The sequence below is a fragment of the Macaca fascicularis genome, chromosome 2 (assembly GCF_037993035.2).
Source record: "Macaca fascicularis isolate 582-1 chromosome 2, T2T-MFA8v1.1".
NCBI lineage: Eukaryota > Metazoa > Chordata > Mammalia > Primates > Cercopithecidae > Macaca > Macaca fascicularis.
In genome coordinates, this window is record NC_088376.1 from 109,516,125 (window position 1) to 109,578,829 (window position 62,705).

At 44.4% G+C, this 62,705-nt stretch overlaps 1 protein-coding gene and 1 long non-coding RNA gene across 2 annotated transcripts; one reads left to right on the forward strand and one right to left on the reverse strand.

Moving 5' to 3' along the window:
- Positions 1 to 2,323: 2,323 nt before the first annotated feature.
- Positions 2,324 to 18,437, forward strand: FAM240A (family with sequence similarity 240 member A). Its single transcript, XM_045385281.2, has 3 exons — positions 2,324 to 2,422; positions 9,652 to 9,797; positions 17,721 to 18,437. The coding sequence occupies exons 2-3, from the start codon at positions 9,655 to 9,657 to the stop codon at positions 17,809 to 17,811; spliced, it is 234 nt and encodes a 77-aa protein (XP_045241216.2). The 5' UTR covers positions 2,324 to 2,422; positions 9,652 to 9,654; the 3' UTR covers positions 17,812 to 18,437.
- Positions 18,438 to 54,812: 36,375 nt separating this feature from the next.
- LOC135969717 (uncharacterized) lies at positions 54,813 to 61,805 on the reverse strand. Its single transcript, XR_010585117.2, has 6 exons — positions 61,387 to 61,805; positions 61,065 to 61,257; positions 59,578 to 59,675; positions 59,037 to 59,169; positions 56,906 to 56,976; positions 54,813 to 54,921 (listed from the first exon to the last, which is right to left on the reverse strand). It is a non-coding gene; the product is annotated as an uncharacterized lncRNA (long non-coding RNA).
- Positions 61,806 to 62,705: the final 900 nt, after the last annotated feature.

Here is a 62,705-nt window from a genome sequence, read left to right on the forward strand (position 1 = left end):
ATTATATTTGATATATATGTGTGTCAGTCAGAAAGGCTGGTTTATGATGCCATAATAGGCAACACCAAGTTTTCTGAAACATACAACTGTGGCAGTTTATTTTTTGTTCCCAAAACTTACAGCCAACGTTTCAGGGCCATCCAAGGTCTTACTCAGTCCCAGGCTTATGCAATCTTCCAGCAACCTGAGGCTTTGGGGTTCACAGCAGTAGGAGGAGCAAGCATGGAAAATCTCACACCAGGGGACAAGTTGCCTCCTTTCCAGGTTTTTGCTAGAACCGGTCCCATGGCCCTGCAGGGAAGTCGGGTAAACCAGTCCTCTCTGTGTCCAGAACAGGGAGGGGAGCCAGAAATGTCTGTAAGTACTAGTAAATGCAACCACACCCACTGTCCAGGAAGCGTGCTAGGAAGGGGCTCCTGTTCCACAGGGGTCTGGGCATCAGCGAAGGAACCTTGACACTGCCAGGGCTAGCTGCGGAAGCAAAGGGCCTGTCCACTTAGTTTATTACAGCTCCCTCCTCTAGTGGGATCCCTGTCATTAGGTAGGAGCTTGGTTTCCAGTGGGGTAAATAGCTTGAGCTAATCAGAATTATTTGAAATCAAGCCATGAAGTGGAAAATATAAAACTTTGCAAAAATAACACACACACACCTAGATGGGAGCTTGCTAAATTGGGAAATGGTCATGCTCTATTATCACCCAGGCCCCTCCCAAGCTGTGAGATTTTTTAAGTACAATTTTAAATGCTTCCTAGCCTATAATGTGAACAACACTGGTGTCAGAGCAGGAGGGACCTTGTGCTAAACATCTCTCCCTCCATCCCTATATGACTGTAAACCCTGAAATGTGAGAGAGCACCTCAGGAACAGGTCCAAGTCAACAACTGTGGCTACGGGGACACAGAATCAACCACGGCCCACTCCTACCCCCACAGAGAAATTTTCTTCTGTCTCTGGAGTCTTCTTAAACTTCTCAGAGAAAGTCTGTGGGTAACATGGATTAAAGACATACTCTAACTCTAAATAAGATACTTGGCTTCAGTCTAAATGAGAAGATCCTTGTAGGAGTCTCTGTCCATTAAATCAATTATAAACAGAAAGGAAATTTGGAAATTCAGAAAGTTGTTGATTCAAAATTCAGCTGAACTGGAAAAATTGTAAATGTTTGTGCTTTGAAGTAAACAAATTATGGAGGCTATGAAATTCCTGCTGGTGGATTAGGGTTTTGTTTTGTTTTTGTTTTTCGTTTCGATCATTTGTGAGCCCAAGAGGAGTAGCAACACTTAAGCTTAATTTTATAAGCTTTTTCTTGGAGGACTTGCTAACGGCTTCAATAAAGTTTAAGGAATCTAGTGTAATGAAAAAGACTTTCCTAGCATTTAGCATGTCACTGAATAAACAAAAACAAAACAATCCAATCCTTCAAGATGATCTTCTACCTATTAAATATTCAGTTTCACTGTGAATTTTTTAAAGAGGAAATGGGTATTTAAATTTACAGTAAAAATATTTAAACAACATTTTTATCCTATTCTGTCTGCTTGTGTTATAACATTTATCAGAAGAAAAAAACAAAAAGCAAAATGGGTATTTTTGTTGCCTTTAATTATATTCCAGTGATATCAGTGTTGCCCTTAGTATGAACACTGCAACTCCTGTAACCTAAGTCAGAAGCAGGCTTATTAGTGGCAAAGCAGGGTGTGATGATGACTTGAACTGGGTCTGTTTCCAGACAGGGGACCACCCCAGAAGTTTCACTCAAGAACATGCCATGCTCCTTGAAATACCTAAAGGGCATTTTCAACTGAGAAGCGAAAGTTTGGTTCACTTTTTGTTTTGATGCCTTTTACTGGAAAACGGTCACTGTTCCTGTCCCCATTAGGGGAGGACTGAGCATACTGTGAGATGTCCCCACCCAGCTCTATCCTTGGATTAGCGGCTCCAAAGAACAACATGCCTCGCTAAGTCATCCTGTAAGGTGACCCAGAAGTGTGACTTGTCACACCATCCCGCCTTCTTTATCCCCTGGGCCGCAAAGGGCAGCCTGGCCTGATGCACTAAGGATTCACGTTCACAGATGATCCGGGGCATGTTCTAAACATTAACTTTACTTCCAGCCAAGTCATGGCCTCTGTAGAACCTGCCAGAGCAGAAGCTTACCTGCCCCTGGGGTGGGCAGAGGGAGCAGGGGATGGGGACTGTTTTACACTTCAGATCTCTATGATTCTAGTGCTAATTTGGTGTGTGTAACCTTGTCAGGCAAAGGCATTTCTGTAACTCCTCCCCTCTGCATATAAAAGATTAAGACCCTGAGGTTTCAGGACCAGGTCGTGGCCTCTGAGAGCCCCAGAGCTGAGGAAACAGGAGTTACAACACTTGCCTTCTGTTACAACACATCAAGGCAGCAGCAGATTCATCGCAAAGGTAAAGGATGTTGAACTTGATGTGGATGGGGGAGCCTGATGGAGGTTCGTCTCACTCTTCGGCGGGAAGGGAAGTGGATGTGCCCCTTGTAAGCCTATAAACCTGTCTTTCTCAGCGGCTGGGATTCAGCTTTCCCCCTGAATTCCCTTGCTTGCATCTGCTTGGGAATGACTCACAAATCCTAATGGGGTTTTTCTATACCTAATTTATATAATTCGATGATGCAATCAAAACAAGTTAAACTGTGAGAAAGCCGGAAATCGGTGCCACTGTCCACTTAACCAGCCTCTGAGAAAAATAGTACATATGGACTGTGAGATGCCAATACCCCAGAGGAACGAACACCCTCAAGGAATGTTCAAATAGAGATGCTCGACCACAGTGGGCTTCTCGGGAGACTAGCACTGAGGAGGCTGTACCTTAGCTTCGGCCTTTGTAATTCTGAAGCAGAGCTGCTTAAACTGCAGTATGCACAGGAGTCCTCTGGGGATGAAATGAAAATGCAGGGTTTGATTCCGATTTGGGCCTTGATAAATTCTGCACTTGTTCCAACTCCGTGGTGATGCCAGTGCTGCTGGTTCACAGGACAATTGGGTGGCAGGGCTCACTGGGGTCTCAGTGACAGTAAATAATCTTTGAGACTTCTCCATGCCTGAATCTTATCAAATCAGCACAGTCAAAATGCATTTTACCAAAAGCATTTTCTGTTCCGTTTTTAAAGTTTTTATTTTTAAATTAACACACAGTAAAAAATGATTCTTTTGTGTGTACTCAGTTCTATGAATTTTTTTTTGTTTTTTTTTTTTTGAGACGGAGTCTCGCTTTGTTGCCCAGGCTGGAGTGCAGTGGCCAGATCTCAGCTCACTGCAAGCTCCGCCTCCTGGGTTCACGCCATTCTCCTGCCTTAGCCTCCGGAGTAGCTGGGACTACAGGCGCCCGCCACCTCGCCCGGCTAGTTTTTTGTATTTTTTAGTAGAGACGGGGTTTCACCGTGTTAGCCAGGATGGTCTCGATCTCCTGACCTCGTGATCCACCCGTCTCGGCCTCCCAGAGTGCTGGGATTACAGGCGTGAGCCACCGCACGCAGCCTAGTTCTATGAATTTTAACATACATACAACTTCATGTAACCACCGCCATGAAGAATGCAGAACAATTCCATCAGGTTCCCCTCAGTTCCTTCATGCTTTGCCTCTGCAGTCATACCCTCCCTTGAACCTGGGAGGTGGATGTTGCAGTGAGCCGAGATCACGCCATCGCACTCCAACCTGGGCAACAAGAGGGAAACTTCTTCTCAAAAAAAAAAAAAAAAAAAGAAAAGAAAAGAAAAAAAGAAAAGAAACTACTGCCAAACTGTTTTTCACAATAATACCTGTACCATCCTGCAGTCTACCAGCAATGTGTGAGAGTTCCAATTCCCTTTCTCCCCGGAACCAGAGGACTTCTCAGAGCTCTTTCTATCCTTGTTCCCACTTCTGGGTTGCCTTGAGTCTAAACGGGGGATACCAGAGTAAAAACAGAAAATCTAGCACTGTTCAATGGTAACTGGAATTCTGGGGGTTTTCCCCTAATCTACCTGCTGCTGTTTACTTTTCAGAGTCCTCAAACAGCTGCACCACACATTCTGTCCAGGCTGCATTCTTTGGAGAGACAGATTAGGGTGTACTTCCTCCATCTTACTTGGATCTGGAACCCTTCTGTTCTATTTCAAGCCCCAATCATAAAGAAAAATGTGAAAGGTGGTTAAACATACTTTTGGATATGTGAAAAATAATCATGAAATACTTGCTCTCAGGTGTTGAATAGGCAAGAAGTACGTGAGTGGTGTGCACAGTCAGCTGGTGTGCATTGAACCATCCTAGCCAAGAGTCACAAGCACACTCAGTGTAAGCCAAAAGCCTCTTTTAAAAAAGCAGCTCTCAGATTTCTCAATTTGAGTTTAATACTCTGGGTAACTGAGACTTGGGAAATCAAATTGCTGGCACAGCGTTAAGGCTCACAAGGGACAAATGTTCCTTTGTTCCCGTCGATTTGCCGAATGTGAGTTGGCTCCTGGGGCAGCACAGATGCCTCACAGGCGGTCAAGTGCGACACATTTGGTTTGACCGAATCAATGTCTTCACAGCCCTTCATGCGGTCGTTCTCTGTAAGCATTAATTGTTGATTTTGTGAAGTAAAATTCCTAAGGGTTATAGAGGTTATGGTTCGTCCAAGTTGGTGCTGATTGACTGGACGCAGCAGCATGAATTCTCTCAAGCACAAGGTTGGATGGCGTTTTGGGCTGAGGGGATACAGAGGAATAGAGCTATTTACTTATCAAGAGCTTTCCAACTATGGATAGTCTCCTCATCACACTTCTACTAAGAGGAGCAGTTGTCTTCACTGTAGACACTAGGAAATCGAAACACAAATACTCACAGAAATACACGTTACCTGTGAAGAAATGGGCTAAACCCTAATGACAAGAGGCTAACAGAGTCTCCCGGTAGGTTAGAGCCAGGGAACTTGAACTTCTTTGTTTTTCTTTGAGATGGAGTCTCGCTCTGTCACCCAGGCTGGAGTGCAGTGGCACGATCTTGACTCACTGCAAGCTCCGCCTCCTGGGTTTACGCCATTCACCTGCCTCAGCCTCCCAAGTAGCTGGGACTACAGGCGCCCACCCACCACCACACCCGGCTAATTTTTTTGTATTTTTAGTAGAGATGGGGTTTCACTATATTGGACAGGTTGATCTCGAACCTTCAGTGATCCACCCATCTCGGCTTCCCAAAGTGCTGGGATTACAGGCATGAGCCACCGTGCCCAGCCCAGGGAACTTGAACTTCTAGTCCAAAGACAGAAGAAGCTTTTCCCCTATGTTTACTGAGGAATAACTTATATGTAGTGAAATTCACTCATTTAAAATATAGAGTTTGGTAAGTTTTAGCAATTGTATACTGCTATATAATCAACATTATAAACAAGATATAGGCCAGGCACGGAGGCTCACACCTGTAACCCCAGCACTTTGGGAGGTGGGGGCAGATGGATCACCTGAGGTCAGGAGTTTGAGACCAGCCTGGCCAACATGGTGAAACCCTGTCTCTACTAAAAATACAAAAATTAGCCAGGGGTGGTGGCAGGCACCTGTAATCCCAGTTACTCGGGAGGCTGAAGCAGGAGAATTGCTTCAACCCAGGAGATGGAGGTTGCAGTGAGCTGAGATCGTGCCACTGCAATCCAACCTGGGTGACAGAGCGAAACTCTCTCTTAAAAAATAAATAAATAACTAATAAACAAGACACAGAACATTTCCATTATCCTAAAAAGAGCCCCCATGCTCCTTTGCCCTCAGTCCCCTCCCGCAACTGACCTCAGGCAATCCCCAATCTGTTTCTGCAACTCTTTGTTCTGCAAGGTTCCCACTGCAGGTCTCTGCACAGACCACTTCCTGCACCCTGGGTGCTCCTGTCCATTCATCCTACAAGTCCCTCCCCCTAGAAGGAGCCCCAAAGCCTTGGTCAGGTCAGGGCACCCTCCTTGTGTGTCCCATTTCAGTGCCTATCATATGCAGTGCCAGTGCCTCACTCCCTGTTATCTGAAGTCCCCTGAGGAAGGGCCCTGTCTTATCCCAGTGTCAGCCCTTTAGAGTGAAGAAGGATGGGGTATTACATATTTGTTTGTTTGTCTGTTTGTTTGTGACAGGGTCTCACTTTGTCCCCCAGGCTAGAGTGCAGTGATACAAACATGGCTCACTACAGCCTTGACCTCTTGGGCTCAAGCAATCTTCCCACCTCAGCCTCCTGAATAGCTGGGACCACAGGCACATACCACTACGCCCAGCTAATTTTTTATTTTTTATTTTTGTAGAGACGGGATCTCTGTATGTTGCCCAGCATGGTCTCAAACTCCTGGGATCAAGTGATCCTCCAGCCTCAGCCTCCCAAAATGCTGGAATTACAGGCATGAGCCACTGCACCTGGCCTAAACATATTTAATCCCCTCTTTCTGCTTTATTTTTATCTTTTCCTAAAAGTGTATTTCTAAACTTATCATTAATTGTGTTTCCTTGAAGCTACAAAATTGGTGATAGTAGCCACTACAGTTCTGCCCATAGTAAGGACAATGACTAAAACAAGCTAAGACAAGGTAGTTTGTTTAAAAGCGAAATGCGGCTGCGCGCGGTGGCTCAAGCCTGTAATCCCAGCACTTTGGGAGGCCGAGACGGGTGGATCACAAGGTCAGGAGATCGAGACCATCCTGGCTAACACGGTGAAACCCCGTCTCTACTAAAAAATACAAAAAACTAGCCAGGCGAGTTGGCGGGTGCCTGTAGTCCCAGCTACTCGGGAGGCTGAGGCAGGAGAATGGCATGAACCCGGGAGGTGGAGCTTGCAGTGAGCTGAGATCTGGCCACTGCACTCCAGCCCAGGCGACAGAGCGAGACTCCGTCTCAAAAAAAAAAAAAAAAAAAGTGAAATGCATTTTTTCTTAGAGATTTTACTTGTTTTCACCATTGTGTCAGCAGCATTTTCCAGCAAAACACACACACACACAGCTAGTTAGTTTGTAAAATACCATTATGCAGACGGAGGTAGAGATGGATGTCACTCTTCAACCCAGAGGGAGCTCTGCTATTTCTTAGAAAAACATGTATCTCCCATTTTACACATGTGGGACACCTCCCAGTGAGTGGGCGTGGTGAGGCTTATCTCTGACATATGAGAAGTGAAAGAATATAGGACAAACGCTCTTACCCAATGCTCCTCTGGGCATGGCCGTATGTAGTACATGGTTCAACTTAAGAACTTCTACTGTCATCCAAGCTTTCCTAAATGGTGGCCAACAGATCAAGGATAGAGATAAATGAATCTGTCATATACCCAAGAAGCCACACACTCAATATTGTGTGTAAATAAAGATTCACAGTTATTCAGGGTTTTCAATGACATTTAATTAGCTCAGACTAATGATGTCCCTATGCTGGACTAATGATTCCCTATGCCAGACAACAGTCAGAAAAATCAGTGGGCGAGGACCAAGCTCATCGGTTACATTTATTCAGAACTTTATAAATTGCAGAACACTTTCACATTTGGAGTCAAACTTGGCCTTCAGAGAAATTTTAAAGATGAGAAAACTGAGGCCAGGAGAACCCATGTGACAAATAGACGGCACATCAAGGCAGTGGAAACACAGGTCTGGAGTGAACATCTGGCTTCAAACCCCTTTCTCCTTCTACCTTGCCCCACTGTCCCCGTCTGTCTTTCTGAGACCTGTGGCACAGATCTCTATGCTGAGTTCCAGACCCATGTGTCAGGCACCCCTCCTTGCTTCCCCCTGGGGGTCGGCACCCAGGAAACTCAAACTCCATCCATCCAGCACAGCCTGAGCCCACTCCCCATAGCCCTCCTCCTCCTACATTTCCCATCTGTGCACAGGCAGAGCCAGGGCAGTACCCACTGACAGCCCTTCTCCTTCATTTTCCACGCAGAGTTTCCTGTGAATCTGTCCACTCTTCATCATCCTTGCCCCTCCCACCCTGGTCACAGCATCTCTCTGGGCTCCTCCAGCAGCCCAGTCACTTCTCCCCCTGCATACGCTCTCACCTCTCCAGTCTCTGCCCCCAGAACATCTGGCAAAATGCCTGTCTGGACCCACCATTTCCCCACTGAAAGCCCTTCCTGGGATCAGGTCCAAATTCTCTCTGGGGCATGCCAGGCCAGCTTCTCCAGGCTCCCATCTCCCCATACTCTTCTGCAGGGGTTCCCACCAGCAGACAGGAGCTTCTGCAGTCCCTGCTTTTGAGCTTTCTACTGTATCCACTCAGCTGGTCTGAAAGTCGAGCAGTTTCTGCAGGTAAAAAAGTGAGCATTTTGAGTGTCTGATATGTATAATTCCACACACAAGAGCCCACACGTGTGCATGCGCACACAAACACATACACCTCAAAGCAGCTTGCCCTGGGGGTGTCAGGCACTGGAACCATTTTCTCTGATAAACCCCTTCAGTAAAGGGCCTGGAAACTTTCAGAAGTCTGAAGCCTGTCACTCCTCAAATGTCTCACCTAGAAGATGATGAAGGTCATGGCCATCTCATGTAGCTGTTGTGATAACGAAATGGACTTAGGTTCACAAAATTCCTGGTGCATGTTCCTGCTGCCGGAAGTTGAGAAATGATTCTTCTGTGAGGAGGAAGGAAGGGCAGAGGCGTTTGCCAGGTGCCAGCTTGTGGGAGGCTTGCACTCACATCTCACTGTGTCCTGACAACCAGCCAGCAGCAAGCACTGAGGCCACCATTGTCCTCCCACTTGCAGAGGTCCTGTGGCTGGCCAGGTATCCTCACATCAACAGCAGGGTCAGGATGCCTATACCCTGCAGAGTCTCAGGGATCATGTTTTATGGGGGTTCAGCTTCTATTTTTTTATGTCAATAGCTTTAGGAGTACACGTGGGTTTTTGTTACATGGGTAAATTGTATAGTGTTTAAGTCATGGTTTTTAGTGCACTTGTCACCCAAATAGTGTACATGGCACCCAATAAGTGACATTTTATCCCCAACCTCTCTCCCTTGAGTCTCCAATACCCATTATACCACTCTGTTTATAAACCCTTTATGAACCCGTGGCTTAGCTCCGACTTATAAGTGAGAATACACAGTATTTGGTTTTCCATTCCAGAGTTACTTCATTAGGATAATGGCCTCCAGTTCGATCCGAGTTGCTGCAAAAGACATTATTTTGTTCTTTTTTATGGCTGAGTAGTATTCCATCACACACACACACACACACACACACACACACACACAACATTTTCTTGATCCACTCATCAGTTAATGAGCACTTAGTTTGACTCCGTATCTTTGCAATTGTGAATTGTGCTGTGATAAACAAACACATGCAGGTGTCTTTTTTATATAATTACTTCTTTTCTTTTAGGTAGGTACCCAGTAGTCAGAATTGCTGGATCGAATGGTAGATCTACTCTCAGTTCTTTGAGAAATCTCCATACTGTTTTCCAAAGAGGTTGTACTCATTTACATTCCTACCAACAGCATATAAGTGTTCTCTTTGCTCTGCATCTGCACCAACACCTATTAGTTTTTTGACTTTTAAACAGTCAAATTGGAGTAAGGTGGATTGGAGTAAGATGGTATCTCATTGTGGTTTTAATTTACATTTTCCTGATGATGAATGATGTTGAGCATTTCTTCATATGTTTTTTGGTTATTTGTATGGCTATTTTCTTTTTTAGGGGATGAACAATCAATACACCCGTCGGGAGGTCTTCTGCCGGAACACCTGCCATGATCTCAAGCGTTTCTGGGAAAGGGAAATTGGTAAACAGACTTACTACCGAGAATCGGAAGAACATCGTCTGGGAAGAAGCGCACTGAGAAAGTATGTGGCTTGTTTGTCTACTTTTTAGAATTAATTCATTTTTAAAATACATCTTATAATTTACAACAGTTTCAGGTTCTAAATTATAAGCAAAATTAAGCAGAAGGTACAAAGAGTTCCCTGAGCCCCCACACAATTGTCCTACTATCAACCTCTGCACCAGTGGTACCTTTGTGACCGTTGATGAACTTTCACTGACTTTCAAGCCATTATTATCTTGTCTGTTTTGTAAGAGCAAAATTAATTTCCCCAGAAGAATGCCAGATGGGCATCTCAGAGGAGGAAATTATTTTAATTTTCCATGCTTACAGTCCTTTAATTCTTATCTTTATGAACTGGAAAACTCTATCCTCTCTGTCACCATGTCACCTTCTAGCACATGAGGGTTACAGTAAATGGGGCGGGGGCGGGGGGGCAAACACTGTGTCTGTGAAAAGCAATCAAGCAAAGAAAGCAGTGCCCGGTTCTTAGCGCCCATTTGGGTGAAAACACAAGATGCCCTGCGTGGTTCCTGGAGGGGAAGGCGGGGTGTCTCCTTATGTGCATCCCTGTTCTGGCCCAGTGAGTCTGCTGAGCAGTGGAGTGCAGTGACTTGACTCCCGTGGGAAAGGACGGCCACCTTGCTGTGGAAGCAGTGCAGGCTCGCTACCCTCACACACACACTGCAGAAAGCCATCATGGGCTGCAGGGAGGGACCGCCCTTTTGAGTTCTGTCCCCTCAAAGGGAACAGCTCAGCCAGCTGTCTGAGGAGGCCATGGCTTATGTGTGGTAAGGGAGTATGAGACCTTGTGTGCTGTCCAGACGGCAGGGCCCATGACTGCACGGCCACTGGACTGATGACGTGCCTTAATTCACAGGCAGTGAACTCACTGCTGCCTTCCCAAAGCCCCTCCTGAACCCTAGAGGGGAACCCAGCCTCCCACTTACAGAGACCTCCTCAGCCTTATTCCCGACTACCATCCCACCTGCTGAAGTACAGTAGTAGGGCATAGAAAGCTGATTCGGGTGGCCAGTCATTTCTGCAGTTCCTGCCATCTTCGTCCCCCAGGCTAGGCCGCTCAGAGTCCTGTACCATGTGTGCGTTCCCTGGGGAGCAGGCAAAAGGCCTCAGGTGAAGTGAAATTGGCCTGAGGAAGATGCAGAAACCAAAGGCTCCAAGAGACGCACAAGCCAAGGGGTGAACAAAATAGCCTCTGAAGCAAATTGTGCAGGTTGTTAAAATACTAAAAATATATACATGCGGCCTGGCGTGGTGGCTCACGCCTGTAGTCCCAGCACTTCGGGAGGCCGAGGCAGGCGGATCACCTGAGGTCGAGAGTTTGAGATCAGCCCAACGAACAGGGAGAAACCCTGTCTCTACTAAACATACAAAATTAGCTGGGTGTGGTGGCCACGACTGTAATCCCAGCTACTTAGGAAGCTGAGGCAGGAGAATCACTTGAACCTGGGAGGCGGAGGTTGTGGTGAACCGAGATCTTGCCTTTGCACTCCAGGCTGGGCGACAAGAGCAAAACTCTGTCTCAAAAAAAAAAAAAAAAAAAAAAAAAAAAAATATATATATATATATATATATATATATATATGTATACACACACACACACACACACACACATGCAGTATCTATGCATATAACAAAAGAATGCAAGGATGTAAACTTTTTGGTCGAAAGGATGGCAGAAGACTTTAACTTATTTGTTCTCCTTGCCCTCTTCTGATTTGAATCTGGGTAGCCAGGCTCCAGAGGCGCTGCTCTAATTAACACTCTATGTTGTCCCTTCGCAAAATGGAAAATAAAGTCCCCGATCATTGGGCTGTTAGGAGGCTTGACTATGGAAATGTACCGACAACACCCAGCCTGGTGCCAAACTCAAGGTCAGGGCTCAGGAATGTTAGTTCCCCTCCCTCTTCTGCACTCCCATTTAACAATCCAGGCTCTAATATGGCAGCAGCAATACGCCAAAGGAAGATATCCCTTGGAGGAGAAAAACAAGATGAAAACAAAATTGCAAGAGTGAGCAAGGGTGGGAACAAGCTCAGAATTGCGGTGAACAGCAGAGACTTTGCAGCCAGCTGCCTGGGCTCATCCTTCTGGGTCCCTGGGGTGAGCAACCAAATCTCCCTGGGTCTCAGTGTCCTCATCGCTATTTTAATCATGGAGAAAGAGACACTAAGAGAAGGAAGAGGGATGCTGGTGAGTTACTGCCCTTTGAGTGTGGGCAGAGGGAGCGCAAACTTGATCGTCTTCTTTCATTAGCAGATGGAGCACCTGGGCTACCGATGCACACAGGGGTGTGCACAAACCTCCCCCATTTTGGAACTGGTCAGGGAGGCGACACAGATGCTGCCATCTTCCACCTGCCCACTACAGGGTCTGAGAGTTTTTTTTCTGCAGTCTTCTGGGGCCCCAGCTTCAGAGCTGGTTCACTTGGCCCTTGGGCACCAGCAGCTTGTTGAGCTGCTGTGCAGATGTGTTGGCATGCTGGAGTTGGCAGCCCACACGCTGAGGTCCAGCCCTCCAGGGAACTAGGATGGCACCCCCCAACCTCCTCTCTTAGGGAAGAGAGTTGAGCAAAGGTAGGAGAATGGACAAGAGCATTCTAGGCAGAAGAAATGCCATGTGCAAACACCCTGAGGCAAGGGAACAACTTGCCCTATTTGTGGAATGGAGAAAGCGCCATTTTTATATATCGCTTGTGTATTCTCCAAAGTCGTACTGCAGTACTGGATATATAATAGGTGCTCAAGAAAAGCATGCTTGACTGGATCCAAGAAAACCGTGGAATTGGCTCTTAGATGGGTCTTTGCTGCCTACTTACTTTGGTCCAGGACTCATTCCCATTCCTGTCTTCCCTGCCAGGCTGATCTGCTTTGACCCCCATCGCCATTAATTCTCCTCCCTCAGCTGACCCTTCTTCCCATTCTAGTCCTTGAATCACCTTGTCCTTCAGCTTCTGGCTAGGTTCTGTCAACAGGAGACAAGAGGACTGGAGGCTAAGTCTGCCTGTTTCTTCCCCACACCCTTCCTGCTCTGGGTCCTGTTTTCTAGCAGTGACTTCATGTCTCCTGTACTACAGCTCCTGCTGCAGGGCCCCTCCCCCATGGCTCCAGGCTCCAAACACAAGTGAAAAGCAACGGGTAGAAAGAAGCTATTGACATTTGGCAACACCTAACGAAAGTAAATTGGATCTAATGATCATTAATATCTGCTAACATCAAAAAAAGAGAGATACAACCAGACAGATTTGATGGCCGTCCATCATATCACCGGTGATGTAGTTTGTCAAAAATAAAATAAAATAAAATAAAATAAAATAATCAAACTTCTAGTGCTAGCCACTAATTAACAGAATATACAGGAGACAGAGGAATGGGTTAGAGTCACACAGGAATACAGTCAGCAAAATTCAAACTGTGCCTACTCTCCAGAACAAACAATCTGGTTTCAAAAAAAAAAAAAAAACTGCAAGGGAAGGGGAAAGATGAGGGAGAATTTCCAGATTAAAGAAGACCTAAAGGATATAGCAACAAATAGGAATGTATGCACTTTATTCAGGTCCTGATTCAACCAACCTAACGTTCAACATTAAAAGACATTCGAAGTTGTCAACCAATGAAATATTTATTTCATGATATCGTGTACCTTCTGTTAATGTTTTAAGTGTGATAATGGCAAGGTAGTTTCTTTTTAAAAGAGTTATTAACTTTAAGGACAAAATAGCTAAATACAGTTATTTTGTTTATTATGCAGGAGAAGGGAGATGTGGGAAAGGAGATCAGCCTTAAGCTGGGGAAGCTGGGGAGTAGCTGTAGGGGAGTTCTTTATTACTAATTTCTCTACTTTTTTATATGCTTGAAATCTTCTACTATAAAGGTTTTCTAAACAATGTTATTTTGAAAAAAAAAAGAGTGCAATTTCCCTTTCCCTTCTTGCTCACCACCTCTTCACAATCCAAGTAGTTCCATTAATTTTTTCTGTATGTATTTTGAGGCTATTTTATTAGGTGCATGCATGTTCAGAAGTGTAATATCTTCATGGTGAGGTGAGCCTTTTTATTATTAGGCAGTGACTTTATCCCTGATGATTTTTTCTTTGAAGATCTTTTCATCAACAGACTTTAGAACTGTATTAACAGACTTTATATTAAGTCTGTCAACATAGCCAAACCAATCTTGTTTTTATTAGCATCTGCCTTATATATCTTTTTTCTGTCTTCTTATTTTCAACTTATCTCTGTCCTTATAATTTAGATGTGTCTTTTTTAAACAGCACCTCGTTGTCTGAGCACGGTGGCTCATGCCTGTGATCCCAGCAGTCTGGGAAACTAAGGCAGGTAGAACACTTGAGTTTGAGTCCAGCCTGGGCAATATGGCAAAACTTTGTCCCTATAAAAAATACAAAAATTGGCCAGGCATGCTGCCACGAGCCTGTAGTCCCAGCTACTGGGGGGGAAGGAGGAGTGGGGCTGAAATAGGAGGATCACTTGAGCCTTGGGAGGTCAAGGCTGCAGTGAGCCGTGACAGTGCCACTGCACTCCAGCCTGGGCAACAGACACCCCGCTTTCTCAAAAAAAAAAAAAAAAAAAAAAAAAAGGACATAGTTGGATTGGATGTTTTTCTAATCTGACATATTTTAGTATAAATTGGTGAGTTTAGTCCTTTTTCATTTATTGTAACTGGCTTGTTTCTACCATCTTAGTTACTTAGAGTGCTTTACGGTTTCCCTTTTTCTGTATTCCTTTCTATTTTTTTTTCTTACTGTTTGAATTGATATCCATATCTCCTTAATAGATAAGAACTATTTTGCTAGTTTCTTCTCTCATCTTCATCATTGTCTTCTTTTCATTTTCTCTGGGTTTACTCTTTTGCAGAGATGTTCTCAGTTTTGATCAAGTCTAATTTATGAGAAAAATTTCTTTTATAGATTTTGCTTTTGTTGTCTCTAAGGAGACTTTGCCTATCCCAAGGTCACAAAGATTGTCTTCTGTTTTATTTCTAGAAGTCTTATGAATTTAAGTTTTGCATTTAGATTAATAATATATTTTGACTTAATTTTTTTTTTTTTTTTTTTTTTGAGACGGAGTCTCGCTCTGTCGCCCAGGCTGGAGCGCAGTGGCCGGATCTCAGCTCACTGCAAGCTCCGCCTCCCGGGTTTACGCCATTCTCCTGCCTCAGCCTCCTGTGTAGCTGGGACTACAGGCGCCCGCCACCTCACCCGGCTAGTTTTTTGTATTTTTTTAGTAGAGACGGGGTTTCACCGTGTTCGCCAGGATGGTCTCGATCTCCTGACCTCGTGATCCGCCCGTCTCGGCCTCCCAAAGTGCTGGGATTACAGGCTTGAGCCACCGCGCCCGGCGACTTAATTTTTAATATAATGTGAGGTACAGACTGCAGTTCACTTTTTTTGCATATCCAGTGGTTCCAGCACCATTTGTTGAAAAGACTATCCTTTCTCCGCTACATTGTCTTTGCACGTTTGTTGAAAATTAATAACTCATCTGTCCCATTGATCTATTTGTCCATTGGCACCAATGTCACACTGTTTTGATTACTTAGGTTTACAATAATTCTTGAAGTCAGGTGGTGTAAGTCTGACAACTTTTTCTTCTTTTTCAAAGTTGTTTTAGTTATCCTAGGTTCTCTGCATTTTCATATGAATTTTGGAATCAACTTGTCAATTTCTGTTATGTAAAACAGCCTGCTGGTTTGATTGGGATGGAATTGAATCTTTAGGTCAATTTAGGGAGAAATGACGTCCTAACAATATTTAGAGTATCTGATATATGAACACAATATATATGTCCCTTTATTTAAGTCTGTTTTAATATCTCTCAGCAATGGTTTGCAGTTTTCAGCACATGAGTCATACATATCTTTTGTCAGATTTACCTCTATTTTGTATTTTTGATATTATTATAATTGACTTTTTAAAATTTCAATTTATGGTTGTTTCTTTGATTTATGGGTTATTTAGAATTTGTTATTTAGTTTCATAATATTTAGGGGACTTTCCAGATATCTTTCTGTTATTAAGGCTAATTTAATTGTTGCAGACGGGGAACATATTGAATTCTTTTAAATTTATTGAGACTTGTTTTATAGCCCAGAATATTTTCTATCTTCGTAAATATTCCATGTATGTTTGAAAGGAATGTGTGTTCTGTGGTTGTTAGGGAGAATATTCTATAAATATTCTATATCAAGTTGGTTGATAGTGTTGTTCAAGTGTTTTATATCCTTATCAATTTCTTGTATACTTGTTTTACTGATTATTGAAAGATGGGTATTGAAATCTCTGCTATAATTACAGATTTGTCTACTTCTCCTTGCAGTTCCATCACATTTTGCTTCATGTATTTCGAAATTCTGTTATTAGGTACATAAATGTTTCAGACTGTTATATCATCTTGATGAATTGACCCCCTTATTACAAAATGACCCTCTTTCTCTTTGGTAATATTTTTTGCTATGAAAACTACTTTGATATTAATATGACCACACCAGCCTTCTTTAATTAGGTTTAGCATGGACTATCTCTTCGTCCTTTTACTTTTAACCTATTTTGTCTTCATATTTAAAGTGGATTTCTTATAAGCAGCATATATTTAGATATTGTCTTTTAAAAATCCAATTTGACAGTCTTTGCATTTTTATTGCATTGTTTACACCATTAACATTAATTGGTATGATTTGTTTTAAATCTACCATCGTGCTATGTGTCCTCTATTTCTCTCATCTGCTGTTTATTCCTTTTTTCTCTTTTTCTGCCTTGTTTTGGATCAAGTGAGTACCTTTTATGATTTCATGTTATCTCTTCTGTTGGCTTTTTAACTATTGCTCTTTGTGTTTAGTGGTTTCTTTAGGATATATAGTACATATCCTTAACTTATCACAGCCCGCCTTCAGGTGATATTTTATCACTTTTTGTGTAGCATAAGAACCTTAAAATGGTATATTCTCATTTCTCCCCTCTTGGCCTTTATGCTATTGTACAAAGTACAACTTTACTTCTACATATGCTATAACCCCACAGTACATCATTAACAGTTTCACTTTCAACAGTGGGCTCTTTTTTTTTTTTTTTTTTTTGAGACAGAGTCTTACTCTGTCACCCAAGCTGGAGTGCAGTGGCATGATCTCAGCTCACTGCAACCTCCGCCTCCCAGGTTCAAGCAATTCTCCTGCCTCAGCCTGCCGAGTAGCTGGAACTGCAGGCACCCACCACCATGACCAGGGAATTTTTGTGCTTTTAGTAGAGACGGGGTTTCACCATATTGGCCAGGCTGGTCTCGAACTCCTGACTTTGTGATCTGTCCGCCTTGGCCTCCCAAAGTGCTGGGATTACAGGAATGAGCCACTGTGCCTGACCACAGTGGGCTATTTTTAAAGAGATTTAAGTAGTTTTAAAAAGTATTAATATATAACCACATCGTTGCTTTTCAGATGCTCTTCATTCCATGTGTACATCCAGATTTCCATATTGTGTCACTTTCCTTCTGTTTGAAGGAACTCCTTTAACATGTCACATAGTGACAGTCTGCTGGTGATTTCTTTCAGTTTGCGTATGTCTAAAAATATCTTTATTTCACCTCTGCCGTTGAAAGATAGGTTTGCTGTGTAAAGAAGTCTAGACTGACAGGTTTACTCTCCCTGACTTTAAATACATTTTCAAAGGAAAATTCAGAGAAGTAAGATTAAGTACTTTTAACAAAAATGAGAACCTGTTTACTCACACTTACATAAATAAATAAATATGAGTAAATTATAAATATATATATTTAAACTTGCATGTCCTCTGCATGACTTTTAAAACCTGAACACATACACGTAATTTCAGCGGCTGGCAGGAGAGGAAGAAAGCTCTCCTGAACCAACAGCCATGGAGATGAGTGCTCCATCTGTGTGTGTTTGGCTTCTATTTTCAGGCTCAGAGAAGAATGGAAGCAGAAGCTAGAAACTAAGCTGAGGCTGCGGAACAATCCAGAGGACACTGAAAAGCGGACAAATGTTGGCTGAGAGCTTCCTGCTTCATTGACACAAGAAGATGCAAAACACTGAGGTCACTTTGCTAGGAGAAGTCAATGCAAATCCCCGAGTCCCTTTGCTATACCTGTCAGCCCTCACACTATTGTTTCCCCACCTGGGAGAGGATTTACCTATAAATGCTTTCCCAGTGCTTGATGGCAGTTATTGGTCAAGTCAGTCCTCTGTGCATGGGCGCCAGGTTATTATCCCAAATGTCTCTAAAGATAGCTTATTTAATATCGAAGCTCCATGCAGCACTCCTTGCTTCTATATAATTATCTTCTAATTTTGAAATCCAAATATTTTAAACTCTAAACACACCAAGAGGAATCCTCAACCTTCATGGTCAAACTTTAAACATTGCACAGTGGTAATGCCCCACCATTTCACCTAGGAAACACAGCTTTATGGAATTCTTGTTTTCTTTTTATAAGAAGAGAAATGCACCTATCTGCAGAAATTTAAAAAAATTATCAATAGTCAAAGTATAGTTTGAAAATAAATTAATCTAATATTCTTTTTTCTTCATATAAATTTAATTGGCTTTTTCAAAAATATGTTTACCAAGAATAATATCAGAATAATTTTAATAAAGCTTGGTTGTCCTGTCATCACTATGCACATGCCTTCATTTTATTGCTTTATTTTAACCTCTGCATGTTTGCACGGGTTGGCTCTCTGTCAGCCCAGCCGAAGTATATCAGGCCACTCCACAGAGTATTTACCACACAGATTCTGGATTTTGAAATGGTACAGTCCCTCCCTTGCCATCTCTCAAGTTCAGAAGCACCAGGGTTTGATGCTTGCGAGAGTGCAAACTGTAGCCGGGCCTCAGGCAATTATTTTAACCAAGGGAAGGGAGAAGAGATGCAATGACATAAAGTCCTGGGCACTTGCTGGCTATAAGCAGCACCTGCAAGGCCTTATATACTATACACAGAGGAAATGTTTATGGCAGATGCACCTGATAGCAATAACAAGATAACAAGTTAAGCAAATACACTGAGAATGATATTATGGTCTACGAAGAATGTGTGTTCGGAGTCCCAAGCTAAGAAATCTGGGAATGGCTAACCTGGAGTTTCATACCTTAACTGTGAAGGACACCTGAACCCCCAGCCATCTTTTGGAACATAGGTTGTACAGGGGATCAAAGCCTTTTGTTTTGGGTTAGATGGTGGTTGCTAGGTGGAGGGTGCTAAGTGAAAATACTATATAAACTGCATGTTTTTTACAAACAGTAGTGGTTCTCTTGTCCAGCCCGCTGCCACTGGACCATCCCTGTATGTAAGTTCCCCCAATAAACCCTATGTCTCATTCGCTGTCTCTGAGTGTCTTCTTTGTCTTCTCAGACATGGTGCCATTTCGCTGGAGTCAATAGGAGCCTGGCTTGCCATAACATTACTAGGCGATGCAGAGAGTCAGGCTGGCCAATTCTGCCAGTGGTGAGTGTGGTGTTGCAGTCTTCTAAATGCCCTAATAGAGCATTAAGTATTTCCATCCGCATCCCTGGGGAACCCATTAGGCTTCATCAGGCCAATGGGAATTTCCAGGAAGAAAGCAGGACTGGGGCAGTATTTCCCCAGCTTCCATACGTAATGTGATCCAAGGAACAGGGCTCAGAGCCCTCTCTCCCTCTATGGTCTCTTATTCAATCTTGGATTCAATTCAACTAATAAATCACAAATTAGAGCTGGGGAAATTTGAGAATGTTTAGATGAAGAAGGAATTTTTGTTGGGTGTAGGAGGAATGTAGGAATTCAATAGAGGTCGAAGTAAAGTCATAGCTTACAGGGCTGAGAGGCTCTCAGAAGCAAAGGCCTGCCTTTACAAACTGCAAATGCTATTGCTGGGATTGAAATGCAGTAGGGTGAGGCAGGAAATATAGGTGAAGATTCATTGTGCATTTACTCATTCACCATATGCCAGGCACTAGACAACCAGAATCCAGCAGGAAAAAACAGACATGCTAACTCTGGAAGCTACAGTCTAGGGAAGAAGCCACTGGGAGTCACAGCAGGCCATGGTGCTCATGCCCTGTGGGAGCACTGTCTGGCCTCAGGAAGATCATATACACATGATCCAGGAACAGTGAGAATTCAGAGCTGGCAGGTCCTGGGTACTTTGAGGAAATACATTCAGGAAAGGTAGAGTGGGAGTGTGGAGAAGGCACAGCACACAGGGCCCTGTTGGCTGATGGACTCGAGCTTTGCCTAAGGGCACAGGGAGCACCTGAAGGGTATTAACAAGGAGCATGCTGGAGCATTGCCCAGCTACAGCAGGTGAGAGGACGGAGGTGGGAGGCCAGTCACAAGCTCCTGCAGATGGCTCTGGAGAGGCCTTGGTGCCCTGGAAGGAGGGGTCAGGAAGGTAAGGGGTAGACAAGGAGGAAGACCATCTTGGAGGGAAGCACACAGCTCCCTGAGTGATGGGGTGCAGAGGGAGGAGTGTGTCCAGGGGGTTAGAGGTGGCAGAGGTTCTTGGAGGCTGTGAAAAGGAAGGGAATATGAAGGAGAAATATGATGTGGGACTAGAGGTGGTGGGGACACATCAGAAGCATGATGAGTGAGAGGGCCCGGGAGACATGCAATTTGCACCAAGGAGCATGCAGGAAAATCCTGTTCCCAGGTGGCTGCCCACCTACTCTAGAACACTACCTCCTCAGGGCGCTGCCTAGATAGTACAGAAACGGGTATCTCAGGGCCTGACTGATCTTCAGGATGGGGGACAGAGACCTGGTAGAAATCCCGGCTGGTTCCAGGCCAGTATCCAGGGCAAGCATATGAATCCATCAGAGTCAGCCTCAGAGAGAATGATGAACCCATGGCCAAGGAGATAGTGAGCAGAAGAGGTTTTGGATTTGGAAAGCCAGTTTTCTTGGGAAAGATTTTATTACAGGCGTGCTGACAGGTGAAACAGTTTATGGGTGTTCTGTCTCTGCTTTTTGAAATACCCAAGCATTGCTGACTTCTCAGAGCTCTGTATCTGCCCCAGTGCCTGAATGTGCATTGAATAGATTTTTATTGATTGGTATGTCTTGGTTACAAATGTTTTAGGTGCTTTTCTGTAAAGTACCTAAATACAAATAGAATGAAATTACTCGGTCAAGACTGATACATAAAGTTAAATTTTCATATTCACCGATATGGATGAAACTCATCACTTTAAAGCCTCCAGTGGTTCCGTTCTAGGAACGTATGTTTCTGTGGAAACTCGTAGATGCATAACATAGGATTGGTTTGTTCACAGTCTCAAAATAGCCTTGGAGGTTGACCCAGGCCTTGAAGTCCTGCTCTCAGGCCGCTCTGCACCGTTGGCTCAGTGACCTCCCAGAGATCTGAATAGTCCTAGTTGTTGCTCCTTGGAAACCTTGACTCTCCACAGATGAGCAAAAGCTGCTTCTTTTTTCCCTAATCTATGGAAAGGTCACCAGGATAAAGCCCCTAGTGGGTGTGGAAGCCAGCTTTGGAAGAACTTGAGAAGTGCAATGGGAGCAGCTGTGAAAGAAAGGTCGCAACTATACAGTCAAGCTGTGAGGCCAGGAAGACCCAGGACCCCCTCAGGGCTCTCAGAGGCTGAATATAAGGGCAGAAATCTCTGCTGCCTTGGCAGCGGAAAAAACAACACTCATATATTATGAGACCCAAAATTATCTTTTGGATGCATGAATGGAGGGTTTGCTTGTAGCACAAGCACATAGTCTTATAAGAAACACTTAACTAACAACTCCATTCAAAGCAGAGCTAGGCAGACTTCATAGATCGGCTCGGGGCTTATTTCCTCCCTCATTTAGCAGAGAGCTGGCTTAGCTTTAGCTTTCTGAATTGGTCAATATAAAACACACTGAGACTAGCTGCTAAGCTTCGGAGGCTTCTCTCCACACAAGGTCACTTCCTGACTGGGAAGCTTCCAGTGTTTCATAATTGTCCAAATGTTTCCATTTGGCCTACAGAGTGAAGGGCTTTACAGGGCGTGGTGCTTCTGGAGCCTGCGCCCAGCACAGCGGTGCCAGCCCAAGCCCGAGTCCAGGCTGTGCTCTGCTGCTTCTCTGCCTGCAGTTTCCCCGCAACAAACATAATTTTGCCTTTCTATCGAGCAATGGCTTTAGTGTTGGGTGTTCCATGACCATGTTCTCAACAGCGGCTTCATTCAGGCCCTCCCTAGACCCAGAAGGCTGTCTTGGAGGACAGCTCCCAAGTATACACAGAACTTGAGGCAAGAAGAGGGAAAGATACAAAAAAGGCAGAGAACAAAACTGAGGAAAGTTTAACACCCGCAGAGGGAGAGAAAATACAGCTTTCTGGAAAGACTCTTGCACGGGGTTTAGAAAATTTCATTCTTGATCATGGCTGTTTCTGCCAGAGGCCAGTCAGGCAAAAAAAACAAAAACAAAAACAAAAACAAAAACAAAACAAAACAAAAAACAAAACAAAACAACACAAAAAAACGCCAGGAGGAGGAAAAGGAAAAGGAAGAGGAGAATGAGGATGAGGATGAGGATGAGGATGAGGAGACAGGGAAGAGGAGGGGGTAAAAGGAGGAGGGGGAGAGGAGGAGAATGGAGAAGGAGGAGGGGACGAGGAGGAAGAGGGGAAGAGGAAGAGGAGGGTGAGGAGGAGGAGAAAGAGGAGGAGGAGAGAAGGAAGAGAGGAGGAGGGGAAGAGGCAGGGAGGCAGGCCCTGACCACTGGAGGTGGTTCCTCGCAGTCGCTGTTGCATAGATCTGGTTACCAAGGCACTGGAACAGCTGAGACACCAAACAGGGAACAGCAGGCAATCCAGGGCTCCTCAGCACCAAGTTGCTGCTCAAATCCCTAGCACTGCAGGAACAAAGGAGAGCCGCCTGGTGGGAACTGGAACAACATGGGGAAGTATCCCCAGCAAGCTCTGGGCCCGCGGAGGGAGGTGGTGCGGAAGACGCTGAAACCCAGCAGCCGCGCTGCCTGAGTGGGAGGTGAGAAGCGCCCTGGCTGGGCCTCCCTCCGGCGCCTCCCAGTGGCCGCAAGCTGGTCGGCAGCAGGTGCTGCGCAGTCAGCGGGACCCCGCGATGCGAACGAGAATGATGAGCGTAAGGACTCCTCTCCATGTGCTGGGAAATGTCAGGACAGGTCTGTCTTTCCGAGTTTCCCTTCTGAGATGGAAAGCGGTCTTTAGGGATTTGTCCAGATCTGAATGTCTGTGAGACAAGCATGAACTCTATCAGGAGACGTTGTGGTGGAACCACACCTGGTCATAGGCCTGGTGGGTGTGTTCTTCAAGAATGGGGTCTTCCGCTGGACAGACACGGTGGCTCACGCCTGTGATCCCAACACTTTAGGGGGCCGAGGTGGTCGGATCACCTGAGGTCAAGAGTTCGAGACCAGCCTTGCAAACATGGTGAAACCCGATCTCTACTAAAAACACAAAAATTAACCAGGCGTGGTGGTGGACGCCTATAATCCCAGCTCTTGCTGAGGCAGGAGAATCGCTTGAACCCTGGAGGCAGAGGTTGCAGTGAGCCGAGATTGTGCCACTGCACTCCAGCCTGGCGACAGAGCAAGACTCCATCTCAGAAAAAAAAAAAAAAAAAAGAAGAAGAAGAAGAATGGAGTCCTTATGCTAACATTGACCCCGGAAGAGGAAGAGCTAAAGTCTCTCCCACCACAGAGGTGGCCCTAAATCTGGGCAGAGTCTGGGAATGACAGAGTGGAGGTGTATATGTCACCTGACATTCTGTTTCATGATGACAGGTACTGCATTCCACACTGACTCTTGCACCCCACGCAAGGATGTGGCCTGACTATTCTGGGTGTGTGACTCCTGAGACAATGGTTGTGTTGCAGGTCCTTCCAGTGTAGCTTTCTGGGGAAAAAGTATTTAGGACATGAGGTGAACCAATGGGGAAGGCAGACATTTTACTTGTTTTCAAAATACATTTATCAAGCATTATCAAGTCTGAGATTTTACCCTGCTTACAAGTTAACACACTAACCTGCCATCGTTTCATGGACATGGCAGGAGGTATGAGGCTCCTGGATCAGGGAGAGGATGGTTTAGCACTGACAGCAATAGCAGTGGTCAGGGTATCGGCACCTGCACCCACTCCTCAAACCTCGGTTCCCACTGAAAACATGAGGAGGACAGGTGAAGAGCCCTGAGGTTAGGAAACTCAAATCTTGAATAAGGGGTAGTAAGCTTGCCTGACCTTTGCCCTGGTGGAAAACACTATATCTACCTTCGAATTCTGGAAGCAAACCTGCCCTCCCCCTTACTGAGATTCCATACCTGTCAAGGCTGCTTATCATACCAACATCCTTGGAAAGGCAGCCTGGAGCACAAGCAGCCAGTGCTTCTGCTCAGAAGATGTGCAGGAATTCTAGAGACCCAGGAAAAATGCCTCCCAACAATATCCACCCCTTATTTCTATACTGTCTTGGCTTCTGGTGAATTTCCCCAGGGGAGATTATTTACCTGACTGACAGAAGCTGGGACCAAATTCATTTAGTGTGTCTCATACAGACTGAATTGAGTCAAGTATGAAAGGACTTCAAATAGCAAGATGAAGCCAACCTGCAGTACTGACCACAGCCATGCCTCCAAGGGTCCTTGATCCAAATAGCAGAACAAACCACACAAACTCTCAGGGCCTACTTTAGAAAGCCACATGGCTTGAGTTTCTGTATAGACTGTTCCTCTTGTCCAGCGGCCTTAATTAATCCAGGAATGGCGGCATGTACTAATGATTGCACAGACTCCACGTTGGCCTGCACGGAGGCAGTCTAGGGAGATTCCATTATCCGTAATAATCCTGAACCAGTGAGCTGAGGCTGCCCTAAATGTCTTCCACTGTCAAAGTGGTGATCCCTTCAGCTAAAACCAGGGACAAATTTCATACCATTAATTAGGTGGCTTCCATTATAAGGGAAAATGTACTGAGAGTATATATGATAGTGAGTTCGAGTAACTGAATTACTCATTTTGGAGCAATTTTAGAAGTTGTCTGAGGCCCACGTGATCCACTGGTGGTATTTCCTTAAGCACTCAGAGGTCTCTCACGACAAATCCTAAGGTACAAGTCACCTAGGGGCCTGATAGGATGGAGAGTTGAGTGTCTGCATCCAACAAAGCCATGAAAGATGAAGTCCTTCCCTTCTCTGAATGTCCCCAGCATACTTGGATGGGTGTGTGCAGCCTTTGGTCCATCTTGGGGAAAAGGAGATCTCTGCCCCACCCCTAACAAACTTTCTCCTTAAAGGAGCTGAGGTTAAGGTAGAGGGGAACAGAGGGATGGATTTTCTAAGCATGATGTGAAAGGGTGAAACTCTAAAGAAAAATATTGAGAGATCTGACATTTTGATGATTTTTGAATATCCCAACTTGTGAATACCAAAAATGAAATAGATTTAAATTTAAAAGCAAGTAGGGAGTAATATGAAAAATTTGAAATATTTTAATATATCCCATTTTATATTATATAATAAACTTAATAGACTTTGCTTGTACCAATCAATAAAACAATAATCAACAACTTAATATGTAAAGAAGCAATCACTATAAATCTGCAAATTCACAACAATGGAGATATCATGAATAATAAAAGAGTAAATTTTAATATTTATGAATTATAAAAAGGCACAAGAAGAGAATTTGAATTTTTAAAAACAAAATTGGCAAAGATTTTTAGAGATCATTGAACCTATATTTTTTTTACTATGTTAGATAGTTGTTCAATGAGTATCCACTTCCTCACTCTCTACCTCTGTGGGAGGCTGGGCTTGGCTCCATGACCTGTTTTAGCAAACAGAAGACAAACAAGAATAACTGGCCAGTTCTGAGCAGAGGACTCTCTGCTCAGAGACATTGTGAGATTTTTCTTGCCCTTCTGGAAGCTTCTGACCTCTGTGATGGAAACACGTGCTCCAGGGAGCTGCCCTTCTCCAGCCTTGGCTGCAGAGAGTGGCATTGCAGAGCAGATCTGAACTCAGGCTGCAGCCTAAAGCAAGCCACCCTAGCAGACTCAGGGCCCCACAGCCTGAGGCAGAGCTACCCAACCAACCCTTGAACACTGGAGTGAGGAAAAAAAAGTTTATTGTATATGCCATTGAGATCTGGGGGTCAGGGATTATTATGCAACAAAAGGCTGACTAAGACACAAATTGGTACCTAGAAGTGAGTATCCTATAACACAAGCCTAAGACAGGTAGCAGCAGTTTAGGTACCAAACAGTACTAGAAAACATAATAGGCTGGTAAACGGTGATAAAACGTTTACAGAAAGCTAGAAAAAAGTGGCCAGTGTTATTGTCATGAAAAGACAAAACTCTGTTCAGTTGTTGTCTGTGATAACTTGGAAGACTGAATGTGTCTTCTGTGTTCACAGCTCTATGCCTGGCATCAGACTTTGCTCGAAGCAGATATTCAAACACCAAGGAAATGGCTCAAATATTTTGAGCTAAGATAAGCATAGGAAAGAGGTTGAAGTTCTATTAGAGGAAAATAACTCAATTTCCCTGTCCACCTTAGTGGTGGTGTATGGACTTTTAAATATCCATCTCTGGCTGGGCATGGTGGCTCACACCTGTAATCCCAGCACTTTGGGAGGCCAAGGTGGGTGGATCACCTGAGGTCAGGAGATCGAAGCTCTGTACTAAAAATACAAAACTTAGCCATCTCCTGAATGGTTGATGCCAGCCACTTGATCAGGCTTGACTCATGGCTGATGCTAAAACGTGTGACAGGAAGCCCTGCAAGGCTCCCCAGGGCATGGTCAGGACTGCCTGGGATATGGGGAGCATGAGGGCAGCTTGACCAGAACGTAGGGCTTGCCTCAAGGGGGGGTTGATGGGCGCTCTCTGCTGACCCTGGAACTAGGACTAGAAGTTTCCGGCCCCGGCCCCTCACACAGGCTCCGCAGGTGCTCAGTTGCCAACTTATTTCATGTGGTTCCTCATTTCACATACCACAGGAGGAAGGGTGCCATCTCGGGCTATTTCTGAATATTGCTGCTCGTAGAACTTGTTAAACATCAAGGTCCTTGGGGGTAAAATGAGTTGATTTTCAAACTTACGTTAAGTTGGTGTTTGTACCCAACTTTTGCACAGGTTCTCAGCTGCAAAGCCCAGGGCAAAAACAGCCCCCTTGGTTCCCCAGGAGTTTCAGCAGAAAAGAGGGAAGAAAGGGAGGCCAGAAGCCTCCCTTGTCCATAACAAAAGCCTCACAGGACATCTTAAGAGCTATAATATCTATAAACCTCAGCTCTGTGCTCCAGCATTGCCCTGTCCTGGAATGGGCCTGATTCAAATCCCATGTTGTTTCCACAGGCATTTGTAGAAAGAGTGGACCACCGACGGAACGCTGCGTTTGCTGGGCGCTACCCTGCTGTGCCTCAGTTACCACGTATTTAGGGCATCGACTGTGTTTCTGGAAGACAATATTCTGATGGCTTCTATCTGTTTCTTCTCATGCAGCTTCCACCATCTGTGGAAAACAAGATCTGCTTGCTTTCCCTGAAGCCCCATGTCTCCAGGGGTGGTGGCCCTGTTAGCAGTGGGTTTTCCCATTTATACAATAGATGAACTCCATGGGATTGCACTGGAAGCATTTCCGAATCAGCCCGATTTAAAATATTGAGTTTGATCAGTTTTTGCCCCTCTTAAAAATATTTATTTTCTCCCCAGTGTTAAGGAAGTGGTTAAGGGAGATGTGAGAATTCTACTCTATGAAATTTGAATTTCTGGGCTTCCACATCAGCCACACTCACTCCGCATCTCCTGTAACCGATTTCTCTTCAAAGAAGAAGCTCCTAAGTACCGTTTCCTCTTCCCGTTGTTACTGCTACAGTCCCACCATCAAGAACACACCTGCTTGGAGGGAGGCAGAGAAGCTCCAGTGAACTCCCACTGGCCCTGGCCAACCCCACTGCCCTTACCCTCCATCTGCAAAGAGAAAAAGGCCCAGCCTATGACCCTCGGCTGAGGTCAGTGCTGAGAGGCAAGGCCAGCGCTTTACCAGCACCAGGTCCAGGACCAACTCATGCTTCCCTTCCCAGGGTGAGAAACTATTGATATGTGAACCCCAACAGGGGACAAATATGTCTCTTCCTCAAGTGAAGGAAAAGACATTTATTTATTTTGGGGAGACAGGGTCTCCCTCTGCTGCCCAGGCTGGAGTGTAGTGGTTCGATCACAGCTCACTGTAACCTGGAACTCATGGGTTTAAGCGATCCTCCCACCTCACCGTCCTGAGTACCTGGGACTACAGGCAAGAGCAACTGCACCTGGCAGACCTTTATTTTAAATATGTGAGTTTCCTGTGAAATAGCCACACTCAGTGATGCTGTGCCGGGCTGTGCCAGGCCTCCTAACTCTTGGGGTCAAGCCACAAATTAGCGATACTCTGTGAGGATCCGTTTCCAAAAATTGCACTTTGTTTACAACAGTAACTCCGGCTGCTTTTGCCCCCCACGTCACCAAATTGTGTCGATCATAAATGAAGTTATACAGTCACTGCACGATTTGTAGGGGCTGCAGGAAGTAGGGCTTAACAGATTTGCTCTGTTCTGAGTGCCGTATACCATCAAAGAGTGAGATGGCATTTCTGGTTAATAACAGAGCCTGAACCAAGCATAATTGAGACTCACTCTGCCCATTATGGTGTGTCCCCTTTAAGCAGACGCGTTGTCACAGCTAAAAAGTCATTGTAACCTCAGGCAGTTTTGCATTTGAGGAATTTACGTGTGATGCCTCAGCATCCTCTGTCTCCTCATTTCTGTATCAAATATTCCTGTTTCCTGTACTCCTGTTTCTTTACCCATCTGTCACTCACACCCTCTGTATCTTATATTTTCATAACAATTTGCCATAGTTTGGAAAGGACAGGTTTTGCACGTCTGTGTACTTGTGGACATCAAGTGCTTGATTTAACGCCCTTCCCTTATGAGTGCAGTAGGATCCGAGGGTAAAATAGTGATCCCTGTTCTTGGGCCTAGTGGAAGGTGAGGAAGGTTATTCTTGTCTGTCACATATATTCACATGCCAGGCAGTGTGGCAAGGGGCAAACTTATCACCAGCTCAAAGCATCTGAGAAGCCAAATGTTTGATCTATGTCTCCAGGGACATGACTGTGCCCAAAAGGGCATGATTCCTCCTACATGATAGTGCCAAACCCTTAAACATTCGTTCCTTCATTCATTTATATAAAATAGAATCCATCTATATCTGTTTTTGTAATCAAGCAATTTATCCTAAGCAAATGTCTACTTAACATACAAACATATTTGCATGTTAATGACCTCAAGGTAGTATAAATCCATGAATCGTGATTTATTTACTAGTATTCAAGTATAGAAATATAAGTAAATATTCATACTATAAACAAGCATCCTTGTACATTTTCCTTTGCACGTTTCTCTGATTTAAAATGATTCTTGGCCAGGCGCGGTGGCTCACGCCTGTAACACCAGCACTTTGGGAGGCCAAGGCGGTGGATCGTGTGAGGTCAGAAGTTGGAGACCAGCCTGGCCAACATGGTGAAGCACCGTCTCTACTAAAAAAAATACAAAATTAGCCGGGCGTGATGCTGCACACCTGTAATCCCAGCTACATGGGAGACTGAGGCAGGAGAATGGCTTGAACCCGGGAGGCAGAGGTTGCAGCGAGCCGAGATCATGCCATTACACTCCAGCTAGGGCAACAGGAGCAAAACTCCATCTCAAAAAAAAAAAAAAAAGATTCTTAAAATTCAAGTGCTAGGTAAAAGCATGTGGACATTGAGACTTTGATATGTATTAAAAACCGCACATCCAAAGTGGACCAATTTGCCTTTCCGGCGGTCTTATGTGAGAGTATACAGTCCATGTACTTTACAGAGCTTTGTGTTAGCATTCTTTGTTACCTTAGTACATTTGGTAAATGAAAAATTATATCGGATAATTCAAATGTTGACTTCCTTATATAATAATGTAGGGAAGTAACAATGATCTCATTTTCTTTGTTCTCCATTTTTATATACACTATTGTTATTGCCTGTGGTGTCCATCTGCCCCCTTTTCTACCGTGAAAATTTTTGCTTTTGATAAAGATAGCTTTCTAAAATATTAATATAATTGATGGTTAATATAGTTAATAATTATTTTAATATTTTATCTATATTGTCAAAACATTTCCCAATAATACTTTTATATTTTAATTCATGGGAATTTTACTGTAATATTAGTGCTTTTTATTTGTCAAATCTTTAATTTTGTCATTCTTTTACTTATGTTTTCTGAATTTGATATCATGACCTCTACAATGTATGTTTACAAAAATATTTACTGATATATTTTAATATCTGCTGTTGTAGTTTATTATGTGGAACTCATTAATATTTTGAGATTAACTTGGGAATGCACAAAGTACAAATGATAACATGAATTTTAATTTGCAAACAACTAACATGCATCAACTCCTGAATAAACCATTATTTTCTTATTGCATTCAAATCCCACACATGGCCAGATGTGGTGGCAAATGACTGTAATCCCAGCACTTTGGGAGACCGAGGCGGGTGGATCACCTGAGGTCAGGAGTTTGAGACCAGCCTGGTCAACATGGCAAAACCTCATCTTACTAAAAACACAAAAATTAGCCGGGCATGGTGACATGCATCTGTAATCTCAATTACTTGGGAGGCTGAGGCAGGAGAATCACTTGAACCTGGGAGGTGGAGGTTGCAGTGAGTAAAGATCGCACCACTGTACTCCAGCCTGGGTGACAGAGTGAGACTCTGTCTCAAAAACAAAACAAAACAAAAACAAAAACAAAAACAAAATCCCACACATTACCATGCACGTTCTTGGATCTTTTTCTAGATTTTATATTTCACTTCAACAATGTACTTCTCTCTTTCATGCTGGTAAATAACATGTTATTCTGTCTTATTAGTTATTGTAATTCATGTACTTGCTCAGATAAGTCCTTCCACAGTCATGTTTACAGTAATTACCCAGCTATTTAAGCATGTTTGTTCTCTTATGTTTACTTTTGATTTATTTTAGTTCGATGTAAAAATGTTCCCAGTGCAAATTCGATTAGATCCCTTGTATATTATGGTTTTATTTATTTATTTATTTATTTATTTTGAGGCGGAGTCTTGCTCTGTCGCCCAGGCTGGAGTGCAGTGATGAAATCTCGGCTCACTGCAAGCTCCGCCTCCTGGGTTCATGCCATTCTCCTGCCTCAGCCTCCCAAGTAGCCGGGACTACAGGCACCCGCCACCACACCCAGCTAATTTTTTGTAGTTTTAGTGGAGACAGGGTTTCACCGTGTTAGCCAGGATGGTCTCGATCTCCTGACCTCGTGATCCGCCTGCCTCGGCCTCCCAAAGTGCTGGGATTACAGGCATGAGCTACTGTGCCCAGCCTTATGGTTGGTTTTTAGACATCTTTATCATGTGGAATCTTCATATCCAATAAAGTGGATTGCATGTCCAAGTTTTTGAGACTTCTTTTATATCCATCAGTAAAAATTGGACATTTCCATCACATATATCCTGCATATTTTGTTAATTTTAATATCAAGACATTTCAGATACAAGTGTATCTGCATAATTAACTATTTAATAGTAAATAGTTAACTGAACTCTGTCCTTAGTTCTTATCATTTTTCTCATATTTTGCCTTTGTATCTACAATAATAATATTTGCTTTCTCCATCACATTCTCCCTTTTCTGTCATGCTATCCCAGATTAAAATGGTGTTCAATAACTGGAATGAAAATAGATTTGCTGTTTCATTTCTTGTTCTGATGAGTTTCCACTTGCACAGTTGTTCTTAAACTTTTTAGCTCCAAATCTCCTTCTGAGAATATCAAGCTGGACTGGCTTTTTATAGCATCTGAATATAAACAGAGTAATTTTTTTTTTAAGTGGAGTTTTTGCTCTGTCGCCCAGGTTGAAATGCAGTGGCGTGATCTCAGCTCACTGCAACCTCTGCCTCCCCGGTTCCAGCGATTCTCCTGCCTCAGCCTCCTGAGTAGCTGGGATTACAGGCATCAGCCACCATGCCCAGCTAATTTTTGTATTTTTAGTAGAGACAGGGTTTCACCATGTTGGCCAGGCTGGTCTCGAACTTCTGACCTCATGTGATCCACCCACCTTGGCCTCCCAAAGTGCTGGGATTACAGGTGTGAGCCACCATGCCCAGCCTTAAACAGAGGAATTTTTAATCACATGTTAAGCTGAATAAAAATCTGTGTCATTTGCCCAATGAGTTATCCAAGGGTAGGGAAAGGACTGCTACCCAGAGGGAATTTAGAGGGGATGGGAGAAAGTACTTGTTTCCGTTTTAAATAAATGAGGACATTCTATTCATTAGAATGAAAACAAATTCATAAATTAGTTTTCTAGTTTCATAATAAAATGGTCAGTGTTGCCAAGTGGCCAGGATTATAATGCCTGGAGAAAGGCAATTTGATCTTAGCTCCATGACTACGAGTTAATAAACGTGGTCCCTCCTAAGCCAATCCATGTTTCCTATGGGGATAATATTAGTCCCTAGTGTTAGGATATTGTGAAGATTAAATTAAATGAGACAGTTTCCATAAAGTGCTAAATTCAATTCCTGGCACTTAGGAAACTCTGAATAAAGCCTTGTTATTGTTGCTCTTGCTGTTGTTACTCTCATAATTACCATCATCATCATAATAACAGAATTAGAATATCGTGCATCTCTCAGTATAATCTGGGACATTCTACATTGTACAAGAATTAGCTGAAATTTGTCTGTAAAATCATGTGGAAAGAATATTTAAAATTTAGTTTCTCAAAAGCCTCCTTGATTTCGTCAGTGGCTACTATTTATTTATTTATTTAATTTATTTTGACACAAAGTCTCACTCTGTCACCCAGGCTGGAGTGCAACAGTGCAATCACAGCTCACTACAGCCTCTACCTCCCAGGTTTAAGCAATCCTCCCTGCTCCGCCTCCGAAGTAGCTGGGACTACAGGTGAGTGCCACGACACCTGACTAATTTTTTGTAGAGACGGGGTTTCACTTTGCTGCCCAGGCTGGTCTCGATCCCCTGGGCTCAAGTGATCCTCCTGCCTCTGCCTCTCAAAGTGCTGGGGTTACCGGAGTGAGCCACCACATCCAGCCCAGGCTACAATTTTTTTTCTTTTATCACTTTCATTCTCAAAGGAGGTGCACAGGCTACTATATTTTTTAAACGTCTTCTCTGTCCATGGTTTGCTAGCCTTTCTAACTGAACGGTGAAATTATCACCATATTTAATTCATGACTTTGCCACTGAATCTAACTCTTTGGCATTAGCTTATGCTCTGACATACTCACCACCAACCTCAAGTCAGTATTTCAGCTATTCCATAAACAAACGATCAATTTCAACAATTTTAAAAAGCAATTTAGGATGGTTTCACATACTGAGATTGAAAGACCCATCATTAATTCAAACCCACCAATGATAAACATTACCTTTATTTTACTTTTTTTTTTTTTTTGACATGCAGTCTCAGTCTGTTGCCCAGGCTGGAGTGCAGTGGCACAATCTTGGCTCACTGCAACCTCCACCTCCTGGGTTCAAGTAATTCTCCTGCCTCAGCCTCCTAAGTAGCTGGGATTACAGGCATGCGCCACCACACCTGGCAAATTTTTGTATTTTTAGTAAAGACAGGGTTTTACCATGTTGGGCAGGCTGGTCTCGAACTCCTGACCTCAGGTGATCCACCTGCCTCAGCTTCTCAAAGTGCTGGGATTACAGGTGTGAGCCACTGTGCCCAGCCTTAACTTTATTTTATTTTATTTATTATTATTAGTTTTTGAGTCAGAGTCTTGCTCTGTCGCCCAGGCTGGAGTGCAGTGGCGCCATCTTGGCTCACTGCAAGCTCCATCTTCTGGGTTCAAGCCATTCTCCTGCCTCAACCGCCCAAGTAGCTGGCACTGCAGGCACCTGCCACCACGCCCGGCTAATTTTTTCTTTTATATATATATATATTTTTAGTAGACATGGTGTTTCACCGTGTTAGCCAGGATGGTCTCGATCTCCTGAACTCGTAATCCACCCACCTTGGCCTCCCAAAGTGCTGAGATTACAGGCGTGAACCACCGCACCCGGCCTTACCTTTATTTTAAATCACAGAGAGCAAACTTGGGACCTTCCTGAGCCTGGGTATCCCATTCACATTAGGACCTTATCGCCACCAAAGGTTATTACCACTCACCAGTCATTATGATTCAAACTAATTGAGTTGTCTGTGCTGTAGTCTCTGAAACTGTGCGCTTGGAGACAGTCCCTTCAGTTGTGCCTAAGAGATAACCCTGAATCCCTGGATAGACACTCACCTCCAATGCCATACCCTCCAAGCAGGAGGGTGGACAAACACTGCGTGCAGGTTTTGGCCTTTATGTTTGTCACTGAGGAGAAGAACAGAAACTTCTGCTATCCAACGTGTCTTGTGTGTCTACAGTGCACTCCACAGAGATAAAAATTCTTGATGAGTGCCCTGATGTGGTTGTCACGATGAGATTAGACCACCCCCAATTTCACTTTTGAGAAGGAGGACAAGGCCATGGCTGTCATTACAGGAGTCACTCCAGCATTTTCTTCCCAGATGGGAACACCACTGGAACTCTACAATTCCCACAAGTGAAGAAGAAGATGGAGTGTTGAGGGCCAGAGATTTTGTGTTAGCGCAGGCTCATCTAGAAGCAGATACCAAGACAGGCAAGAAATGTATTGGGCGGGGAGCAGGAAAAGGCATGGAAGCCCACAGTGCAGGTCTGACACCTGTGGAGGGGTGAGGGAAGCAGGAGGACTAGGGAGGAAGTCTCCCCATTTGCAGTGCAATTCCAAGAAACATTCAGCCAGGCTGATAAGCCAAAACTGACCGGAGGAGACCCATGTCTTGCCAGAATGGGCCTGCCTTGCTCAATCATTGACTGGTGCAGTCCATGGGAAGCCTGGCCCTGGAGTGAACATTGTGGTGGATTCTGAAGAGAAGCAGCTGGAGCTTTCAACTGTGCCCCACACAGCAGGAGATCTGAGCAGTGCATTTTCAGAGCCAGCACAGCCTACTCCTTGGGACACATGGATCTGATTCTCCATGCAGGTTTGGAAGCAGCTCTCCCACAGCTGCCATGAGCCTTTCTTCCTGAGTAGCACCTCAGAAGAGGGAGGTTAGCAGGATAAACTAGGGGCCCTGCTGCCTCTAGGTACTGGCACTCATCTGCTGCCTCTTCCATTATTCATCCCAAATTCCCTTCACTCTCAGCTACCACCTCAGCTGGCTGTGGTGGCTTCCTGGTGGAATGAACCAGTCCTTCATTCCTGAGAGGTCTGAGCCTTTTGTAATGCTACTTTCCTCAGCTGGTGCTATTGCATGATTCCATCCAGTGACAATGGGCAAGGAAGTACCAGGAGCTGTCCAGGGGAATCACTTGGTTTCCAGATATTCCTCCCTGTCCCCATCACGTAAAAGCAACCCAACCTCCTCCTTCTGATCAGGGTCATATACACCTAAAAGATGGCAGGTCCTGGCCGGGCACAGTGGCTCACACCTGTAATCCTAGCACTTTGGGAGGCAGAGGCAGGCGGATCACCTGAGGTTGGGAGTTCAAGACCAGCCTGACCAACATGGAGAAACCCCATCTCTACTACAAATACAAAAAATTAGCCAGGTGTAGTGGCACATGCCTGTAATCCTGAACGTAGGAGGTGGGGGTTGCAGTGAGCCGAAATCGCACCATTGCATTCCAGCCTGGGCAACAAGAGCGAAACTCCGTCTCAAAAAAAAAAAAAAAAAAAAAAAAAAAAAAAAAATGGCAGGTCCTCTCACCTGCTGGTCTCTGAACTCAAGGAGTCCAAAGTTCCCTGGTGGCAGCCCTAGCTTGTAATTTAATGATACCCTCTTGTATCCTCTGTCAATGGTATACTTTATTTAAAAACCAGAAACTTCAAACTTGCAGAGCCAGGCAGTGCAAAAATGGGAAGCACAAAATCCCCCAGTGAATCATCGGAAGTGATGGTAAGTGAGGCCACTTCTGCTTCCATCCCTTGGTTCCTGGACCCATGTATTCTTCCTGTTGGTGTCACAGCACCATATAGAGATCTCTGATTTAATTAATGTAATGCATCCTTAAGGCTGGCACCCCATTCTGTCAGGGTGTTAGCTCTGAACTGGTGCGTCAGCTATCCCAGCCTTCTGTGAGGTCAGCTATATGTATATAGCTGATATATATGGTCATGGACCTAGCCTCTCACCTCAAAATGAAGTGGGTTCCCTGGTCAGATGCTGTTTTGTGTGGGATTCCATGCCCGTGGATCAGGCTTTCCACAATCCCCCAATTATTGATGCTGGCTGAGACTCTGCAGGTAGGAGATGTAAACCCATATCTGGAATAGGTATCTACTGTCTTGAGAACAAACCACTGACCCCGCCAGGATGGAAGGGACCCAATGTGGTCAACTTGCCACTGCATAGCTGACTGGTCTCCTCAAGGAATAGTGTCACATCAACAGCTCAGTGCTGGTCTCTGTCGATAGCGGGTTGGCTCTTCAGAGGCAGCAGTCACAAGACTGGCCTTCAAGAGTCAGAGTCCAGGCCATTGACCATCTCCACCCATCGTCTCCATCTCCACCCATAGCAACTCCATCCATGTGTCCATTGTGCCACTCTATTCCATATACTGGTGACAGGGTGGCTGATGACAAAAGCTGGCTAATGTCAAGATTTCCAGTCATTTTATCTACTTAGCTCTTCAGTGCCTCTTCCTTGGTGAGAGCTTTCTGCAGAGCTTTAACATTTAACACAAAAATCTCCACATTTTATTCCAGGTCCCTGATCAACCAGTCCTGCCACTGACCATTGCTCAGGAATCCATATATATTCTCAACTCAAACCACTTTTCCTACCATACAAACTGGGTGACCCAGACATACTGTTTAACACAACTCCCAATGGAAAGATAATCCCTCACCACTGTGTTTCAAGACCACCCAACTGTAATGCATGCATCACCCACTTCGGCTTGATCACATGTTTCAAAATGACTGATCTGTACATCTCCCTTCAGCCTTTTCTCTCTTTTCCTCTTCCTTCAGCTCCCCCTAACCCAATGCAGCCATCGGTGCAGGCTGGGTATGGGTGACCTGTTCATGCAGTTAGTCGTGCCTCTGATTCTGTTCGGGCTCAGCCTCACATACACTGTCCCCATCTTCTGATGGCTGCTGCTAGAACTCCCTGACTTTATGACTTAGCAAGTACACAGTGCCCAGCTCATAATGGACAGTTCCAGACATATGGTGACTTGGAGTGCCGTGGTCAAGTGTTTTACTTCAAAAAGGGCCTTATAATACGCCAAGAATTGTTTCCCAAAAGTTATATAATTCATGGCTGTGGATGATACAGATGGCCTTGCCTTAGACTCCCAGGTGCCTGTGCTGTGCTTCTCCAGCTGGGGCATGCCATAGAGCCACAAGGCATCTTTTTCCACCACTGACACATCCAACACTGTGGCATCTACTGAACCATATGGCCCAAATTGCAAAACCATCATCTGGACCTGCCACAAAACCTTTATCTGTTCTAGATCTTACTCAAGGCTTTCAGCCTTCCCTGTCACCAGTATATGGAATAGAGTGGTATTCCTAGGTGTGGAATGTGTTGCCACCAGAAACCAAAGAAGATACGAGATGCTGTATTTCCTTCCCTGTGGTAGCAGATGTATGATGCCCCCCATATGCCTGTCTCAGTATTCCCTAACCACAGGACACCAAAGAACTTCACTGAAATGGCAGGTCCCTGAGTCTGCATAGGGTTTATTTCTCACTAAATGTGGAACTAATGTGTCTTAACAAGGCTTCCTGTGCACTAGCCCTCTTTTGTTAGTTCTGACTGATCAGCATGATGTTATCGATATAATGAATTTAATGTGATCTTCTCTGGTAGATCCAGACAATCCAGATCTTGTTACACTATATTATGACAGAAGGCAGGAGAATTCACATGGCTGTGAGGCAAAACCATAAATGAATATATTTGTCTAGTCTACCTAAATACAAACTTTTTTTTCATTCCTTTTCCTAATTGGAAAGGAAAAGAATGACTCCACCATATTAATAAACACATACATGTTCATGAGGTCTTATTAATACACTCTAGCAATGATATTACATCTGGCACAGTAGCTGTAATTAGGGCTACTATTTGATTAAGTTTGTAGAAGTCTAAGTTTACAGAATCCACTCAGTTTCTGCAGGGTCCAAACTGATGAGTTCAATGGAGATATGATAGGGAACACCACCCAGGTCTTTAGTGGTGACACTAATCATCATCCTCAGGATGTGATATTATTTTTTATTTACTCTTGTGGCTGGGAGGACAGTTTTAGAGATTTCCATGTGGCCTTTTTCACTAAGATAGTTCTTATCCCACAGGCCAAGGACCTTATGTTGTGATTACTCCAACTGTGAAGAGACCAATTCCAATTATACCCTCAGGAACTGTAGAAATGACCACTGGCTGGGGCTCCAGATCCAATAGGTCTACTGTAAACTAGACTTCATTTACTGAAGCAAGGACTTCACTTATTACCTGGACCTCATAAGTCCCCACTCTAACAGGAAGACCATAATGGTGCTTTGGGTCCCTGAGTATTAATGTCAACTGAGACCCTGTGTCCAATAGCCCTCAAAATGTCTAGGGATTCTCCTTTCTATACAGCCATCCAAAAAAATGACCATATGTCCCTTTGAGAAGAACTGGGACAATCATTACAGTATATACTTACTGTGGTATATGAAATCTTCATCCTAGAGACTCAGCCATCTCTTGAGTTGACAGAATCTGAAAATTAGCTATTGTTGTTTTTCAGGCTTCTAAAATTCACCCCAGCCATGAGTTTGACCTATTCCCTGGGATCTTTGCCAGGGTGTTAAATCTCCTGTTTCAAGATAGTGCCTTCAAGTCAATGAATTCTTTCTTACCCAGCCTATATTCCAACCTTCTTGAATAAGCACACTCAAAATTCAATACTAATGATAATCCTTGGTCCCAGCCAGCTAGCTAATTCTTTCAACTACTTTGGTGTGTAATTTCTTTCTTCTCTTGTCAGACACACCGCAGCTCCAGTCAGGTTATGCTAGGATTTAACACTAGTCATTTGACTGGCAACCAGGAGAGAAAGTAGGATAGATAAATAGGAAAACACCTATTGACTTGTTGGGGAGAGGGCTCTTTAGTATCTTGCAGCATAGGGGGAAGTGCTAGCTCTTACTAGGGAAGGGTAGGCCACCTCTGCAAGCTCTATGTGTTTGGGGATGGGGGTGGGGTGGGGTGCAGTAGTCTTCAGAACTCACATCCTCAAAGACATTAATTCAGGTACCCCCATCCCATATTTCAGTACCAGGATTCCCCAGCCAAAGTCCTCACCTTAGCATAAGAGAGCTGCTTTGGCAATCAAACATTCCTGGACTTCTGTGGCTCCATCAGATCCTTGGTCAGCCACTCAGCTGTGTCTGGTGTCCTACTGCAGGAGATAAGGCCTCTCTGTAAGCTACTAAATATGTCCTCTAACTCTAACACTTAGCCTTTAACTGCTAGTTAATGACACTCAGTTTCTCATTATCCTCTATAGGACGTCTATACAACTCAACAATAACCTGCCTTTGTAGGTACTTTCCCCCCATATGTATCAACCTGAAAGACTCCTTTTAGTATTTCATTGTCATATCTGGCAATGAACTATCTCAGCTTTTATTTATCATCTGGGAATGCTTTAATTTCTCCTTAATTTTTGCAGGATAGTTTTGCCAGATATAGAATTCTGGACTGACAAGGAGTTTTTTTTTTTTTCCTTTTAATACTTTAAATATGTCATCCCACTATCTTCTGGCTGCCATGGTTTCTGATAAGAAATTGGCTGTTAATCTTATTGAGCAGCTGCCCCCAATCTTTTTGGCACCAGGGACCAGTTTCATGGAAGACAATTTTTCCATGGACCAGGGTGGGGGGATGATATGGGGATGATTCAAGTGCATTACATTTATTGTGCACTTTATTTCTATTATTATTACACTGTAATATATAATGAAATAATTATACAACTCACCATAATGTAAAATCAGTGGGAGCCCCGAGCTTGTTTCCCTACAACTAGATGGTCCCATCTGGGGGTAATGGGAGACAGTGACAGATCAGCAGTCATTAGATTCTCATAGGCATGTGCAACCAAGATCCCTCATGTAGGTTTCCCATCCTATGAGAATCTAATGTTGCTGCTGATCTGACAGGAGGCAGCTGGTAATGCCAGCGATGGGGAGCGGCTGTAAATACAGATGAAGCTTCGTTCACTTGCCTGCTACTCACCTCCTGCTGTGTGTCCCATTTCCTAACAAGCCACAGACAAATACCAACCTGTGGCCCCAGGGTTAGGGACCCCTGTTATTGAGGATCTCCTGTATGACAAGTCACTTCTCTCCGGCTGCTTTCAAGAGTCTCTCTTTAGCTTTGACTTTACTCAGTTTGATTATAACGTATCTCAGTGTGAATCTCTTTGAGTGTATTCTACTCGGAGTTCATTGAGTTTTGTGATTTATAGATTTATGGTTTCCATCACATTCAGGAAATTTTTAACCAATTATTTTTTCAAATACCTTTTCTTCCCTTTTCTCTCTTCCTTTTATTTCTGGGTCTCTCATAGTATACATGTTTGTATGCTTGATGATATAACACAGTTGTTTAGGCTCTGCTCATTTTTCTTCATTTTTTTTTTTTATTTTTCCTCCTCGAACTGAATAGTTTCATTGTGCCATATTCAAGATCACTGATTCTTTGTTCTGTCTGCTCAAATTTGCTGTTGAAACCCTCCATCAAATTTCTCATTTTAGCTATTGTACTTTTCAGCTCCAGAATTCACATTTGGTTTCTTTTTCTTATTTCTATCTTTTTGTGTTTTGGGGGGGATTTTTTGAGATGGGGTTTCACTATGTTGTCCAGGGGCTAATCTTAAGACAGACAGACCAAGCCTGGAAAGCCAGCTGCAAAATTCCAGAGATTACTTCAAGGTGATTAGTTAACAACCCAGCCATAGTTGAGATGACACCAGCCCATGATCCAGCTAGACCGGGACCTAAATAGCCACCAGAACAAGACACACAGGCATTCTACTCAGCACAATTCTTGCATGCCTTCCTTATCAATGTTTCCCTTTTTAAATCCTGCCTTCCCCCCGACCCCCACCCAAAATCAAAATGGTTGCTTTGGATGGAATCCAGCCACTTCCCCTTTACTAGTTTTGGTTAATAAAATCACTTTCCTTCTACCAGACCTTGTTAATTGTACTCTTCAAGCGGTGAGCATCTAGACCTGAGTTCGGTTACATGGGTAACATGTCTTTAAATGTTTTTGATAGACAGATATCTAGAAAGCCAGACCAAGGGGATTAAAACAGAGGTTAGTCTCACATCAATCCCTCACAGATTGCCAGATAAGTCAAAAAGCACAACCAGAATTTTTTAAAAACCAGATCTGTATTGCCACCCCCTCCAGCAGCAGGAGGCTGCCCTAGGAATATGGGCCACCTTTCTTGTGGCTGCTGAGCTGGGGATAGTAGACACTGAAGTAAAAATGCCACAACAGTCTGTTGCAAAAATTTAGCAGCGTCCTTCATTAAGCTCTCACCTGGCTGTTCTGTTTTTGATTAGATTCCAGAATTCAGAAAAAAAGTTGATTCTGATCATTTTTGCTACTTGGTAGTTGCTTCACTGAAGGGACCAGTTCTTGGAGCTCCCTACTGCCCCATTTTCATGTCACTCCCTTAATATATTTCACATTCCACACCTGCAGAGTATTCCTTTCCACAGGATGGCTTGCCAGGTCACCACCAGGGAAACCTTTAGCAATTGAGCTGCAACTTTCCACGAATTACCTGAGCCTTTCTCACCACAGAGAGTGGCATTCTCCTTGCCTGCCAGATGGTGAGTGAGCCATTTCCAAATCCCCAGCTCACTGCCTGCTATCTATACACCAATTTGTGTCTGCCAAGAAACAGACATCAACATGGGATTAGACGTAACAGAAATTTTTGGAGGTGAGGGAGCAGAAGAAGGTGGGGGAAACTTCAGATCATACATCAGATTTGAAACCTGTGGGACAATAGAGAGAAGGGAAGATGATTGGATAGGAAGAATCTTTTTTTTTTTTTTTTCCATTTTCTTAAAGACAGGGTCTGGCCTAGGTCTGTCACCCAGGTTGTAGTGCCAGTCCCGATCATAGCTCACTGCAGCCTCAAACTCTTGGGTTCAAAGGATCTTCCTACCTCAGTCTCCTAAGTGGCAGGGACTACAGGCATACACCACTGAATCAGAGACAGAGTTTTGCTGTGTTGCCCAGGCTGGTCTCAAACTCCTGACCTCAAGGTATACTCCCACTTTGGCCTTCCAAAGTGCTGGGATCACAGGCATGAGCCACTGTGCCCAGCCTTTAGGAAAAATCTCACACTGCAGCACTGTTTCAAGAAATACGCACCCAGGGCAACGAGGAGTCTTCAAGCCAAAATCGCCCACTGCATGGATCCAGCATCTCACCAACATGGGCCTGGCTTAAGACTTCTGCCACATTCAGTGCTTTGCTGGGAGCAGCCGACTGAAGCACGACCTCAGCACAAGTGGAGGGGTTTATCTTACTCAGAGGGGCAGCAGGTGAGACCATCAGTCAAGCAGGCTGTCCTCAGAGGAGATCTCAGCAATGCATTTTCAGGGTCATCACAGATTTAAATGTATGGTTTTGGGTTTTGCTTTTTTGTTTTTTTTGTTTTTTGTTTTTTGTTTTTTTTTGAGATGGAGTGTTGCTCTGTAGCCCACGCTAGAGTACAGTGGCGTGATCTCGGCTCACTGCAACTTCTGCCTCCCAGGTTCAAGTGATTCTCCTCCCTCAGCCTCCCAAGTAACTGGGATTACAGGCACCTACCACCATGCCCAGCTAATTTTTGTATTTTTAGTAGAGACAAGGTTTCACCATGCTGGCCAGGCTGGTCTGGAACTCCTGATCTCAGGTGATCCACCCGCTTCAGCCTCCCAAAGTGCTGGGATTACAGGCATGAGCCACCACACCCAGCCTAAATGTTTATTTTTCATCTCCTTCTAGCAACAACAAAGTCATAGAGAATGGCCTCATACCTCTCTAAAAGTAGACAGCAGAATTATGCAACTGTCTTGGTCTGGTGGGATTTTTATTTTTTTTTTAGTACAGATAAGAAGTAAAGTATTGAGCTTCAGGATGAAGACACGGTCCAGTTGAGTTAAGCCTCAGGCATTTCTGAAAAATTGCTTTACTGCACTCTCTTAGAAGTCTGATGAAAAATCACATATTGAAAGGAAAAAAAAGTCTTCTTCCTCCCATTCTTCTTGTTTTAATTTAACACGCTGTATACCCTCTGGGTTCTTCCCTTCTTGGTAATGGAAGTTTGAATGTTTATGATGTAAATTTCACATTGTTCTCCCTTGAATTATTTCTGATTTGCAAAAAATTGATCATCTTTCCTCTCACATTCAGAATACATACAGTCCTTTTGATCTTCTCCTGAGTGAAGAAAGCCAGTTTCTATCTGTTTATCAGGTGGTCCCCAGGGAGGCCTCTCTGGCTGCATGCTTGGTGTTGTTACTGCTGCATTTTGGCTGGACCTGGGTGAGCCTGTTGGTCTCAGATTACATGAAAGGTGAGCAGTGCCCCTGGGAGCTGAGAAAAGAAATGACCTGGGGAGATATCTGTATAGCCTTCATGAAGAAGACGCCTATTAATAAGATATATCAGAGTCCTATGGATATTAAATTTTTCATCAGCCTCATAGACCTGCCAGCAACTGTAACTACTGTTTACGGTAATACCAACTCACTAAGAAGCCTGTTTTACTGGAAATGTAGTTTCAACCATGAGGAAGGTGTGCAGCATAACCTCACACTGGGATTTCACCATCAATGAGAAACCAAACTTGCTTAACATTTTCCAGGGAAGTTTTGCTTTTTCACACACACAGAAAACCATGAAATTCTAGGTTTTAAACAATTTCTACAAACAATTAACTCTTTCATATACCCAGATGATATTTTCCGTAGTCAACAATGGAGCTTTCTTTTTAGTTGCACATGTTCTGAATTTGACTGTGAAGTTTTGGGGGGGGATGTTCACTAAATGCTTCCTTGGAGGCCATGCCTCTGAATCTTCCTGACATGACCGTGTCTGACTCCAGACACCCTGTGTACAATGCTGTGTGTGCTTTCGCCCATGGCTTCCTACAGACCCTGTTCACAGTGAGAGAAATGGAATCCGTGGCTACGGCAGAAAGTTTGGTGTTTCCCTCCTGCAAGCAAAGTTTTTCTAAATTGTTTGATTCCATTTTTGTCTAGTTGGCCAGAAAAGCCTATAGTTTTCATTTTTTCCTTTTCTTTTCTTTTTTTTTTTTTTTGAGAAGGAATCTTGTTCTGTTGCCAGGCTGGAGTGCAGTGGCGCGATCTTGGCTCACTGCAACCTCCGTCTCCCAAGTTCAAGAGATTCTCCTGCCTCAGCCTCCTGAGTAGCTGGGACTACAGGCACACACCACGATGACTAGCTAATTTTTCTGTATATTCAGTAGAGACGGGGTTTCACCATGTTGGCCAGGATGGTCTCGATCTCCCGACCTCATGATCTGCCTGCCTCAGCCTCCCAAAGTGCTGGGATTACAGGCATGAGCCACTGTGCTTGGCCAAGAGCTTATAGTTTTCAAGAAAATAATCATTTGTAGGACTTTTTCAGAGCTCAAAAGGAGATCAGATTGATGCAGGGCAAGTGAGCCCCAAAACTAAGGCTTAGCCTGGGTGGGTTCTTGGCTTTGCCTAGGAAAGGATTCAAGGGCAAGCTGGTGGTGTTAGACAGCAACTTTTATTGAAGTGGCCATGTATAGAAGCAGCAGAGGTATGACTCCTTGTGGAGCAGGGCTACCCCATAGGTAGTGTGCCCAGAGTGGCAGCTCAGAGACAGGTCTGTAGTCATATTTAGACCTACTTTTAACTATATGTAAATTAAGGGGCAGGTTATGCAGAAATTTCTAGAAAAGGGGTGGTAACTTCTGGGTATTGTCACAGCAATGGTAAATTGACATGGCACACTGGTGGGCACATCTTATGGAAAGGTATCTCCACCCCATTCCTAGTTCCTATTTTAACTAGTCCTCAATTTGATCCAATGTCTGAGCCCTGCTTCTATAATGGAGTCCCACTTCCCACCTCAAGATGAAAGGGCAAGTTTTCCTTTTTCTTAGTTACAGGAGGATCCACACTTGTTTCACTTTTTAGATGAGCTCTAGGTCTATGCCAACATGGTAGCCATGAGCCACATGTGGTTCCCAAAATTTAAACTTAAATTTAAATTAAATGAAAAAATTCAGCTCTTCAGTTGCAGTCGCCACATTTCAAGTGCTCAGTAGGTAAAGGTGGGAGTGGATGCCATCCTGGACAGCACAGGCACAGGACCTTCCCATCACTGAAGAAAGTTTTGCTGGACAATGCTGCTCTAGAACATCAGTCACCTTGATATGAATATTTTCAGGTGGGAATCTTCATTAGAAAGAACATGGCTCTGTGTAGAAAATGATTTAGAAGACCAGGGCCAGGGTCGTCTGTGCCACACAGAGCATTCCCACACTGGCCTGCACTACTCTCTTCAGGGGGAGGATGTCTCTGACTTTACCCATGAGATCTTCAGGTGACTGAGTTAGAGGGATGAGCTCCTTAAGCTTCTCCTTTGTGTGAGACATTCTTAGGAGTCGTTTACAAAACGTATCTCAATTAATCCTGTACCATATTAGGAAGCAGTTATTATTATTCTCATTTTACTGATGAACTATCACCTGACTCTGAAAGAGTGCATCAACCACGTAAATTGCAGGCTGAGGTCAATGGTTAGCCTTAATTTCAATCTTGACGTTGATAAATACAGACTGCTTGCCCAGGGCTACTTACCCTCAATAATGAAGGTGCCACTGACATTTAAATAAACATTTACATGTCTATAAATATGAATATTTATGTATATAGTAACATATAAGGTTTTTGTTTGAGTGTTTCAGATATGACATTTTTCTCCCTCCCTCCCCCTAGATTGTGGCACAGTGTAAATACCAATTTTCTTCTCCACATTTAGGTCTACAGGAAGCAGTGATTTTCCACAGGTCTAGAGAGTAAAACTCAAAACTGTGGATTATTCCACATCTGTGTAGACTATAGATGACCATGTGCTAGTAAGTGATAGAAGGAGGATTTGAAGTCAGGTGTGTGAATCTCAGCCCTGCTCTTTCCACTGCAGAACAGAGAACCTGGAAGAAGTGCGCACAGCATGAACAAAATGTCTGCAAGTCTGAATGATTCCAACGGGCCGGTCTGTCCCATTGAGTTGAAGGTGTTTCAATGGGTTTAATTATTCTTTAGGTATGATGAGGCTAAGATCAGGAGATGACTGCTATTGAAAACATAACTTATCATGCCCACAGGTCCCAAGAGAGGGAGCCCCTATGACACCATGGTGGGGCCACATGGGGAGGCACCAGCATCAGTCACAAAGCAGAGGGGCTGGGGAACTGTGGGCAAGAGTCTGAGTCGTGTTTTCTGCAGGAAGGAATGGGTGAGGCAGGGTGAGTAGGTAATCTCCGCAGGCTCTGGGGCACAGGTGCTGTCCTTGGTTGTCTGGTACCTGGCCCTGAGGTGATTAGGGCAGGAGGACGGTGGCCTGGAGTGTGAGAGCCCAGTTAGTAAGGTGGTTGGGAGTGGACTCTGGATTGGTTGGTTTTTATTTGAAAAGCACACTCCTGGGAGGATGACTCCTCCGTGAGGAGGGAGAGGAGGCAGTGAGCAGGGAAGGGCCAAGGCTGGGTGACTCAGGCACGTCACAGGGTTGTCCAGAACAAGGTGGATCCGGCATACACATGCAGGGCAAAGGTTAAGCTTCCATTTATAGAAACTAGAGACGTGGTTGATCCAAAAGGGCTATTTCTGAGGCTCCATCCTTCTCTATACTGCACAGGCATCCCCTTAAATGCCAGTTCTATGGGTATCAGAAAAGAGGACATCCTCACTCCAGGAGATTCCTGTGTACAAGGTCTCCCCGGAGCTTGGCCTCCCAGAGGGTCTGTGCTTTCCCCTCCTGAAGTAGGCCTAGGATTTCCATTTCCAGCCTCTGAAGCTGACAGGCTCTCTGTGTGACGGGCACCTGTTCCAGGGTCCTAGTGGTCTCAGCACACACAGGGCTCCACTTCAAAGATGATTTTGTAAGTGTTCAAGTCTTGAATGCCCTCCATGACTTTGGAGAGAAAGAAATAGGTTTGGATAATTCTGTCCTTATTCCTGGAGTTAGCCGTTCACTTGCACACTTCCTTACATTTTAGTAGGCCCTTTTATGCTCCTATTTTCACAATAATCATCATAATAAATAAGTAATACAAACATTCAAATAATGCAGAAAAAACGTAAGACAGAAAGTGAAGGTTTCTTTTATCGTTTTAAAATGACTATTTATTGTGTACTTATCATGTTCAATCTACTTTATATATATCATCCCATTTATTACTTGCAACAATTCTACATAAATGGGCATTATTATTCCTATTTTGGAGATAACAACAACGAAGCACACAGGATTTATATAATCTATCCAGAAAGTCTGCCAGACACCAAAATCCATTCTCTTAACCATTGCGCTGTCCTGCGTTTCACTCTCACTGAACTGACTCTTATGCTTTCTCACTTTGGCTCTGTCCCTTAGGGTGTTTTCTCTCCATCATTTGTTTTGGTACTCCCCATACGGTTGTTTTATAGTGGCAATATCATTCACATACCATCAAATTCACCCTTTTAAAGTATAAGATTTAGTAGCATTTGCTATATTCACAACATTGCACAATTATCCCCACTAATTCCAGAATAGTTTTAGCACCCCCCAAAGACCCATTAGCAATCACTCCCCATTCCCTCCATCCCCAACCCCTGTCAGTCACCAATCTACTTTCTTTCCCTATGGGTTTGCTTGTTCTGAGCATTTTTTTAAATGGAATCTTACAGTATGTGGCCTTTCGTATTTGGCTTCTTTCAAGCCATAATATTTCCAAAGTTTACCCATGTTCTAGCATGAATCAGTACTTATTTTTTAATGATTGAATAATAATTTATTGTATGAATATACCACATTTTGTTTTATCCATTCATCAGCTCACACAACATATGACATTTGTGTTGTTTTCACTTTTTGGCTGTGATGAATATGCTTCTATGAACATTCACGTACAAGTTTAATGACAGACACCAAACCACAGATCCTGGAAGCTCAGAGAACACCAAACAGGATAAATACCCAAAAAACCTATACGTATACATATCATATTCATTTGATATAAATATGATTCATGAAATCAAAGATATACAAAAAAATAGTGAAAGAGGCCAGAGGGAAAAAATAACTTAACTATAAAGGAACAAAGATAAGAAAGAATTACATCAACTTATCAGAAACTTTGCAAGCAAGAAGAGAGTGGAGTAAAATATTTAAAGTGTTGAGAGAGAGAAAAATCCACTAATCTAAAGTTCTATACCTTGCAAAACTATCATTCAAAAGGCAAGGAGAAATAAAGACTTTCTCAGACAAACAAAAATAGGGGGAATTTGCTGCCAACAGAATTTCTTAACCTTGTAAGAAATATTAAAAGAAGTTATTGCACACCAGAGAAAAATGAATAAAATTTAGAAAAATTAATGTAAAAAATAGAAGTTATTCAGAGGAAAGGAAAATGAGATAGGTCAGAAACTCAGATCTCCATAATGGAAGAGCATTGAGAAAGAAATGAGTGGAGATAAAGTAAATACTTTTATTTTTCTTATTCTTTTTTTTTTTTTTTTTTTTTGAGACAGAGTTTTGATCTTGTTGCCCAGGCTGGAGTGCAATGGCACAATCTCAGCTCACTGCAACCTCTGCCTCCCGGGTTCAAGCAATTCTCCTGCCTCAGTCTCCTGAGTAGCTGGGATTACAGGCATACGACACCACACCCGACTAATTTTGTATTTTCAGTGGAGATGGGGTTTCACCATGTTGGTCAGGCTGGTCTCGAACTCCCAACCTCAGGTGATCCTCCCACCTCGGCCTCCCAAAGTGCTGGGATTACAGGTGTAAGCCACCGCACCTAGCTATTTTTCTTATTCTTAATTGATATAACAGGTAACCATTTGTTCAAAATAATAATAGCAATGCTGTGTTTGATTATGTATGTGAAATGAATGACAGCACTGACGCAAGGGATGAGACTGAGGAATTAGGATTATCTTGTTATTATAAGGTACTCACACTACCTTGAAGCAGTATAAAATTATTTCAAAGTGGAATTGGATTAGTTGTAAATGCATACTGCAAACTCCAGGGCAATCTTTTAAAAGTAAAAAAATAAGTATAAATGATATGTTAAAAAAGGAAAGAAACCGGGCTTATATAAAATCCTCAATTAAAACCACAAAAGGCAGAAAAAGAGTGAAAGACAAAATAGAAATAAAAAAATAGAAACCAGTAACAAATATGGTATATATTATTATTAATAATCACATTTTTTTTAAGAGACAAGGTCTTGCTCTGTCACCCAGACTGGAATGTAGCGGCGAGATCACAGCGCACTGTAGTCTCGACCTCCTGGGCTCAATTAGTCATCCCGCCTCAGCTTCCCAAGTAGTTGGGACTATAGTCATGAGTCATAACACCCAGCTAATTATTTTTAAAAATTTTTTCTAGAGACAGGGTCTTACTATGTTGTCCGGGCTGGCCTTAAATCCTAGCCTCAAATGATCCTTCCACCTTGGCCCCCCAAAGTGCTTGGATTACAAGCCTGAGCCACAGCACCTGGCCATAAATAATCACTTTAAATGTCAACAATCTAAATACACCAATTAAAAGACAGAGATTGTCAGAGTGGATAAAAAAATAATGCCCAACTATACGTTGTCTTTAAGAAATCCACTATAAATACAAAAACATGTATAGCTTTAAAATAAAAGAATGGAGAAAGATGTTCTATGCATCATCAAGTTCCAAGAGAACTTGAGTAAGTATATTAAGTTCAGACAGAGCAGACTTCAAAGCAAGAAAAATCATCAGAGATAAAGAGGATATGACATACTAACAAAGGGGTCAATTGTCCAAGTAGACATAACCATCCTTAATGTGTACACACCTAACAATAGAGCAGCAAAATACTTGAAGCAAAAACTGACAGAACTGCAAGAGAAATAGATGAATTCCATTAATATAGTTGAACTCAACGCCTCTCTATCAGAAATGGACAGATCCAAATCATGAAGAGATTTATCATTTGTCTGATGTATCTGGGGTGGGGAAAAGAAAGAGAGAAAAAATGGACAAATCCAGCAGGCAGAAAATCTGTAAGGACATAGTTGAATTAAACAGCACCATCAATCAATGGGATATAATTGACATCTATCAACTACTTTATCCAACAACAGTAAATACACAAGATCCATGGCATAGTCACCAAGATAGACCACATTCTAGTCCATAAAAAAAAAAAAATGTTAGCACATTTAAAATAATAGAAATAGCAATCAGTAACAGAAAGATAGCTGGAAAATACCAAAGCACTTGGAGATTAAACAATACACTTCTAAATAACACATGGGTCAAAGAAGAAATCTCAGGAGAAATTTTAAAATCTTCTGAACTAAATTAAAATGAACATACAACTTACCAAAATGTGCGGGATGCACTGAAAGTTGTGCCTACAGGGAAATTTCTAGTATTCAATCCATATATTAGAAAATAAGAAGGATCTAAAATTATCTAAGCTTTCACCTTAGAAAACTATAAAAAAGAGCAAATTAAATCCAAAACAGAAGAAAATAAATAATATAAATTTTAACAGAAATCAATGAAATTGAAAACAATTCAAATTGAAATAAATGAACTGAAAACAAGGAAATCAAAAGAGAAAATCAACAAAATCAAAAGCTGCTTCTTTGAAAAGATCAATAAAATCAATAGGCATCTGGCCAGCTAACTAAGGAAAAAAGAGAGAAGACACAAATCAGAAATAAAAGAGATGACATGACCACAGATCTTATGGACATTAGAAGAATGAGAAACAAATACTATGCCCACAAATTTGATAACATAGATGACATGGACCAATTTCTTAAAAGACACAACTACTGAAACTCACATATGTAAAAATAGACAATCAAAATAGGCCTATAGCTATTAAAGAATTTGAATAAAAAATTGATAACCTTCAAAAACAGAAAGCAGCAGGCCCAAATGGGTTTACTGGTTAACTGTACACCAAACATTGAGGAAAAAATAATACTAATTCTCTACAATCTCTTCCAGAAGATATAAGCAGAGGAAATAGTTTGTAACTCATTCTGTGAAGCCAGCATTTATCCTAATACCAAAACTAGACAAATAAATTACAAGAAAAGAAAATTACAGAACAATGTCTTTTGTGACCGACCATAGATGCAAAAATCTTCAACAAAATATCAGCAAATAAAATCCAACAATGTATGAAATGAATCATACACTACCACAAAGTGGGCTTTATCACAGGTATGCAAGACTGGCTCAAAATACAAAAATCAGTTGATGTAATACATCACATCCACAGACTAATGAAAAAAAATCACACGATTATATCCATCGATGCAGGAAAAACACTTTACAAAACCCAACACTCATTCACGATAAAAACTCTCAGCCAACTAGGAATAGAGGAGTGCTTCCTTAACTTGACAGAGAATAAGAATTCAACTTGATAAAGATCTACAAGTAAACCTACAGCTAACATCATACTTAATGGTGAGAAACTAGAAGCTCTCCTGCTAAGATCAGGAACAAGGCAAGGATATCCCTGATATCCCCTTTCACCTCCTTTTCAACATCATACTGGCAGTCCTAGCTAATGCAATAAGACAAGAAAAGGAAATAAAAGCTATATAGATTGGGAAGGAAGAAATAAAACCATCTTTGTTTGCAGAGGGCATGATTGTCTGTCTTTGTAGGAAGTCTGAAAGATTTGACAAGTCTATGGCCTTACCACCCTGAATGCACCCAGTCTTGTCTGAAAGAGTTCACACACACACACACAATCCTCCTGGAACAACTAAGCAATTATAGCAAGGTTGCAAGATATAAGATTAATATACATAAGCCAATCACTTTACTGTATACCAGCAATGAACAGTGGAATATGAAATTAAAAACACATTACTATCAGCAATCAAAAAAATGAAATACTTACATCTAACAAAATATGCACAAGATCCAGGAAAACTACAAAAGCCCAATGAAAGAAATCAAAGAAGTAAATAAATGGAGAGATACTTAGTCTATGTTTATGGATAGGAAGACTCAATATTATCAAGATGTCAGTTCATCCCAGTTTGAACTATAGAGTCAGCATAATCCCAATCAAAATCCTAACAAGTTATTTTGTGGATATTGACAAACCAGTTCTAAAGTTTACATATCTAAAGGCACTAGATCCAGAGTGGCCAACATAATATTGAAGGAGAACAAAGTCAGAGGATGGATACTACCCAACTTTAAGACTTACTATAGGTCGGCACAGTGGCTTATGCCTGTAATCTCAGCACTTTGGGAAGCCGAGGCTGGTGGATCACCTGAAGTCAGGAGTTCAAGACAAGCCTGGCCAACATAGTGAAACCTCATCTCTGCTAAAAATACATGCCTGGGACTACAGGCGTGGTGGCGTGTGCCTGTAGTCCCAGCTACTTGGGAGGCTGAGGCACAAGAACTGCTTGAATCCAGAAGGAGGAGGTTGCAGTGAGCTGAGATCATGCCACTGCACTCCAGCCTAGGTGACAGAGTGAGACTCCATCTAAAAAAAAAAAAAAAAAAGACATATTATAAAGCTACAGTAATTAAGACAGTGTGGTATTGGTGAGAGGAGAGACAAATAGATATATGAGACAGAATCAAGAGCTTAGAAATAGACCCACATAGATATAGCCAACTGATTTTTTACAGAGGAGCAAAGGCAATACAATAGAAAAAGATAGTCTCTTCAACAAATGGTGCTGAAACACCTGGACATTCACATGCCTAGACACATTCCACAAAAAATAACACAAAATGGATCATAGACCTAAATGTAAAACTATGAAACTCCTAGAAGGCAACATAAGAGAAAATCTAGATGACCTTGGGTATGGCAATGACTTTTTAGATACAATCCATGAAATAAATAATTGATAAACTGGACTTCATTAAAATTAAAAACTTCAGCCTGGTGCAGTGGCTCATGCTTAAAATCCCAACACTTTGGGAGACTGAGGTGGGAGAATCGCTTGAGCCCAGGAGTCTGAGGGCAGCCTGGGCAACATGGCAAAACCCTGTCTCTACAAAAAATACAAAAATTAGCTGGGTGTGGTGGTGTGCGCCTGTAGTCCCAGCTACTCTGGAGGCTGAGGTGGGAGGATCACCTGAAGTTGTGGCTGCAGTGAGCTGTGATTGTGCCATTGCACTCCAGGCTGGATGAAACCCTGCATCAAAAAATAAATAAATAAATAAACAATAAAAAGATTTAAAAACTTCTAGCCGGACGCAGAGGCTCAGGCCTGTAATCCCAGCACTTTGGGAGGCCGAGGTGGGCAGATCACGAGGTCAGGAGATTGAGACCATCTTGGTTAACACGGTGAGACCCCATCTCTACTAAAATAAAAAAAATTAGCCGGGCGTGGTGGTGGGCACCTGTAGTCCCAGCTACTTGGGAGGCTGAGGCAGGAGAATGGCGTGAACCTGGGAGGCAGAACTTGCAGTGAGCCGAGATCGTGCCACTGCACTCCAGCCTGGGCAACAGAGTAAGACTCCATCTAAAAAAAAAAAAAAGGACAGTTCTCAAAAGAAGATATACAGTCAACAAACATGTGAAAAAATGCTCAACATCACTAATCATCAGGGAAGTGCAAATTAAAACTACAATAAGATACCACCTTACTCCTGCAAGAATGGTCATAATTAAAAAGTCACAAAACAGTAGATATTGGTGGTGTGGAAGCAGTGAAAAGAGAATACTTTTACATTGCTGGTGGGGATGTAAATTAGTACAACCATACTGTATAAAACAGTGTGGAGATTCCTTAAAGAACTAAAAGTAGATCTACCATTCAATCCAGCAATCCCACTACTGGGTATCTACCCAAAGGAAAAGAAGTCGTTATATGAAAAAGACACTTGCACACTCATGTTTATAGCAGCACAATTCACAATTGCAAAGACATGGAAACAATCTAAGTGCCCATTGACCAACAAGTGGATCAAGAAAATATGGTATATATACATCACGGAATATCACTCAGCCATAAAAAGGAACAAAATAATGCCTTTTGCAGCAACTCGGATGGAACTGGAGGCACTGTTCTAAGTGAAGTAACTTAGGAATGGAAAACCAAATACCGTATGTTCTCACTCATAAGCGGAAGCTAAATTATGAGGACGCAAAGGCATAAGAACGGTATAATGGACTTTGGAAACTTGGGAGGGAGACGGTTGGGAGCAGAGTGAGGGACAAAAGACTGTATGCTGGGTACGGTATACACTGCTTGATGGATGCACTAAATCTCAGAAATCACCACTAAAGAACTTATCCATGTAATCAAAGCCCACCTGTACCCCAAAAACTATTGAAATAAATATAAAAATGAATCCATTGAAGAGGCAAGCTGGATAGCTCCCATTTACCCTTTTAGATCTGCTCTATACCCTTTTACATCTCTCTCTGTAACCAGATTCTGGGGGCCTCTGGCTCCCAGTTGGGTGCAGCATATGGAGTGGTTGTTTTATTCTGGGCCGCCCAGTGCCAACACCAACGCATACAGCAGCCTCTGCAGGGGGCCGTCTTTCAACCCTTCTCTCATCTGTTTCTCATTAAAATCCTTCTCTGTTGCCCCATCAGGGCTAGTAATACTAAGTGTCTCACCATTATTGCTAGCCGCAGGGTGATTCCTCTCCTTGTTACTCTAAACACAGCCCACACTTTTGGAAAGAGGCCCAATGGTTCCAACTGTCAAGAGGACCATCTGTCTCCTGCTGCAAACTTGACCAATGCAGAACAACATTAAAATCAGAAGAACAATATTAAAATCAGTTGGCATAGGTGAAAGCATTGAGGAGTGAATGGGCATGGAGAATTAGGGTAAATTCTGGAACAGGGGTCCCCAACCCCCTTCACGGTAGCAGTCCATGTTCATAGTACTGGTCCACGGCCTGTTAGGAGCCGGGCCACAGAGCAGGAGGTGAGTGGTGGGCGAGTAAGCAAAGCTTCACCTGTGTTTACAGCCACTCCCCATCACCAGCATTACCACCTGAGCACCTCCTCCTGTCTGATCAGCAGCATTCGATTCTCACAGGAGTGCAAACCCCATTGTGAACTGCGCATGCAAGGGATCTAGGTTGCAGGTTCCTTACGAGAACTTAATGCTTGATGATCTGTCACTGTCTCCCATCACCCCTGGATAGGACCATCTCTAGTTGGAGGAAAACAAGCTCAGGGCTCCCACTGACTCTACATTCTGGTGAGTTGTATAATCATTTCTTTACATATTACAATGTAATAGTAATAGAAATAAAGTGCACAATAAATGTAATGCACTTGAATCATCCCGAAACCACCACCCCCCACCCCACCCCACCCTTAGTCTGTGGAAAAATTGTCTTCCACAAAACTGGTCTCTGGTGCCAAAAAGGTTGCGGGCCACTGTCTTAGAAGATTCATATGGCAGAATGATAGATTACAAGATTTGATAAATGCCAGGATTGTGACTGGAAAGGAGGGTAGAAGTCAGTTCCAGAAGGTGCATTTCCTGTTGTGCAGTGGACTCAGAACTGGGATGCTAGAAAGTTGCTCTGTGATTCATGGAGGGAATCCACACTAACCACAGGAAATCACCCATGACATCATTTGTAAGACAGAAGGAAGGAGAAACTGAACTAAGGGATGGTAGCAGAACTGGACAGGAGGGAGTACAGAGAAGAATTATTTGCATGGTTGAACCAATGGAGCTAAGAGCTAAGTGTTGGACTTCTTTTTTTTTTTTTTTGGTGGAGACAGGGCTCACTATGTTGCCCCAGCTGGAGTGCAGTAATGCAAACAAGGCTCACTGCAGCCTCAACCTCTTGGGCTCCAGTAATCCTCCCACCTCAGCCTCCTGAGTAGCTGGGACTACAGGCACATGCCACCATGCCCAGCTAATTTTTAAAATGTTTATACAGATGAGGTCTCACTATGTTGCCGAGGCTCACAGAGCTCAAACTCCTGAGCTCAAGTGATCCTCCCTCCTTGGCCTCCCTAACTGTTGGGAGCCACTGCACCTGGCCTACTGGGCATTTTTTAATGCCCAGCCTTAGCAAGGCATCTGCCTCACAGCAGACACTCAATGACTAGCACCTGGTGAATTTAGTCCAGTCTCGCCTTGATCTCTGCCCAGCAGGTTATCAGTATTTGACTATACTAAGCATTTCATTTAAAGAATGCTTTGAGCCTGAGCATGGTGACTCACGCCTGTAACCCCAGAACTTTGGGAGGCCGAGGTGGGCGGATCACCTGAGGTCAGGGGTTCGAGACCAGGTTGGCCAACATGGTGAAGTCCTGTCTTTACTAAAAATACAAAAATTAGCTGGACGTAATGGTGCATGCCTGTAATCCCCGCTACGCGGGAGTCTGAGGCAGGAGAATCACTTGAACCTGGGAGGCAGAGATTGCAATAAGCTGAGATTGCGCCACTGCACTCCAGCCTGGGTGACCGAGTGAGACTCTATCTCAAAAAAAAAAGGAAAAAAAATGCTCTGCATGCCCGCCTGTAGCCAAAAATAAATACTCATTGCTGAGTTACTTTTATTGTGGAAAAGCTACGCATCTGCTTGACATTGCTCTTTCACCAAGGGGCATTCTGTTGTTTCAGCTCTGCAATTTAAAATTTCTAGTGAAATTAAATTCTGTCACTTGTTGTGGCTATGTACCATCTTAAACTATCATTAATCACAAAGACAGATAATACCAAGGAATGATTTCAATGCCGCACCTGCAAGTAACGGAGAACTGCAAGCTGGAATCAGCCTCTGCCGAGGTGCAGACTCCAAGAGACAGCAGGACCTGTGTAGAAACCAAACACATGCCTTTGTTTCCTCTGTGTTTATAGAATTGTCTTCCGTTTATGGTCATTGATGCTGGATTTCCACGTACACAGGTATATGAAGTTTCCCATTTTAATAAATTCCCATTTTTAAGTAGAAGTATAGAAAAACTCTAAAAGTTAAAAGATGAATACTAGGTTTGGCAAGGACTGTTCTGTTTACCTAGTACTGCATTAAAAAGCCATCCCAAAACAATGGCTTGAAACAATAGCCAGGGTTTATTTTGCTCAGGAATCTGGGGCTGACTGGGCTGCTAGGCAGCTGTTGCCTGAGGGCATCTCTAAGGTTCCAGTCCAGGGAGGCTGCAGTCACACACAAGCGTCCTCACTCATGCACCCAGTGTCTGGGCTGGTAAGACTCTAGGCACTGGATGCTGGATAGGCTGGGTCTACTGGGTCTCTGTCTCTGAGGTGTCCCCACATGGCAGCTCAGGGCTGCCAGACTCCTAGCACGATGGTTAAAGGATCCCAGAACAAGCATCCCAGGAGAACTGGCAGGACCTGTGTGGCTTTCTATAAGCAGCCTCAGAAGGTGCTCGGCTCCCTCTTGCTGCAATTATTAAGGGCCATGGTTTAAGGTGAAGTTTGTGGCCTTTGCATGTTGTTGGGGAGAGTGTGGAAGAATTGGTGGATATGTTTGAAAGCCACCACCAGAGCAGAAAAAAAAAAACTACTGAGAGGCTGAACGTTATGGGATACAGGGAAATGCCCCTGCAGGTTTTGAAAGTCTTTCTCACTTGGGGTTTGCCTGAACTCCCCGCAACTCATCTCCCAGCTCTCTGCATTCTGGAAAGCCAGGCCCTTCTACTTCTGGACCTTTATCTCTGCCTTCCCCTCTGCCAGGCAAGCCATTCCTCCCTCTTGCAAATCCATTCTTCAAGATCCAGTTTCATGGTGCTGTCTGCCAAGACAGAGCCCCCACCTCTGTCCTTTCCTCCTGTGACCACACAGAGTAGGCATGTTTTCCAGGCTCTTTCTCCAGCAGGACCAGGCACACAGGAAACCAGTGACCACTTACTTCACCAAGGTCACCTTTCCTCGGAGGCACTGGCAAGACTCACTGTGTAAGCACAGATTGATTTCAGCTCACCTGCTGTCACCCATGCTTGTCCCTGGGGATGCCTTGGCCAAACCTGGACGAAATGCAGGAACTAGTGATGAATAGTCCTGTGCTAGTGCCTGAGACAGGCCGGGGGCCTCTGCAGCCACTTGTCCACACTGCTCAGAGGATGTACAGATGCGTGGATGCACCTGCTTGCTCGTATGTCCGCTTTGTTTCTCATAGTGAGCCTGGTTTGGCTGCATGACAGCAGGGCATAAAAGATCCCTTCTGGTTTGAAACGGTGGTTCCCTGAGGTTAAAGTATCTCCCATGTGCCTGCTGGCCCCTTTCTCTCTCCTCCAGTGCTCTCTGCCGCCCCTTAGAAGGGTCCACCACATTTCCCACGAGGATCACAGCAATCGTGTGGGAGAGAAGAGCTTGCCTCTGAAAATAGGCCTTGGAGATGGCCCCTTATTGATGGTCCTCACCCGTTCCTCATGGTCCTGTGCTAACGAAGCCACACAGACCCAGAGCCCTCACTGCACCAGGCACCGCTGTCCTAGCTCCAGGTTGCCACCCTCTGGGCTCCAGCAGCTGGGGTGCAGATAGCACCTGGCTCCTCAGGACACAGAGGAAGCACCTCAATGCTCCCCTGGGCAGCTCGGCCATGCAGGTCCTTTCAAGCCATCAGAGCAGGGAAAGATGTCACTTTCCCCAGAGGAGACAGTGGGCAGGACTCATCTGTCCCAGCCGCCAGCAACCTCCACCCAAAGGTACCCCAGGGCACTCCGGTTAGCTCTGTCTTCACAGTCCCTGGCATGGGCTGCAGCACTGCTCTGAGCCCCAGGAGCTGAGGAAGACAGCCACATCCCATGGGGCACAGGGTCACGAGGCCCTGCAGCTCGGTCCCCTGTTGCCCAAGCTGTGACTTCCCACTCCTGTTCCCTGCCTTCCAGGAAAAGCCACATGTTCTACTCACCCTCACCTGCACCTCCCTTCACCCCTGGGTCTTGGAATTGCTGGCGGGTCAGGGCTGAGGGGTTTCCCACTGAGCAGACCTCGGGTGTGGACTTGATGCTTCAAATCCTCCTTGCTCACTTCTCGGCTTGGTGCTGGGGCAAACAACCCAAAAACCGATCTGAGTCTCCAGGAGTGCTGCCTTCCCCGACTCCACCCCCAGCACCAAGGGGTCCAGCGGGTCTCATTTCCACTGGAAATTTCACTCCAGGTGGTTTAGAGTCCTTGTCATTCTCTTCCCTGTCCTAGCTCATGGATGCGTGTTACTGTTTCCATTTGGAGCAGGGTTCTTAAGGGGGCAGGGTCATGGCTCCCCAGCCTCAGGGGTGTCATCAATAATGATCTGGGCCAGGTGTGGTAGCTCACGCCTGTAATCCCAGCACTTTGGGAGGCTGAGGTGGGTGGATCACTTGAGGTCAGGAGTTCAAGACCAGCCTGGCCAACATGATGAAACACTGTCTTTACTGAAAATACAAAAATTAGCCAGGTGTGGTGGTGCATACCTGTAATCCCAGCTACTCGGGAGGCTGAGACAGGAGAATCGCTCGAACCTGGAAGGCAGAGGTTGCAGTGAGTGGAGATCACGCCATTACACTTTAGCCTGGGTGACAGAGTGAGACTCCGTGGCAAAAGAAAAAAATAGTGTTCTGAATTATTCACACCCTGTCCTGGAGTCGAACTGAACCCTTCCCTCTAGCTCCCCAACTAGCGCCACACTGAGGAGTATCAGCTGCCTTGAATTCCCAGCTGTGCCATTCACTAAACTAGATTAGATGGGGAAGGGGAGGGCATAGAAGGTGCTGCAGAGCTGCAGCCTCATTGTTGTCATTCACTCATTTAATGGACCTTGTGCAGAGCACAGTTCAAGGTCCTGGGGATGAAGTAGTGACCAAAATAGAGGAGGCCTCTCCCTGCCCTCCCCAGGCACCCAGTCCGGCAAGGAGCGGGGAATTTAGCCAGGAGAGGGTGTCAGTGAGGACAAAACATGCACAATGACAGGATGCAGGGAGAGGGCAGAGGTGGCAAACCACAGGTCAGGGAAGCACTGTTTAGCCTGGAACCTGAAGGACAAGAATGAGCCTGCTTCGGGGAGAGTGAGGGACAGGCAGGGGACACCAGTGCAGGGCCATGAGGAGGGAGAGGCTCAGGGGTCTCCGGGAACATCAAGACAGGTGACAAGAGTGACGAGAGCACAGAGAGGAAAGGGGGTAGGAGTCACGAAGGGCTGGCAGAGGGATTCCAGAGTGAACCCAGGGACTGGGCCTGTGAGTCAAGAGAAAGAGGCTGGATTGATTCTAGGCACTGGGAAGCCACGGAGGGGTGTGAGCAGGGCTGATTTCATAAGGCTGCCTCTGGCTGCTGGCACCTGGCTGGGATGGGGGCGGGAGAGGCAGCAGGAAGACTGGAGAGGAGGCTCAGGCAGGAGGTGTCCAGCTGGGAGGGGACCAGAGCCTGGAGAAGGGCGTGCATGGGCACAGAGAGAAGCAGATGTGCCCAAGACCCATGTTGCCTTCGGGCTAACAGAGGTGCTGATGGAACAGAGGTGGGGACGAGGAGGCAGGAATCCCACATGAGAGTGCTCAGCACTAAGGGGTGCACTCTCGATCAGGGCCTGACCAGGGATGAAGGGAAGCTCTGAAGGTGGGTGAGGGAGGGGTGTCAGATCTCCGTTAGGAAACGGAGTGGAGAATGGGCTGTGACTCCGCACAGCTCCCTGGAAATCTTGCACGTATCCATGCAGGCCACATAAGCAAGGCTCAACTGCAGTCCAACCTGTGTCTCGGCTGAATGCCCTACAATTCCTCCTGGAGCCAGGGAAGCTAAGACTTGGGAGAAGCCTCTGAGAGGTCTTTCTCAGCTGCAGGCTACAATATTGCTTGGCGGTAATATGGAGGCAGCTCCTAAACGGCTGAGTGACCCTCTGCTCACACTGTCATCCGACCCCTCCAGGTCAGAGTCAGGCTGTGGGATGAGGGACAAGGGAGCTGACCTCTTGCCCATCTTGCTTCTGCTGTTCTTGTAAACAATAAACCGTCTAAATCCACGTGGGCTCATTGTCTTGTCCCTGGCTGGATGCATGGAAGTGCACCAAGTCCACCAGCAGCTGCAGTCACATAACCACCCATGCTGTCGATGGAAATTGCTTCACAGTTTGATAAATTGGTCCCAAACCTGGGGCCTTTCTGGAGAGAAGACAGAAAAGGCCCACATGGCTGACCAAATGAAGAGATGTGGAAGACCCCAGGATCGCCCAGGCATGCTGTCGCCCAGGGAGGGTGAGAGGAAGGGAACAGGGTGCCCCTCTGTCTTACCTGCTGAGGAATGTTTGCAGGCTGAGTAGCAAGAGGCAGGATTGAAACCAGCCACCCAAATGCTGCCCCTCCTGATGTCCAGCGAGTTCCTGGGCTCAGGGAGTTTTAAAAACAAAAACAAAACCAGACAGAATGAAATAAGGAGGAGGCTGGGTCAGGGGGGCTGGAAGGAGAGAGCAGCTCTGCACATCAGCCGATGCTGTGACTCCTGACTGCAAGGTCTGCTCCCAGCGGGGAAGAGCCACAGTTAGGACAGTGGCCGGTGGGACAAGCACACACCTGGGAGCCCACCAGGCTTCGCCTGCCCAGCCACTTGATGGCGGCAAAGCAGCATAGAACAGAAGAGGGCAGGGGCCACAGCACTAAAGAGCTAGAGAGGAAGAGGTGCGTAAGGAAAGCATGCAGCAGCTGTGCGGACTGCCCTCCCCAGCCAGTTAGTCCTGAAGAGCCTTGAAAATTACGAGTGTGCGTGGCGGGCAATTACTCAGCCTGGAGCCAGTTGCAGCAGGATGCTGGTAGTCAGCAAAGGTGACCCCTGGTGTTCTGAGTACAGCAGTCACTTGACGGCCCAGCACACTCCCTTGAGCGGCAATTACTGGCTTGCAGCTGGGTGTAGGTAGACACTGAGGGTAGAGCTCCCCACGCATGGTTCCTCCCAGGCAGCCCCTTACACCGTGGGTCTGGAGGAAAGACACCAACACAGTGGACACTGCCCAGCAAACATCTGTCATCCAATGACAGGGGGACAGCCACGAAAGGCGGAAGCCAGGTGTCAATGGAATCTCCCACCTGCCTGAAAAAGTGGCCAGTCACCCGCCAGGCGCAGCTACCCCAGGCCTGGGGTCTGCACCAGCACCTCAGGCTCCTTGAGGACTTCACCATAGCGCAGTCCCTGAGGAGGGCTGAGCCTGATTCGCAGACTGATCAGCCAAGCTACAGGACCCACAGAAAAACTGAGAAAAGCTGCATATGAAGAGAGAAGTCTGCCAGGGGCACTGGTGCAGGCTGTGGTGCCCTGGAAACTGCCCCCTCCAAAGTTCACAGCCAGTGGGCTGACTGTGTGGTCTGACACTTGACAATGGAACAAGTGGATGTCAAGTCCCAACCCTAGTTGGGACAAACATTAGGCTACAGATTGCACAGGGCCTAGGGCCTCTGAAAACCCGTGGAAAAGGATCCTTTGGCAGTGAACGTCAGTGAAACCAACAAGCTGACCGATTCTGCATAGCCCAGATAAGGATCAGAGCCACCTGGATACACCATCACATGAGGCCTGGCCATCTGTCTATGGCTCAGGACTGGGGCCCACGTCAAAGCCT

Bases quoted from the DNA above. Each gene is read 5' to 3' on its own strand.
- FAM240A (XM_045385281.2), top strand. From the start codon at position 9,655: ATGAACAATCAATACACCCGTCGGGAGGTCTTCTGCCGGAACACCTGC. The intron at 9,798-17,720 runs GTATGTGGCTTG...TTCTATTTTCAG, and splicing joins GGAAGAAGCGCACTGAGAAA to GCTCAGAGAAGAATGGAAGC.